At 36.8% G+C, this 72,089-nt stretch overlaps 1 long non-coding RNA gene across 1 annotated transcript; it reads left to right on the forward strand.

Moving 5' to 3' along the window:
* Window positions 1-1,624: 1,624 nt before the first annotated feature.
* Window positions 1,625-6,406, forward strand: LOC113275840. Its single transcript, XR_003323801.1, has 2 exons — window positions 1,625-1,675; window positions 6,221-6,406. It is a non-coding gene; the product is annotated as an uncharacterized LOC113275840 (long non-coding RNA).
* Window positions 6,407-72,089: the final 65,683 nt, after the last annotated feature.

Raw genomic sequence — 72,089 nt, forward strand, 5'->3', positions numbered from 1 at the left:
GAATGTTAATTTATAGATATTAATCTAACAACGATATAGACACGAAACTAGTATCACTGAATAGATCTCTAAAAGTTATGCGAAAAGAACCGCTCGAACGTGTCATTTGGGTACCATGAAGAAGATATCATTAGTTTAATATGAAAGGGTAAAAATCGATATTTTATCGAAGCTTGGTGTGGCTACCCTTATCCAGATCGTTTGGCACCCACGTATCTTCTTTGGTTTTATCCAAACCTTGCGTAAGAGAAATACATTTTCTCTTCTTCTTTCTCTTACTTCTTCTTCTTTCTTCCTTCTCTTCTTCTGCTGTTGTGTGAGGTTCGATTTGAGAGAGTTTATCGAAGAGAATTAGTTGATGAAGATGTATGGATGATGAAGGAAATGATGTGGTTGCAGTTCATGATGGAAAAAGCATTCGGAGATCAACGAATTAGAGCAGGGAGAACTGAATTAGGGTTTTGTGATTTGGGTTTGATTTTTATAGAATTGATAAGTTATTGGGTTGTTGTTGACAAAGATCAGAAGGGTTGAGGTTTATTTGAAGTTATGAACCTGTCCTGGTGATGAATCGTCATAAAAGAAGGTAAATTAGGGTTTCTCTGTTTAATTTTCAATTCGTGTGTTTTTGATTGATAACTGAGTAATTAGTTTTGGGTTTGTTATCAATCGAATAATAGTTAGATGTTTTGGGTTTAATTTCAGTTTCTGTAAAATTTGAGTAAGAAATTAGGGTTCATCCTATTTAAGGTTAGTTGATTTGGAATTGGGTCTGTGGTGAAGAAAATTGGAATTGTTGTGCTGAAATATAATAAGAGGAAGATGATGATTGAGCTATTCTTTGTGAAAGTTAGAAATTAGAGTTAGGTATAGATGCTTACGCTACTGTTGTGGGTGTTAATGATTGAAGTTGAATGAGACTTAAGATATAAGTATAGAACTGTTGGTGGAGGAGTTAATCTGAGTTGTGGATTTGGTTATTTGGATGATGGGGATTCAAGATTGAATGAGCAGTGTTGTCTGCAATGAAGTTTCAGATCGAGGTTATGTTAGATTGCAACTGTGGTGAAATTGCAAGTAAACTGAGCTTACATTTGTGAATAAATTATTAACTTCTCTTGGACAGGATGTACTGTTTTGATGAATGCAAAGTACAATTGTGCCTTGTGGAGTTGAGAGAATAGTTAAGGCTGAAGAGGAACTGAAATGGGTTATACTTCAATGTTGTTGAGATAATAGTCTTGCTCTGACTACAATTGTGATGGTGATGTTATGATTGTGCGTTAGAGCTGATTTTAGTGGTGGTGGCCGCATCTGATGGGTTTTATAGTGCAAGTGGATTCTCAATAAGAAGAAATGGCTTGGCAACCAAGGGATGAACGGAAGATGTATGATTGGTGATTCAGGTTGCAGCTAGGAATGATGTGTACGGAATGAAGGAACTAATGGTATTGGGTTATATTAGTTGTGCAGGTGATTGTGTTTGTTGAGGAAGAGAAGTGGTGATGGTGTTGAATGAGATAGTCTGGTGGTGTTTTGAAGGGTTATGTATGTGTGATAGATCTGGAGATACTATGGATTGGTAATGGAACTAGTTATGGATTGCCTGAATTGGTAATAATGTTGCTGTAAATGTAAAATGAGTTGATCAATACAAGGATTTGGGAATTGCGAGGTGAAAGGAAATGTAGGTGTATGAATCTGATTGAGAAGAACTGAAGCTAAGGATGTTATTGTTGAAAACTTGTTAGGAATGAAGATGGAAGTTAGATGTAGCTTATAGAACTGTGTATTGTTAGAATGGTGTGTGTAACTGATTTGTTTTTAGCTCAGAGTATCTTTTCATTTCAGTCTGGTGTTTAACTGTTTCACTTAACTTAAATATTTGGCTGAGTCGACCTTCTTGACTCAGTGATTCAACTGGTTCAACTTGTTGACCTAGATTTGACCCTGACTTTGGACGTTGACTGTTTATTGACCTTATTGATTGTTAGTGACCGTTACTTAATTCAGATGGACTGGGACTTAGTTCAACGGAACGGTTTGTTGGGTTGGACTTAGAGCCTGTTCTCCCATTAAACATGAATTGGACCCTTATGGTCTGAATTGACCTTTGTTTCCTTCTACAAATTTGTGGATCTTCTTAAGTCAAATGGACTATAGAACCGATCCAATTGAATTAGTAAACCCTTAGATGTACTAAATATGGCTAATGAAAAGGTATAGAACCATTAGATAGTTCACTTATCCTATAACTAGAGAATCGAGATTATGTTATGAGCCTTGTATGAGCCTTTGGTCTAATCTCTTAGGGTGCTTGTGTGATTAAAAATTCGTCTTTATTAACAACGATCGATTCAAAGGATGAACCAGTGGATCTAGGATCTCGAAGTATGGATGGCTTGACATCAATTCAGGTGGGAACTCTGTAACCTTCTTGTAATAATTGATCATTCTTTTTATGGCGAGCATGATGAGTCTTTGATACTTTTGGCATGTTTGTATGTTTTACTATCTATGTAAAAGTTTGTATATGTCTTGATATGCGTGTAATATGCGTTGTATGGTTTCCCCGCAAAGAGTGTCTGTGATTCCCCACGGCTCTTTGCTAAGTTAAGTATGGCGACTTCTTCCCCGTTTTGATATTACTTAGTATGGCGGCTTCTTCCCCGTTTTGATATTACTTAGTATGGAAGCTTCTTCCCTGTTTTGATATTACTTAGTAGGGCGGCTTCTTCCCCGTTTCGATAGTATATAATAAATAATATATAGTAGGGCGGCTTCTTCCCCGTTATAATATTACCTAGTAGGGCGGCTTATTCCCTGTTTCGTTATTATACATACTCCCTTCGTCCCTATTATATAGGCGGATTTAGCAAAATCTCTTAGATTTAGAAATTATCGTGATTTCTTAAATATGCATTACTTTCCTGTTTTAACCTTTGTCTCGTTCCTATTACAATTATCAATGCACAATAAATGAGGACATATATAAGAAAAACTCATCTTGGAATTGTTATTCCGCCTATATAATGGGACTACAAAAATTGAAAACTCCGCCTATATCTTGGGGACGGAGGGGGTACTATTTTATTTTGGGGAGATCACTCTTGTGCATATTATACTTGTTTGTATAACTTTCTGATATTTATAGTAATATTCTGAATCATGGTTTGTCTAGGCAATCTGTGTGTACGATGTTATTATTATTGATTAGGGTCGCTCTCGCGTTGTCTTCTCCAATGAGTTTGGCGAGGTAAGAGTGACACTTGCTTCATGATGCATAAATGGATGAATGATTAATTCCTTCTTGTTTTCTTTCGATTTATACTCTTTTAGAACTGTGAAGCATGTTAGTGATTACTTGAGAGTTGCATGTTTTCGTTGAGCCCCCTTTTTGGGATGATGTGCGCATTCGTTCCCACTTCAGTTTCAGTATTCAGAAGAAAAGGCGCATGTGAAGATATTCATTTCCGTAGTGTAAAGTTTCATCGAATTGAAGATGTTTATTTATATTTTATATATGTATTCTTTCTCTTCAAACAACACATGGTTATATTCATATCACATGAGAGATATTCATTTCTACTGTATCAGAGTGTATGGGTTTGCTTTTGGGCTTAGCTTATGTAGTCTAGATTCTTAAGATCGTTAATCTAGATTTTATGTTTCAATTAGTTTGTAATCCTATTATCTAAGCAGGTTTAGGATTTGGGTCGTCTCAACTTGGTATCAGAGCTCACTATTAGATTTTACATGGGAAACAATTGATAATAGTTAGTATCAAATGATGAACTAGATTAAACTAAAACCGGAATTGGGTTGTGAGATAAATCTTAATCACTAAAAGTTATCAATAACTAAAATATTTGCTTGATTGATTGATTCGTTTCTTTGTTGTTTATATGGATGATGAGGTAAAACTGTAGGTTAAACCACTTATATTATAGTTTGCTGATTGAAATTAGAGACTAATTAGTTTGAAAATTAAGAAGACATAGACAAATCCAATACTAGAACTCGAGAATCATATGGAAACTTATGGAATACTTTGACTTATACATAGAGCCATCAATTTATTGATATTGGAAATTAGTATGAAGAACTTGGATTTATTTATCTGTTAGTGTTTAAATTAGGATAGCTGGTGTTGATAATTTTGATTTTAGATTATCGATTCATAGAACAACTTTAAGGAATATTCTAATCTAATTTGAACCAGTAATCTATTAAAATACAAAATACTCTAGTGAACCTAGAGATACAAATTTAAAACGTTGGTTGTAGAAATCCATATAGGATGTTGTTTCATTTCATGTTGCTTTAAACTCATTTGGAATGAGTTAATGTTCGCGCGTTTGTAAGTATGAGAAGTACTTGTACTTAGTCGAGAGATGATTTATGTTTGTAAGGTGAGGAGTTTTTGAGATTCAGAAGGATGGTTCGATTTTCGAGGACAAAAATGTTATAAGATGGGGAGAATGTAAGGATACGTAAGCACGTCAACGCAATTAGACTGGTCAATGACGATTTATCCATTAATGACTCGATTAGTTAAATACGAATGTTAATTTATAGATATTAATCTAACAATGATAAAGACACGAAACTAATATCACTGAACAGATCTCGAAAAGTTATGCGAAAAGGACCGCTCGAACGTGTCATTTGGATACCAGATGAAGAAGATATCATTAGGTTAATATGAAAGGGTAAAAATCGATATTTTATCGGAGCTCGGTGTGGATACCGTTATCCAGATCGTTTGGCACCCACGTATCTTCTTTGGTTTTATCCAAACCTTGCGTAAGAGAAATACATTTTCTCTTCGTCTTTCTCTTACTTCTTCTTCTTTCTTCATTCTCTTCTTCTGCTGTTGTGTGAGGTTCGATTTGAGAGATTTTATCGAAGAGAATTAGTTGATGAAGATGTATGGATGATGAAGGAGATGATGTGGTTGCAGTTCATGATGGCAAAATCACTCGGAGATCAACGAATTAGAGCAGAGAGAACTGAATTAGGGTTTTGTGACTTGGGTTTGATTTTTATAAAATTGATAAGTTATTGGGTTGTTTTTGATGAAGATCAGAAGGGTTGAGGTTTATTTGAAGTTCTGAACCTGTCCTGGTGATGAATCGACATAAAAGAAAGTAAATTAGGGTTCCTCTGTTTAATGTTCAATTCGTGTGTTTTTTATTGATAACTGAGTAATTAGTTTTGGGTTTGTTCTCAATTGAAGAATAGTTAGATGTTTTGGGTTTAATTTCAGTTTCTGTAAAATTTGATAAGAAATTAGGGTTCATCCTATTTAAGGTTAGTTGATTTGGAATTGGGTCTGTGGTGAAGAAAATTGGAATTGTTGTGCTGAAATATAATAAGAGGAAGATGAGGATTGAGTTGTTCTTAGTGAAAGTTAGAAACTAGAGTTAGGTATAGATGCTTATGCTACTGTTGTGGGTGTTAATGATTGAAGTTGAATGAGACTTGAGATATAAGTATAGAACTGTTGGTGGGGGAGTTAGTCGGAGTTGTGGATTTGGTTATTTGGATGATGGGGAGTCAAGATTGAATGAGCAGTGTTGTCTGCAATGAAGTTTCAGATCGAGGTTATGTTAGATTGCAGCTGTGGTGAAATTGCAAGTAAACTGAGCTTACATTTTTGAATAAATTATGAACTTCTCCTTAACAAGATGTAATGTTTTGATGAATGCAAAGTACAATTGTTCCTGGTGGAGTTGATACAATAGTTAAGGCCGAAGAGGAATTGAAATGGGTTATACTTCAATGTTGTTGAGATACTAGTCTTGCTCTGACTACAATTCTGATGGTGATGTTATGATTGTGTGTTAGATGGGTGTTAGAGCTGAATTTAGTGGTGGCCGCATCTGATGGGTTTTATAGTGCAAGTGGATTCTCAATAAGAAGAAATGGCTTGGCAACCAAGGGATGAACGGAAGGTGTATGATTGGTGATTCAGGTTGCAGCTAGGAATGATGTGTACGGAATGAAGAAACTGGAGGTATTTGGTTCTATTAGCTGTGCAGGTGATTGTGTTTGTTGAGGAAGAGAAGTGGTGGTGTTTTGAAGGGTTATGTATGTGTGATAGATATGGAGATACTATGGATTGGTAATGGAACTAGTTATGGATTGCCTGAGTTGGTAATGATGTTGCTGTAAATGTAAAATGAGTTGATCAATACAAGGATTTGGGAATTGCGAGGTGAAAGGAAATGATATGGAAATGGAGGTGTATGAATCTGATTGAGAAGAACTGAAGCTAAGGATGTTATTGTTGAAAACTTGTTAGGAATGAAGATGTAAGTTAGATGTAGCTTATAGAAATGTGTATTGTTAGAATGGTGTGTGTAACTGAATTGTTTTTAGCATAGAGTATCTTTTCATTTCAGTCTGGTGTTTAACTGTTTCACTTAACTTAGATATTTGGCTGAGTCGACCTTCTTGACTCAGTGATTCAACTGGTTCAACTCTGTTGACCTAGATTTGACCCTGACCTTGGACGTTGACTGTTTATTGACCTTACTGACTGTTAGTGACCATTAGTTGACTCATATGGACTGGGCCTTAGTTTAACGGACTCAGATGGACTGGGCCTTAGTTTAACGGACCGGTTTGTTGGGTTGGACTTAGAGCCTGTTTTCGCATTAAACATGAATTGGACCCTTATGGTCCGAATTGACCTTTGTTTTCTTCTACAAAGTTGTGGATCTTCTTAAGTCAAATGGACTATATTACCAATCCAATTGAATTAGTAAACTCTTAGATGTACTAAAGATGGCTAATGAAAAGGTATAGAACCATAAATGGGCTTAGAACCATTAGATAGTTCACTTATCCTATAACTAGAGAATTGAGAATATCTTATGATCCTTGTATGAGCCTTTGGGGTAATCTCTTAGGGTGCTTGTGTGATTAACAGTTCGTCTTTATTAACAACGATCGATTCAAAGGATGAACCAGTGGATCGTGGATCTCGAAGTAGGCATGGCTTGACATCAATTCAGGTGGGAACTCTGTAACCTTCTTGTAATCATTGAGCATTCTTTCTATGACGAGCATGATGAGTTTTTGATACTTTTGGCATGTTTGTATGTTTTACTATCTATGTAAAAGTTTGTATATATCTTGATATGCGTGTAATATGCGTTGTACGGTTTCCCCGCAAAGAGTGTCTATGATTCCCCACGGTTCTTTGCTAAGTTAAGTATGGCGGATTCTTCCCCGTTTTAATATTACTTTGTATGGCGGCTTTTTCCCCATTTTGATATTACTTGGTATGGCATCTTCTTCCCCGTTTTTATATTACTTAGTAGGGCGGCTTCTTCCCCGTTTCGATAGTATATAATAAATAATATATAGTAGGACGGCTTCTTCCCCGTTATAATATTACCTAGTAGGGCGGCTTCTTCCCCGTTTCGTTATTATATATACTATTTTATTTTGGGTAAATCACTCGTGTGCATATTATACTTGTTTGTCTAACTTTCTGATCTTGATAGTAATATTCTGAATCATGGTTTGTTTGGGAAATCTGTGTGGACGATGTTATTATTATTGATTAGGGTTGCTCTCGCGTCGTCTTCTCCAATGAGTTCGGCGAGGTTAGAGTGACACATGCTTCATGATGCATAAATGGCCGAATGATTAATTCCTTCTTGTTTTCTTTTGATTTATATTCTTTTAGAACTGTGAAGCATGTTAGTGATTACTTGAGAGTTGCATGTTTTCGTTGAGCCCCCCTTTTTGGGATGATGTGCTCATTCGTTCCCGCTTCAGTTTCAGTATTCAGAAGAAAAGGCACACGTGAAGATATTCGTTTCCGTAGCGTAAAGTTTCAGCGAATTGAAGATGTTTATTTATATTTTATATATGTATTCTTTCTCTGTAAACAACACATGGTTATATTCATACCACATGAGAGATCTTCATTCCTACTGTATCAGAGTGTATGGGTTTGCTTTTGGGCTTAGCTTATGTAGTATAGATTCTTAAGATCGTTAATCTGGATTTTATGCTTCATTAGTTTGTAATCCTATTAGCTAAGCAGGTTTAGGATTTGGGTCGTCTCAGGATTACTCTAATTGATGATCTAACGCACAATCTGTATTATTTCAATTATAAAGATAAAACAATATAACGCGGAAATTGAAATAATACAAACACCAGAAATTTTGTTAACGAGAAAACAACAAATGCAGAAAAAGCCCGGGACTTAGTCCAGATTGAACACACACTATATTAAGCCGCTACAGACACTAGCCTACTCCAAACTGACTTCGGACTGGACTGTAGTTGAACCCCAATCAGTCTCCCACTGATCCAAGGTACAGTTGTACTCCCTACGCCTCTGATCCCAGCAGGATACTGCGCACTTGATTCCCTTAGCTGATCTCACCCACAACTAAGAGTTGCTACTACCCAAAGTCGAAGACTTGACAATAAACAAATCTGTCTCACACAGACAAGTCTATCAAAAGATCAATCTATCTCCCACAGATAAACCCTAAAAGGTTTTGTTCCGTCTTTTGATAATAATCAAGGTGAACAGGAACCAATTGATAATCCGATCTTATATTCCCGAAGAACAGCCTAGAGTTATCAATCACCTCACAACAATCTTAATCGTATGGTAGCGAAACAAGATGTTGCGGAATCACAAACAATGAGACAAAGATTTTTGTGATTACTTTTTATATCTTGCCTATCAGAGATATCAGTCTCAACCCAATGAATCTGATTGTACTCGTACGATAGAAGATGCAAGATCAGATCACACAACTACGATAAAAGTAGTGCCGGTCTGGATTCACAATCCCAATGAAGTCTTTAAGTCGTTAACCTGGTTTTAGAAGAAGAAAACCAAAGGTTAAAGGAGAACCGACTCTAGTATGAAAACTAGTATCACACATGAGGTATGGGGATTAGTTTTGCACAGATACTAGAGTTCCCCTTATATAGTCTTTCAAATCAGGGTTTGCAATTAACTTACCTTGGTATTAAAGCAATCAATATCCATCGTTAGATGAAAACATGATTTAGATTCAAGTTAATATTTATCAACTGTTAGATCGAAAACTTAGTTTGTTACACACACTTGACAATGCACGCTTCTAGGTTTGTTAACCGTACCCAAACGTATGCACTTGTTGGTTCAATAATAGTTAACCAAAAGGTTAGCCATATGAGCATTCCATAACAACCATGTTCTTCTTCACCATAACTAGTTCAAATGACTTCAAATGAACTAGTTAGTGAGTTGTTCAATTGCAAGGAAATCTCATGTACTACACAAGACACAATTGAAGCAAAGATGATTTGATTCACTTGAATCGGTTCATGAACTTTTATAGCCACGGTTTGCAAACTGTATTCCTTAGTCTTTTTAAGTTTAAGTTCAGAAATCATCTTCAGATATATAACCTTCTCAATGTCACAGACTAGGTTCGCGGACTTAAGTTACCGGGCAGAGTTTACAAACTCCAGCAGAAATTCTTGGGTATGAGAACTTCGCCGGTTCGCGGACTGGGTTCCCGCAAGTAGTTTGTCAACTCCAGCAGAAATTCTCGGGTTTGAGAATTTCGGCAGTTCGCAGATTGAGTTCGCGGACTTGGCTCACGCCATTCTTCCGGTTCTCTTGATCAAAAAATTTCGCAAACTTTGGTTCAAGGAATATGACTTATACATAAATGTATTTCCACAACAATGCTTATGTCCACCATTGGTTATGTAATCTAAACTCTCATTTCAATCATTGAAATATTCTTATAGGACGTTATAAAGTTGTTACACCATTTCTCTTCAAAGCAATTTTCAAGTTGATTGAAACATATCATGACTTTCCTCACATGGTAAAGATAAACTTGGTTAAAGCGAAAATCTTACCAACTCATATTTCGAGATATATATAGGCGAGGTATACTCGGCTCGAAATACCAAATGTGTATAATCGAAGTCTATATATATAGCATACGACTTCTTGTATCAAAGAATAGGAGATAGAGTAGATATACTTTTGAATGATAGATAAGTTGAAGTCTTCACATACCTTTTTGTCGAGAAGTTCCACCGGTTCCTTGAGTAGGTCTTCTTCTTGTATGATGAATCGCCATGAAGTCCTTGAGCTCAACTACACTTTCTATCCTAGTCCAAGACTTAGGTATAAAACACTAGAAATCAAGACTTGTAGTTTTGATCACTAACATTGACAAACATGCTTGAGATAGCAACGCATGCGAGTTCGACCAAGCAATTCTCTAACAATCTCCCCCTTTGTCAATTTTAGTGACAAAACTATCAATACATATGGAATACAAAAAAGATAAAGAAACTTTAGTAGCTCTTATTCCACATGTATAATCTTCAACATTCCTCGAAATCTTCGTCACTTCCAAGTACTCCAATGATCCCAAAGGTTGTAAGTTTAGCATCCCCGCTGTTCAAGATCCGTAGCTATAATAATGAGAAAACATAGTTCTTGATCATTGTTATACAGTGTCATAGTATTATTACAGAGCGTCAAAGTTCAATTGTATCATAACTTCAACAATAATACTATGGTGATATGTATCACTCCCCCTTAGTCAATACTCCATCTCACATGGAAACCACTCCCCCTTACACAATGATCCTAAAACCATATGTATTTGTAGTGTGAACTAAATATTAATTCTCCCCCTTTTTGTCAATAAAATTGGCAAAGGTACAAGAACAGGATCATAATGAAATTTCCGAAAGAGACATTTCATGACTAAAAGAAAAAATACATACCAACTAATTTAGATGCAACCATAAAACAGAAGCCAAATGCATTCATCAAGGAGTTTAAAGATACAAGATAACCCCTCTAAAATTCCATAGTCGCACACCCCTCAAGATATGACCATTAAGCACAAGTTCAAAAGAACTCTCCCCCATTTGATGTCATTCCCAAAGGAACAACAAGAGCGACCTTAATTTCGAAAGAAAAGAAGGATTTTTATTGGACACCAAAAACCATAAGAATGATTTTCTATATCCAAAAACTCAATCAAATTAATCACAAGTAAACCCATGACTAATTTAATCGGAATACGCAATCAAATTAACCACAAAAAGTGATCAATTCAATTGATTATGCTCAACATAAGAGAACTTATGGAGACACGAAAATACTCAACTAGATTAATTACAAGTGAACCCATAATTAATCTAATTGGAATACACAACCAAACTAATCACAAAAGTAATCAATTTAATTGTCATTTGTTTTGCTCGACATAAGAAAACTTACGGAGTAATAACTAAATAACCAAACAAGATGATTAATTTAGTTCAATATGATCAACATAACATATCTCACGGAACAACAACTAAGCTAAAAAAAATCAACTTGGTTGTATAGTGCTCAACATAAGATATATTACGGAGCCTCACAGTAATACATAAAATATGGATCAGGGATGATCAATACTGCGGAATACACAAGGATTCATTCTATTTTCCACCACTATTTGCATAACGATATTAATAGACATAATCCTTGAAAACAAAATATTTTAACCTATCTTCCATCAAATAATTGACAGTATAGGCTTAACTTTTGCAATTGTTGTCAAGATTTCATTGATCTTGTATCAGTATTTGCATATCGACAGGTGAAAGAGTTAACATTAGACAACATATGGGCATTTTATGTAGCAAGTTTTAATTTGAGAGATAAACATTCAAAAGCTAAACATATGAGTTATTACAGCCCATAAAGTATTAAGATAAGTTCAAACTGATGAGAGAAAAAAAAACAGTAAACAACATAATAAGTTCAGGTATTAATCACTCAAACCATAGTGATCTCTTTCAATCTCATAAGTTTTTTCCAAGAGTTCTGGAAAAACATCTCCAGCATATTCAACTTTCTCCCTGAGAACAACATTTTCTTCTCTTTCTTGGGCAAGTTCTTCTTGGAGAAGGGCAATTTCGTCAGCAGCTGAGACAGATGGATTTATTGGGACATTTCTGATAGTAGAAGGCCTCATCTTTTCAATACTAGACATCTTCAGCACAGCTGGTTCTCCAAGATTGGACCCAATCATTTGAAGATTGGAGTTAGCACAAATCCTTGAAATGAGACAAGGTAATCCAGGTTTCCTACCACTGTGTCTAACACCAATCATAGATTTAATAATAATTCCACAAAAATCAAGTTGTCTTCTTTCAACGATAAGGTAAATGAACTCAGTAAGATCCTTGGTCCAACGATTGCTGTCACAGGTACTTGGCATCATATTTTCCACAATAAGTTTTGCAGTAACTTTGAGATATAGGCTGACTCCTCTTATGTAAACTTTACCATCATTACAAACAATATTTTGATCAAACAACATGACAAACAGATTTTCCAACGACATTCTCCCATACTCAGATGGAGGGAACCTAGTACCTCCAACAGGTACATTAAGCAAGTATGAGATAATTGATCTGTTCACGTTAATATACGTACCTCCTACCATGGTTTTGAAAGTGTAGTCATCAGTATTCTCCCCGTGAATGTTTGCATAAAACTGAGCAACCAATTCAGTGTGAACAGTACCTAAGGGTCTATGGATGATTCCCCAATGGTGATGATTGAAAAAATTGTTCAACTCAGGAACACTAATTTTTGAAGGGTCAAAGAACCTTTCACGAATGAGTGTTTTGTTCATGAATTCTAAATACCGTTCACGAGCCGCAGGGTTAAGAAAACTAGCACCAATACTTGGGTCGAAAAATGATTCGTCTCTAGGTTGTTGGCTAGAGCTACCTACATGTCTATTTCTTCTATGTTCCATGGCAGTAGAACTTCAAGAGAAAGTAAAGATACTTACTTGGTTTGCGAACTGGTACTAATAGTGAAATACAAACACGAACTTAGATGAACAAACCGCTTTTGACCCAAGAAGCAGTGTCTTCTTCTGATTCCAATGGTACAATCTATTGGCAAGAAGATTGAGAGGAGGAATCGACAAGGCAGAAGTATGCGAACTGTTGATTTTTTTCTCTTTGAGTTCTCGTATTGGAGAAGAAGGTGAAGAGAACGAGAAGGAAAAAAAACAAAAAGAAAAAAAAATCTTTTAAGATGTCAAGCAAACAGTTTGACACGTTCGGGTACTAGACTCGTACATGAGACGGTTCTTGAACCAAGGTGTGCGAACTGCTTGTGTCAACGAAGGACGTGTTTGGTACAACAAGGACCATTAGTCTAAAAATGTTTGCATATCATAACACCATGAGAGAGATTCTTTCCAACAGCTCTTACACCTTGAAGTACTGAGACCATCCCAGAACATACTAATTATAGAACTATCAAAGAGTATTATCAGAATTAATTTGACGATCTGATTTCTCTTTTTCCATCCTACAGAAGTTGTTCTTGACAATAGTTTTTTTTAAAACTATCTTCAAAACAATTATCAAGAATTGGGTAATGACAAAATTTATTCGTAACGAGATATTCATGTGACTGAGATTTAAACTCCTCTTGAACCAGGACTTGCAGGTTATGGCTAGAAGATCCCAGAACAGGAGCACGGCTCTCATTGATAATTGAATCAATGTCAACCTCTACATAAATATTATTTGTCATAGCTTAATTTAGCCTTTCAAGAGATTCTTGCTCATTCTGGAGAAACATTTCAACATCAAAAGACAGTCTTTCAAGTTTCTTTTCAATTTCAGAAAAGATTTCAAGGGATTTTGTACCTGGTGGAAGTTTAGATAGAATTTCTTCTACATATTTTAGTAAATCGGTCATGGAAGAGAATTATGAAATCCTTGGATCTGGTGGTGCATTCATTGAGATAGGACTATTGTCCATAGAGTGAGATCGCTACAAACACAGACTTGTAAAGTCTTAAACGTGTTTGCCTGCTCTGATACCAATTGAAAAAGCGGGGGTCTAACAACACTACCCAATATTTCTCTTAGCAATCTGTATGGACAAACTCAAATATACTTTTAAGAGAATCGACAAGACTCAATCAATTAAAAGCATATCAACGAGTTTATATCTCTCTTCTTGATTTGATTTACTCAAGCAAGAACTGCGAGTTCTAATCAAATACAAGGAATAACTTGGATGGTACCAAAGACAAATATCCAAAGATCAATCAATGACAATCAACAACCAAAGGTTGGATTACTCTAATTGATGATCTAACGCACAACCTGTATTATTTCAATTATAAAGATAAAACAATATAATGCGGAAATTGAAATAACACAGACACCAGAAATTTTGTTAACGAGGAAACCGCAAATGCAGAAAAACCCAGGGACCTAGTCCAGATTGAACACACACTGTATTAATGCATTACAGACATTATCCTACTCTAAGCTAACTTCGTACTGGACTGCAGTTGAACCCCAATCAGTCTCCCACTGATCCAAGGTACAGTTGTAATCCCTACGCCTATGATCCCAGCAGGATATTGCGTACTTGATTCCCTTAGCTGATCTCACCCACAACTAAGAGTTGCTACGAATCAAAGTCGAAGACTTGACAATAAACAAATCTGTTTCACACAGACAAGTCTATCAAAGGATCAATCTGTCTCCCACAGATAAACCCTGAAAGGTTTTGTTCTGTCTTTTGATAATAATCAAGGTGAACAGGAACCAATAGATAATATGGTCTTATATTCCCGAAGAACAACCTAGAGTTATCAATCACCTCACAACAATCTTAATCGTATGGTAACGAAACAAGATGTTGCGGAATCGCAAACAATGAGACGAAGATTTTTGTGATTACTTTTTATATCTTGACTATCGAAGATATCAATCTGATTGTACTCGTACGATAGAAGATACAAGATCAGATCACAAAACTACGATAAAAGTAGTATCGGTCTGGCTTCACAATCCTAATGAAGTCTTTAAGTCATTAACCTAGTTTTAGAAGAAGAAAACCAAAGGTTAAAGGAGAACCGACTCAAGTATGCAAACTAGTATCACACGTGAGGTCTGGGGATTAGTCTTGCAATTAAGTTACCTTGGTAACAAAGCAATCAATATCCACCGTTAGATGAAAACCTGATTTAGATTCAAGATAATATTTCTCAACCGTTAGATCGAAAACTTAGCTTGTTACATACACTTGACAATGCACGCTTTTAGGTTTGTTAACCGTACCCAAACTTATGCACTTGTTGGTTGAACAATAGTTAACCAAAAGGTTAGCCATATGAGCATTCCATATCTTCTTCACCATAACTAGTTCAAATGATTTAAATGAACTAGTTAGAGAGTTGTTCAATTGCAAGGAAATCTCATGTACTACACAGGACACAATTGAAGTAAAGATGATTTGATTCACTTGAATCGGTTCATGAACTTTTATAGTCATGGTTTGAAAACTGTATTCCTTAGTCTTTTTAAGTTTAAGTTCATAAATCATATTCAGATATATAACCTTCTCAAGTTCGCAGACTAGGTTCGCGGACTTATGTTACCGGGCAGAGTTTACAAACTCCAGCAGAAATTCTAGGGTATGAGAACTTCGTCGGTTCGCGGACTGGGTTCGTGGACTTAGTTTCACGCAAGTAGTTTGTCAACTCTAGCAGAAATTCTCGGGTTTGAGAACTTCGGCAGTTCGCGGACTTAGCTCACGCCATTCTTCCGGTTCTCTTGATCAACAAAGTTCGCAAACTTTGGTTCAAGGAATATGACTTATACATAAATGTGTTTCCACAACAATGCTTATGTCCACCATTGGTTATGTAATCTAAACTCTCATTTCAATTATTGAAGCATTCTTACAGGACGTTATATAGTTGTTACACCATTTCTCATCAAAGCAATTTTCAAGATGATTGAAACATATCATGACTTTCGTCACATGGTAAAGATAAACTTGGTTAAAGCGAAAAGCTTACCAACTCATATTTCGAGATATAGATAGGCGAGGTATACTCGGATCAAAATACCAAATGTGTATAATCAAAGTCTATATATATAGAATACGACTTCTTATATCAAAGAGTAGGAGATAGAGTATATAGACTTTTGAGTGATAGATAAGTTCAAGTCTTCACATACCTTTTGTCGAGAAGTTCCACCGGTTCCTTGAGTAGTTCTTCTTCTTGTATGATGAATCTCCATGAAGTCCTTGAGGTCAACTACACTTTCTATCCTAGTCCGAGACTTAGCTATAATAGACTAGAAATCAAGACTTATAGTTTTGATCACTAACATTGACAAACATGCTTGAGTTAGCGACGCATACGATTTCGACCGAGCAATGCTCTAACATGACTAACGGTGGTCGAACTTTGATTGCACCTAGTTTGTTTATGATTGAGAATTTTCTCTTCTGATATAAGATTCACTCAAACTAGTTCAGAGTTTCGACAGGGATCTTTAGACTGTTGTTAGATCTAAAGACGATCTTGTGATAATCTTTTGTTAACAGACTCCGTTCTGTGCATGATTCACAAGAGATTCAAGTGATTGTGTGCAGGTGTTTATTGAAGATCTAAAAAGATTTGAAGACAAAGAATATATTCAAGATTTCTGATTTGGGGTTCATAATCTTTGGTGTGGATAATACTTGTTTCGGTAAAAGAGGATCCAACTATAATCGGTTTTATCATTGTGATAGAATTGGATTGATTAGTTGAGTAGATTGGGATCAACACAATTCTTTGGATTAAGAGTGTTGATCGCAAAATCTTAACAGTTACTTTGGTAATTGAACATAAGATGGATCTAAGGACCTGACAAAGGAGTTTATGTTAAGATAAACAGAAAAGACTTTGTCCAACTCATATCACTTGGTTGAAGTTAGTTGATACCAAACAGATTTGTTGTTATTTTACTGTTTGGAATACGAACCAAAGGAATTGTTCCAAGTACGTGACTTATTCATAAGTTGGAGGCGTGGGAATACATACGGAACTAGGTGAACTATAGGTTTAGTTGCTTGGTCTCAACTATACGAAGTTAGGTGTAATTTTGAGTAGTGGCTTAATCCTGAGAGTATTCAATTCTGGACAAGGTCCCGGGGTTTTTCTGCATTTACGGTTTCCTCGTTAACAAAATCTTGCTGTGTCATTTACTTTATATTTATGCATTATAATTGTTTTATTATAATTAAAGTAAATTACACAAACGTTAATTCCTATTTACTTGATAAGAAATCCTATTGTGTTTGGTTAAGTCCGAACCTTTTTATCAAGTAAACATACTTCGTTGTTGTATTGTCTCGATCTCGTATCCATAGACGATCACACGAAGTGTGAACCGATTAGTTGCATTGTCTCGACTCAATCCATAGACAATCACTTTTGGAGAAAGGACTTATAGGTAGGAAAAGTTTTAGCTTGAGGTATATTTGGGTACCCTCGCCTTTTCAATTGGTATCAGAGCAGGTAAACACGAAAAGATCTAACAATTTGTGTTTGGTGCGATCCAACCTATAAGATATTGTCCAAAGTAAATTTAAGCGAGAGAGAAAACTAAAGAATGGCTCGATTAACGTATCAGAAGATATGTGCTCTAAAGGAGAGTGTTCTTCAATATCAGATTGCTCAATTGATGAGATCTCTAACGAGATATTTTTGAGTTCTAATCTTGAGGTCTCTGATGAAAGATCAAGTGTGAAAACTTCTGAACTAAATGAATTGATTAAACAATTTCTTTTCTGCTCTAATGAACTTCTCTTAACACTTGAAAGAGAACGAGATTTAACATTAAAGTTTGAAAATCTCTATAAAGAGCATGAATTACTAAAAGAAGAATTCACACAACAAGTTTGTGACTACGAAAAAAAAATGAATATTGAACGTCATCATATAGAAACTTGTGAAAAAGATCTGGAAAGATCTCAAGAAAATATCTGTCTTTTGGAAAAAGAGATTGATGGCTCTAAAGTAAAATTGAACTCTCAACAAGAGTGCTTCAAGGAAAAAGAAAAAAGTCTTCTTTTTAATATAAGTTGTTTAGAGTAAACTCTCTGCACTACTATTGATGAAAAAAATTCATTAAAAGAGGAAAAATCTATAATGAGGAAAATGAATACGAGTTCAAACAACTTATCCTCTTTATTGGAGTCAGGAAGAAACCATGGAGACGCACGTGGTCTAGGATATGAAGGAAATAATACTGTAGTTCCTAACAATGAACTAAGTTTTTCAAATCTACGTGTACTCAAACAGAGGGGTCTCCAAAGTAAAATGCTCAATGAAACTGTATAGAAACCTGCAGGGAAAAACAAACAGTTGATGATCAATCATTCCAGAAGAAGGAAAGTGATGAAGAAGAAAAGATATCAAAGATAAGAAGAGTAAAGAAAGATAAAGGAACTTTCAAAAATCTTTCACAAACAGGTAACTACAAACATTACAACTCACATAATATCAAATGTTGTTATTCTTATGGTAGAAAAAATCATGTTCAGAAGTTGTGCAAGATTCGTAAAATGCAGAATGCTCTTCGATTTGTTTCAAAGGAATTGGGGAAAAGAAACTTTGATCCTCATCTCTTATCAATCAGAGTAAAAGAATATTATGTTGATTTCTGATTTACCCAGTATATACCAAAATCAATTAAAAGGGGGCATAAGAAAAATGAGTTTAAACGGGCAAGATTTGTCTCTCACCCTTTGAAAGGATCAGTCTCCGAATCATTATTAGATTATGATGACACATCATATCTCAATAAATGGAAGAGGAAGAACGGTCAAAAATGATGCACTATTGCATAAGAACAAATATCTCTGTACCCAAGCACTCCCGTGTTGTAGAGATTTGTTTAAAATGAGTAATTCCAGTTATTTCCTTTTGAGAAAGATTGTCGAAAATCTTTGTATAAAAGTTTCTTTTTATAAGCGGTTAAAACCTTATAAGAATCGAATTTCTATTCGAATTTTTCATGTTTTTTAATAATGAAAGACCTAAAGAATGTTATATCTGATTTGATATACTCCTATAGATTTCATGATCTATTAACTTGAAAAAATTATATAATACTTTTCACTGAGAATAAAAGATCATACAGTGAATTTGTAGGAGAATACTGTATCCAGGAAGGGGAAAGTGTTTTGGATTCCTCTAATGAAGGAAGATTCGAGATCTGTTCTGATTTGTGCTCATATCAGATCATGCCATCTCTTACGGAAGTAAGGGTTACAAGCCTATGTAAAGGACTAATTGAACTAATAGGAATAAAGGATCTTCTGAAGGAATTAATTTATGTTGCCCGAAAGGAAATTGTTTTCCATGCTATTTGCTGGGCATCTTACAGAGACTTTCGTGATCTTCAAATGATTAGTTTTCACTTTACCAACCTTGAAATGTTTGAAGAAAACGAAATTATGGAAACAGAGGATAACAAAGATGAATGAATCTGAACTCGTGTTCAAAGAAATAGACATCAATTTTTGATTTCTTTCAATGATTGTATTAGGTCTATTATGAATAAGACTATTATGAATAAAATTATTTGATTTATAATTTTTCTTGTGATGTTTTTCGGTTTACATAGCTTATGCTTGAATGCTTTATTTTTGCTATGGATGTTTATGGGATGTTTGATTTCGGTTTTATTACCTTGATATTCAATCTCATAATGTTGTGTACCCTTATGGTTTGGGTGACTTTTTGATTTCGCAAGATTAAGTTCTAGCCCATGTTGGTAGGATTTATCAAAGGATCGTGAGGGATTCTAGTAGAAATAATATGTGAAAAATTCACAATATGTTAAATCGGTTTTGGTTTAGCATAAAAGCATATGTGTTTCGACAGTTTTCAACTTTTGCTTTCAATTGTTAAAACCGATTTTCAACCTTTCTCTGGTAAAAGTTAGTTGTTGTTATTCTTTTGTTTTCCATAAGGATGACAACATGATGATATTTCGATATTAATTCTCCCTGGACGAATATGCAAACATAATGGAGAAGAGGATGCGAAATTTGAGGTAACAATCTTGTTAGTTAATTGTTTTCCTGTTTAAGAAAAGCCTGATTTTTATTTCATATATTTATTGCTTTTGCTTAACAAAATTTCGGTACAATTGATGTTTTATTCCATGATGTGTGTATGGATGTATGTGTGATTCAATTCTTTACGGTTAAGAAAAACTATTGATATCTTGCTTTACTGTATGGTATCAATTGTTTAAGCTTACAAAATTTCGGCGGAATTGCAGTGCTATAATGTCTATGTTGTTTCAATTGCTTCCGGTTGAGGTGAATAATTATGCAAGTTGATTTGTTTTGGTTTGTATGAATTATTTATGGCTTAACGAAAGAAACGGTTTACGGGATGAATTGTTTATTCCAATTCGATTCCGGATAAGAGAAACTAAGTTTATCTTAGTTAGACTTATCGAAGTGAGGTTTCGGTTATTTAAGTCTAATTGAATGCCTTAACAAGAAATACTAGTTAACTAACCTAGTATTTGACTTGTTTAAAACTTAAAACAATCCCAATGAAGTCTTTAAGTCGTTAACCTGGTTTAGAAGAAGAAACCAAAGGTTAAAAGAGAATCGACTCTATCTTAGCACAACTAGTATCACAGAGAATGTGTGGGATTAGGTTTCCCAGCTGCTAGATTTCTCCCTTATATAGTCTTTCAAATCAGGGTTCGCAATCAATGTTAGCTTGGTAACAAAGCATTCAATATTCACCGTTAGATTAAAACCTGATTAGATTCAAGCTAATATTTATCAACCGTTAGATCGAAAACATAGCTTGTTATACACAAATGAAATGCATGTTTCTAGGCTTGTGTAACCGTACCCAAACTTGTACATTAGTTGGTTCAACAATAGTTAACCAAATGGTTAGCCATATGATCACTTTCATATCAACCATATTCTTCTTCACCATAACTAGTTCAAATGACTCAAATGAACTAGTTAGAGAGTTGTTCAATTGCAAGGAAATCTCATGTACTACACAAGACACAATTGAAGCAAAAACGATTTGATTCACTTGAATCGGTTCATGAACTATATAGCCACGGTTTGCAAAAGCATTCCTTAGTTAATATGAATAAGTTCACAATCATCGTTTTTAGATATAACCTACTCAAGTTCGCGGACTTAAGTTCCCGGATGAAGTTCACAAACTCCAGCAGAAATTCTCGGGATTGAGAACTTCGCCAGTTGATGTGATTTTTGAAGTGTTGTAGTAATAAAGATTCGAACTCTAAGACTTGTGAAGATTAATTTTAAAGATTTAATAAAAATAATAAATATAAACAAAATCGAGAGTTGCTGGGACTAGGATTCCACCAAATATTCAAATTCATGCGACTCACCTATTTATTCTAAACCATTATAGCTCATTCAATAAGAATTTTGACTCTATTTCTTTGCCTAAGGTAGATTCTTAAAATATTAATTATAAATCTTAAGCATGGAATATCAAAAGAATTAATCCTTAGCATAAACCATCAAACGAAACGACAATTAATTAAGAATTTTTTTTTTTAATTTTAATTTAATGCAAATAGTCATATAAATAATTAAATGAATTTACCACGTGACGAGTTTTGGTTTCCTCCGTCGTCCCAGAGAAAGGTTTAGCTCCACATAGTGAAAAACACGCTCAAAATATATTTTTATAGCTCAAATGGTGTTTTACAAAGAAGAAAAGGGAGGAGAATAATATAAACCAGGAGTTTGCAACGCTGCAAGGTCGTTACAAAACTCACTGTTACAAATGTTGCGAAGAACTATTGTTATATGGTGTCGCAGAAGAGCTGCCGTTTATGGATTGGATATGTGACGGTCAAGAACGATAGTTCTTATCAGTTTATTGTTCTTCAGCTTCTCCTTCTCTACAGCAGCAGAGAAATCTGCTCTGCAGCTTCTTATTTTTCTCTGTCGCCTATCCCCAACTCTCGATCCCCCTCTCTGACTCCTAGGAATCATTTATATACCCAACAGTCAAGAAATATTTCGAATAAATGCTCATAATCTCCTCAGTAATGACATTAAACTCGGGAATATTTTCTTTATTCTCACGCCATTCTGAGTTGTTTGATTTATCCTCAAAACTTCCATCCGATAGAAAAATCCTAAGAGAATATCCTCTCTTCAATCCTAACTTCCTATTATAACTCAGAGAATCAAATCAATTACACCCGATAATATCTTCCTTTCCCTGTTTTGGATAACTACCGAAAATAACCGAGTTTGCTTCTTCAAAACACGTAAAAGACGTGTGTACATAGTGAGCATATAATATTTGTTCAAATCCCATGAAAATCTGCAATAATATCTTCCCAAAAATACATCCATACTCAAAAAATATCTCACGGGCACGTGCATTAACCTGTTTTTTTTCCAACTCCACGTAACCTCCTGATTCTTCGAGTTTAAACAACTTGCTATCCCAAGCCTTTTTAACCAAAAGGAAGATACCCATTCAATTTCAGCCATTAAGTCTCACTCGAACACCTCCAAAAGCCAAACCCTAATTCTGCCACCATTTTTCCCGCCAAAATTGAATATTCAAACGAAGAAGAAGGTCTCCTCTTATCCTGAGTGCTGGAGTGTGAATAACAATAAGTGTTGATTAGTAAAGAAGGTGCCCCTTAGTAATTAAGCTTCCCCTTATCCAAAGTAGGGGTCCGTTTAGCAAGTGTCTTTCGGGGGTGCAAAAACCACTTTTCGAGCAACTTTCTCCATAAGAGCTTATTTCCTTGAAAAGACATAAAACAAGTTTATTAGTAATAAAATGAGGCCTAGCTAATATAGTTATGGGTGAAAATAAGCCGCACTTTCGTGCTCATCACCAGTTCGCGGACTTCGTTCACGCACTACTCTGGTTCACTTGATTAACAAAGTTCGCAAACTTTTGGTTCAAGGAATAAGGACTTATACATATATGTGTTTCCACAACAATGCTTATATCCTCCAATGGTTATATAATCTAAACTTTCATTTCAATCATTGAAACATTCTCAGAGGACGTTATATAGTTGTTATTCACAAACCATTTTTCGTTAGAGAAATTTTCAAAGTGATTAAAACATAACATGACTTTCGTCACTAGGTGAAGATGAACTTGGCTAAAGCGAAATCCTACCAACACATATTTCGAGAAATAGATAGGCGAGATAAACTCGGCTTGAAATACCAAATGTGTATAATCTAAGTCTATATAGAAAAACAACTTTTGTCTCAAGATAGGAGATAAATAGACTTTTGAGTGATAGATAAGTTCAATTCTCCACATACCTTTTAGTCGATGAAGATCCACCAGTTCCTTGAGTAGTCCTTCGTCTTGTATGATGATTTCCATGGAGTTCTTGAGCTCAACTACACTTTCTATCCTAGTCCGAGACCTTATCTATAGTAGACTAGAAATCAAGACTTATAGTTTTGATCAATAACATTGACAAACATGCTTGAGATATCAACGCATGCGAGTTCGACCAAGCAATGCTCTAACAATCTCCCCCTTTGGCAATTTTAGTGACAAAACTATCAATACATATGGAATACAAAAAATATATAAATAAACTTTTGTAGCTCCTATTCCACATGCCTAATCTTCAACATTACTCGAAATCTTCGTCACTTCCAAGTACTCCAATGATCCCAAAGGTTGTAACTTTAGCATCATCGTTGTTGAAAATCTGTATCTATAACAACAAGAAAACAAGAGTTCTCAATCATTGTTATACAGTGTCATAGTGTCATTACACAACGTCAAAGTTCAATTGTATCACAACTTTAGCAACAATACTATAGTGATATGTCACTCCCCCTTAGTCAATACTCCATCTCTCATGGAAACCACTCCCCCTTACATAATGATCCGAAAACCATATGTATTTGTAGTGTGAACTACATATTAATTCTCCCCCTTTTTGTCAATAAAATTGGCAAAGGTATAAGAACGGGATCATAATGAAATTTCCGAAAGAGACATTTCATGACCAAAAGAAAGCATATATCATCTTATTTAGATGCAATCATAAATCCGAAGCTAAATGCATTCATCAAGGAGTCTATAAAGATACTAGATAACCTGTATAATATTCCACAACCGCAATCCCCACAAAGATTTGGCAATTAAGCACAAGTTCAATTAAGAACTCTCCCCCATAAAATGTCATTACCGAAAGAACAACAAGAGCGACCTTAATTTCAAAAAGAAAAGAAAGATTTCTTTGGAAATAACAAATCACATACGAGTATGAATTTGAATCCAAAATATTCAATTAAATTAACCATAAGAGAACCCATGATTAATTTAATCAAACATGCTCAACATAAGTAAACTTATGGAGACTTAAAAACACTCAATTAGATTAATCACAAGAAAACCCCATAATAAATCTAACCAAAAAACACAACTAAACTAATCACAAAATTAATCAATTTAATTGGTCATGCTCAACACAAAGTATCTCATGGAACAAAAACTATGTCAAACCAATGACTTAGTCGATAGAGATCAACATAAGACACCTTATGGAAAAACACAAAAATTGTGGATCGGAGATCGACCTTATAACATTCAATGAGCAAGGACTCATTCTACTTTCCATCACCATTTTCACAATGACATTCAATAAACATAATCCTTGAATACAAAAGATTTTAACCTATCTTCCATCAAGAATTGACATAATAGGATTAACTTTTATATTTGTCAAAATTCAATTCATTCTTTCATCAATACATGCATATCAACTCATGAACGACTTTACTTTTGATAAATTATGGGAAAATCAAGTTCACGGACGTAAACACACATATCCCATGACAATATTGCAATATATAAAACCATAAAGATTAATACTGCAAAAACCATCTTCCAAACAATTTTAGAATTTCAACAAATAAACCTAAAAACATGAAGATGAAAACGTTGGACATAGCTATGTGTAATCACAATAATGGCTATTCCAAACTCTAGTTATTCTTCTAAATGAAACAAGAAAAATAGAAGATTTATAGGAAAATAAAAAGAAAATCAGAGTTCACTGAGGATCTCATATTTTTCAATGAGTCCATCAAAGAAGGTGTCACTGATTTCCTTTAACTTTTTGACCGTAGATACACCATGTTCGTGAGTAAGAACACCAACTTTACGATCAACAACCCGAGCAAGCTGTCTAGCCTTGACGCAATCCATGATGAGCTTCTTTTGATTCCGTATCAGAAGATTCTGATTAGCAAGGATTCTGGCCTGACCATCCAATAGTTGGTTTATTTTCAGTTGAAGGTATGCAAACTCGACCTTTGAATCGTTCTGAAAACGGTTTAAATCCTTGAAGGAATCATCAATCCAGGAGTTATGATCCTTTCTTTCAAGCATCTTCTTTAGAACCAGCTCTTGAATTGACTCACGTCCTTGAACGTCTTCCTCCATCAAGATGCACAATCTCTTGAGATTTTGCAGATTTCTCCATATAATTTTTGTTAGGAATGGAAAAACACAATATGGAGTAATATATGTGTGTATAAACAAGAGAAGGAAACTCTTGTTTTGGAAACTCTATGAACTCATAAGAGGAGGACGCGAACGTTTGTGGACCGTCAGCACACAGAAAAGAAAAACTTAAATAGAAAGATATACAACATACTTGATTAATTCTCAATTATTGTCCTTGCACCTCTCAAGTTAGGAACAAGGAAAAGAATACCCGGAATCAGGTGGTAGAGTGAGAATTAATCCCACTATGATCATTGAGAATTGAGTTGTACATGTCATCTGACAACTTAATCCTTGTGTCTTTATCTTTCTTCGGTTGACATTCATCCGATAAGAAAAGGACACAGCTTTAGAAACATATCCGTCAGAAGGCTTTCTCTGAGGACTAAATCTAGGACCTTTTGGAATTGGCACAAGAGGATCAGAATAGATAGAGATCCATTTTCTAGACTTAGATTTCCCAGACTTATTTTTATAAACACAAGGAATGTGTTCATTAGTGGCAAAGAGTTTATTCCATTGAGATGAACTTGTTCCTTGTGATGATTTCTAGAATATAGATCATTTTTATAATATTTCTTATTTTTTGTAGGCATGCGATTCACTGCAGTAGTTGATTGACTATTTATTCCATTGACAGTGGAAAGAAGCAAATTATGAAGTTTAGAAAAAAAATTCCTCCTGGAAAAACAATGGATAGCATAGTGATTCTTTTTCCCACAAAAAGTACAGGTTCGTGGAGGAGAAGCAATAATTGGCACCTGTTTTAACTTCATAGCCATATGAGAAGATTGTAAGTTATGTAAACTTTTCTCGACACAATCTTCTTCTGGAGAACATTTTGTCATGTACTGTAATTCATGAGAATTAGTTTGTACAGATGAATTTCCCCTTAAGACAGAGTTTTACTTTTCCAAGGATCTGCACTGTTCATGGGACAGAGTAAGATATGCACTTAGTTTCTCTTTTTCGACACGAAGTCTGTTAAGATTTGATGAATGCGTCTCGATCAAACGTTTTTCTATAATTGAGTCTTCCTTAACAATATCCTCAAGAACACTAATCTTTTCACGCCGTAGAGTAGTTTCTTGGAGAAGTTTTTCAATATTCTTAGAGAAGGACTTAATGATGCTATAGATATCATGTTCTCGATCAAGAGACTTTTCAAATTCATCAATAAGCTGATCATGATTCTGAAAATCAATAGTTTCAGCAGAGTTTTTTGAGATTCTGGTGAGCTCCTTTTCAGCTTTTGCCAGAGTGTCACATGCCTCATGAGAGGAAGACATGTCAACATCTGATGGAACAATCTTTCTACCTCGGGATTCGAAAGAATCAACTAAGGAGTAACCCTTTGAGGTGTTTCTAAGACACTTGGCGTAATTGAAAGCTTCAGGAGACATCTAGGTATGCGTAAGAGAGATTTTTTCCTCAGACTCAGATTGCCACAAACACAGACTTATCAGGTCTTAAATGTGTTTGCCTGCTATGATCCAATTGAAAAGCGGGGGGTCTAACAACCACACCCAATATTTCGCTTAGCAATCTGTATGGACAAACTCCAATATACTTTCTAGAGAATCAACTAGACAGTCAGACTCAATCTAGATAAAAAGTATATCAAATAGTTTATATCTCAATCTCTCGATTTGATATATACTCAAGCAAATAGAAATGTTCGAGTCTTTATCAAATACTAGACAGATAACTAGGATGGTACCGAAGACCAATATCCAAATGTCAATCAATTTAAATCAACAACCAAAAGGTTGGATATTCTAATTGATTGAACAATGCAAAACTTGTGATATTTCAATTATATAACAAAATATAATGCGGAAAAGAAATAACACAGACACCAGAATTTTGTTAACGAGGAAACCGCAAATGCAGAAAAACCACGGGACCTAGTCCAGATTCAAGACACATTGTATTAAGCCGCTACAGACACTAGCCTACTCCAAACTAACTTCGTCCTGGAATGAAGTTGAACCCCAACCAATATCACACTGATCCAAGGTACAATTATGCTCCTACGTCTCTGATCCCAGCAGGATACTACGTACTTGATTCCCTTAGCTGATCTCACCCACAACTAAAAGTTGCTACGAACCAAAGTCGAAGACTTTAATAAACAAATCTGTATCACACAGAAAAGTATATGGTAATAGATAAATCCGTCTCCCACGAATATACCTACGAGTTTTGTTCCGTTTTTTGATAAATCAAGGTGAACAAGAACCAATTGATAATCCAGACTTATATTCCCGAAGAACATCCTAATATTATCAATCACCTCACAATAGTCTTAATCGACGCAGCGAAAAAAGATATTGTGGAATCACAAACGATGAGACGAAGATGTTTGTGATTAATTTGTATCTTGCCTATCGGAGATAGAAATCTCAAGCCAATTATTACAATTGTACTCGTACGATAGAAACATCAAGATCAGATAACACAACTACGATAAAGTAGTATCCTACTGGCTTCACAATCCCAATGAAGTCTTTAAGTCGTTAACCTGGGTTAGAAGAAGAAACCAAAGGTTAAAGGAGAATCGACTCTAGCTTACCACAACTAGTATCACACATAATGTGTGGAAATTAGGTTTCCCAATTTCTATAGTTCTCCCTTATATAGTCTTTCAAATCAGGGTTTGCAATCAATGTTAGATTGGTAAAAAAGCATTCAATATTCACCGTTAGACGAAAACCTGATTAGATTTAAGATAATATTTATCAACCGTTAGATCGAAAACATAGCTTGTTATACACAAATGAAATGCACGTTTCTAGGATTGTGTAACCGTACCCAAATTTGTACATCAGTTGGTTCAACAATAGTTAACCAAATGGTTAGCCATACGATCACTTTCATATCAACCATATTATTCTTCACCGTAACTAGTTCAAATTACTCAAATGAAATAGTTACAGAGTTGTTCAATTGCAAGGAAATCTCATGTACTACACAAGACACAATTGAAGCAAAAACGATTTGATTCACTTGAATCGGTTCATGAACTATATAGCCACGGTTTTCAAAAGCATTCCTTAGTTAATATGAATAAGTTCACAATCATCGTTTTTATATATAACCTACTCAAGTTTGCGGACTTAAGTTCCCAGATGGAGTTCACAAACTCTAGCAGAAATTCTCGGGTTTGAGAACTTCGCCAGTTCGCAGACTGGGTTCGCGGACTTAGCTCACGCACTACTCCGGTTCACTTGATCAACAAATTTCGTAAACTTTGGTTCAAGGAATAAGGACTTATACATATATGTGTTTCCACAACAATGCTTTATCCTCCAATGGTTATATAATCTAAACTCTCATTTCAATCATTGAAACATTCTCAGAGGACGTTATATAGTTGTTATTCACAAACCATTTTTCGTCAGAGTAGTTTTCAAAGTGATTGAAACATAACATGACTTTCGTCACTAGGTAAAGATGAACTTGGATAAAGCGAAAGCTTACCAACACATATTTCGAGAAATAGATAGGCGAGATAAATTCGGCTCGAAATACCAAATGTGTATAATCCAAGTCTATATAGAAAAACGACTTTTGTCTCAAGATAGGAGATAAATAGACTTTTGATTGATAGATAAGTCCAAGTCTCCACATAACTTTTAGTCGACGAAGATCCACCAGTTCCTTGAGTAGTCCTTCATCTTGTATGATGATTTCCATGGAGTTCTTGAGCTCAACTACAATTTCTATCCTAGTCCGAGACCTTAGCTATAGTAGACTAGAAATCAAGACTTATAATTTTGATCACAAATATTGGCAAACATGCTTGAGATAGCAACGCATGCGAGTTCGACCGAGCAATGCTCTAACAGTAACATATCATTAAGTGGTATACCAAAGACGTGCGGATTGAAAATCTAGCTATCTCACCTTTAGGGGGAGTATTAGCTTTGTTATTATAATGTCAACAACGACATTTAAGGATTGAATGTATACAAGTTATTGTGTTGTTGAATTGGGGAATTAAGCGTATGTGTAATGAATTCTTGTAATTTGTTTATCCATATGAGTTTAAGAATTTTGTCACTAAGGTTGACAAAGGGGGAGATTGTTAGAGCATGGCTCGGTTGAACCCACCAAGTGTTGGTATGTCAAGTTTGGTTGTCATATTTTAGTGAATCAAAACTCATGTTAAGAGTCACTTGATTATGTACTAGAGTCAACTTCGTATAGGTTAGCTTGAAAATATTAGGATTTTAGACTTTACAAGTATTGCAAAGACATGAAGATGTAAAAGAGCAAGGAGCTACAACGACAACATCATTATTCCACTTGAGGTTAGTCGATATTTGACTTGAACTGTTTCATTCCCTAACGTGTCTTTCAAGTCGTGCACATTAAAAGCATAACTGCGAAGCATGTTTGAACTCTAGATAGACATAGTATTAAGGAATACAATACGAGGTTTATTGCTTAACCATTAAACTTTGTAGATAAGACATCGACATAATCGTTTAAATGCTATTGTGAATATGTATGGGTATGAGGTGAGGATTTCATCCTAGGGAACAATGTTTTACATGGTTCTAAGGAAGTAAGTTCATAAACTTGTTTGTGAATCGAAAAGGAAATCGTCGGGCGTTATTGGTATTGTTATGCATTGCATATCTTGTGGAAAAACCAATATGTGTGATTTAGTATAACCGTTCATGAATTTTTTGTGTTCTAGGTAAAACTATTCACAAAGGCCTGAGTTATGTATTGGTTTGACTTTTATTAGTGAAACCGATCTTAAGTAGTCACCTGAGATAGTGCGATCGAGTTTGTGTTTTGTGTCTGACCAAATCTGGGTAAAGGGGAACCGATCCTATTAAGAGGTGCAGTACATCACAAAGGGGAATCGATCCTTGTATGAGGTGCAAGAAGTTTATAGCAGAAAAGGGAACCGATCCTATGGACATGTGCAACACATATAAGTTAGATACCATATATATATATATATATATATATATATATGTGTGTGTGTGTGTGTGTGGGGAACCGATCTTAGTACCTAGTCAACCGAATTTTAGAAAGCTAGCACAGTACTCACATGGAGGTAGAACCGAAACTTGTTTTGGTAGAACCTTTACACCCATGTTTTGTGATTGAGTGTTCTTGATCAATCGCATGGTTCTTGAAAGTCATATGAACCAATTCTAAACTTATTTGGAAGTGTGGAAAATCGATTTCAAGGTTGTAAGTATGAAAGAGGACTTACAAAGTAAGGATGTCGACATAATTTGAACACATACAATAATCTTTTATTGTTCAAAGTTATTTCCTTAATAGCTAAACTAAGAGAAACCCAGGATTGAAACATAAATAATTTAAGAATCTTTTAATCAAGGTTTTTAATTTCATTTTTAGGAAAAATAAAAATTAGTAATGTGCATTTACTAATTAAATATTTTCCAAGAGATTTCGGTCAATATTTTTGGACAGAGCATTTCCAAGAATTATGGAAACCGAATTTGTGCTTTAATGAATATCTTGAGAATATTTTCAGTTTTGGAAATTCCTTGGTGTCCAAACTTCCTTGTATATAAATACTTGAAGTTTGCATTTCGAGCAAACTAATCCTTCGTGACAACAAACTACCTCTTGTTGTGTTGTTACTGGTGTAGCCTCCTATTCGGAGACGAGAGTAACCTAATTAGGAGAAATCTTTTACGTCCGCTCAGTTTAAAGTCTTCTTTGGGATTCAGAAGCTCTATTAGTATTGTTGGTGGGAAACTAGATAATTGCGGTTTATATTTTGTTTTCGATTGATTTGATTGACTAACGGTGGTTGAACTTTGATTGCACCTAGTTTGTTTATGCTTGAGAATATTCTCTTCTGATATAAGATTCACTCAAACTAGTTCAGAGTTTCGACAGGGATATTTAGACTGTTGTTAGATCTAAAGACGATCTTGTGATAATCCCTTGTTAACAGACTCCGTTCTGTGCGTGATTCACAAGAGATTCAAGTGATTGTGTGCAGGTGTTTATTGAAGATCTAAAAAGATTTGAAGACAAAAAAGATATTGAAGATTTCTGATTTGGGGTTCATAATCTTTGGTGTGCGCAATACTTGTTTCGGTAAAAGATGATCTAACTATAATCGGTTTTATCCTTGTGATAGAATTGGATTGATTAGTTGAGTAGATCGGCATCAACACAATTCTTTGGATTAAGTGTGTTGATCGAAAAATCTTAACAGTTACTTCGGTAATTGAACATAAGATAGATTTAAGGACCTGACGAAGGAGTTTATGTTAAGATAAATAGAAAATCCTTTGTCCAACTCATATCACTTGGTTGAAGAGAGTTGATACCAAACAGATTTGTTGTTACTTTACTGTTTGGAATACGAACCAAAGGAATTGTTCCAAGTACGTGACTTATTCATAAGTTGGAGGCGTGGGAATACATACAGAACTAGGTGATCTATAAGTTTAGTTGCTTGGTCTCAACTATACGAAGTTAGGTGTAATTTTGTGTAGCGGCTTAATCCTGAGAGTATTCAATTCTGGACCAGGTCCCGAGGTTTTTCTGCATTTGCGGTTTCCTCGTTAACAAAATCTTGCTGTGTCATTTACTTTATATTTCCGCATTATAATTGTTTTATTATAATTAAAGTAAATTACAAAAACGTTAATTACTATTTACTTGATAAGAAATCCTATTATGTTTGGTTAAGTCTGAACCTTTTTATCAAGTAAACATACTTCGTTGTTGTATTGTCTCGATCTCATATCCATTGACGATCACACGAAGTGTGATCCGATTAGTTGCATTGTCTCGAAACATTCCATAGACAATCACTTTCGGAGAAAGGACTTATAGGTAGGAAAAGTTTTAGCTTGAGGTATATTTGGGTACCCTCGCCTTTTCACAATTTTCTCTGTCGAGGAATCGTTTCTCTCTACACATTTCCTCAAAAAGCCATCAAATCTTTTCACCCATCAACAGGTGTTTATGAAGCATGTCCAGTTTCACAAGTGTTCTTCAGGAGAAGATGGTTTAAATATTTTTATCAACATCATGGTGATTTTGGTCGAAAAGATGGTCAATGAAGATAGAAGTTCTGATGTAAGCTTGAATGTAATTCTATGGGTATTTATAGAGATGGTGTGCAACTGGATAAAAATGATTTTTTTTATATCATCTCATGCTTGAAAGCATGATCCGAGATATACAATTGTAGGTTCGGTGGTCTTAGTAGAGTTTTTCTAAACTCTAACTTAAGAAAACTTGTTCCTAAAGTTTAGGAACTTAGGGGTGAAAAGACGAGGGTATCCAAATATACCTCAATCTAAAACTTTTACACCTATAAGTCCTTTTTCCGAAAGTGATTGTCTATGGACTGAGTCGAGACGATACAACTAATCGGTTCACACTTCGTATGATCATCTATGGATACGAGATCGAGACAATACGACAACAAGATAACTTGTGTGGTTGACTATGGATTCAAGATCGAGACAATACAACAATGAAGTATGATTACTTGATAATAGGTTCAGACTTAACCAAACACAATAGGGTTGCTATCAAGTAATTATGAATTAATGTTTGTGTATTTTACTTCTAAATATAATAAAACAATTATAATTGCGGAAATAGAAAAGTAAAAAACACAGCAAGATTTTGTTAACAAGGAAACTGCAAATGCAGAAAAACCCCGGGACCTAGTCCAGAATTGAATACTCTAAGAATTAAGCCGCTATACAAAATCAAACCAACTTCGTATACTTGAGACCAAGCAACTAAACCTATAGTTCACCTAGTTCCCTCAATATACCTGCGCCACAAACTTGTAATAAGTCACGCACTTGGAACAATTCCTTTGGTTCGTATTGCAAACAGTAAAAGAACAACAAATCTTTTCGGTAGCAACTCTTTTCAAACAACGTACGTGATATGAGTTTGACAAAGGCTCTTCCTGTTTAACGAATAAACTCCTTTGTCGGGTCCTTAACAACTACCAAAGTAATTGTTTAGACTATGCAATCAATAATACGAATCACAAAGAAATGTATTGATGCCGCTCTACTCAACTAATTATTCCAATCTATTACAAAGATAAACCGATTATAATTAGATCCCTCCAGCCGATCAAGTTATGTGTACACCAAAGATTATGAACCCAAATATCTTTTTGTCTTCAAATATTCTTAGATATTCAATAAACACCTGCACACAATCAACTTGAATATCTTGTGATCAATCGCACACAGAACGGAGTCTGTTAACGATGGATTTTCACAAGACGTCTTTAGATCTACAAACAATCTAAAGATCCTCGTCGACACTTCGATCTAGTTTGAGTGAATCTTATATCAGAAAAGAAGATTCTCAAGCATAAACAAACTAGGTGCAATCAAAGTTCAACAACCGTTAGTCAATCAAATCAATTGAAAACTAATAATAAACTGGAATTATCTAGTTTCCCACCAACGGTACTCGTAGAGCTTCCCAATCCCAAAGAAGTCTTTAAATCGAGCGGTCATAAGAGATTTCGCCTAATTATGGTACTTTCCTCTCCGAATAGACGGCTCCACCAGTAACAACATAACTAGGTAGTTTTGCTGGATCTGTGGATTATTTTTCTAGAAATGCAAACTTCAGTATTTATAGACAAAGGAAGTTTGGACACCAAGGAATTTCCAAAACCGAATATTCTCAAAGATATGCAATTAACACAAAATTGGGTTTCATAATTCCTGGAAATGCACTTTCCAAATATTGACCGAAATCTCACTAGAAAATCTCCAATTAATAAATGCACATTACTAATTTTTATTCTCCAGATATATGCATTTAATTGCTGGAAATTAAAAGCATATAAAAACTAAAAACCTTAATTAAAAGATTCTCAATTTATTTCGATCCAGGATTCTCCTTTAGTTATTAAGGAATATCTTTGAACAATAAAAGATAAGAATTACTGCACATGTTCAAAGTATGTCGACATCTTTACTTTGTAAATCCTTTTTCATATTTACAATCTTGGAACCGATTTACCACACTTCCAAACGAGTTTAGAATTGGTTCATCTGTCTTCCAAGAACTGTTATTGTCGTCAGTAATGAGTCTCGGTCCTTATGTGGTAATAACTTGTGAATCATGCTTTAGTAATTCCATTTGAGAGTTTGGTGCTTTAGTTATATCAATGATACTCTCTTGTTATAACGACTCATGTTGATGTTGGATGTCAGGTTTGAAAAAGCGGGGGTCTAACAAACACACTCAATATTTCGCTTAGCAATCTGTATGGACTAACTCCAATATACTTTTAAGAGAATCAACTAGACAGTCAGCCTCAATCTTAATAAAAGTATATCAAAGAGTTATATCTCACTTTCTCGATTCAATACTTACTCAAGTAAATAGAAATATGCGACTCTAAGTGAATACAATAGAAATCACTTGAACGGTACCAAAGACCAATGTTCAAGGATCAATCAATTTCAATCAACAACCAAAGGTTGGATTTCCCAATTGATCGATTCAACGCACAACCTGTGATATTTCAATTATATAAAAATATAATGCGGAAAATAAATAACACAGCCACCAAGAGTTTTGTTAACGAGGAAACCGCAAATGCAGAAAAACCCCGGGACCTAGTCCAGATTGAACACACTATATTAAGCCGCTACAAACACTAGCTTACTACAAACTAACTTCGGTCTGGACTGTAGTTGAACCCCAATCAATATCACACTGATCCAAGGTACAAGTGCGTTCCTTACGTCTCTGATCCCAACAAGATACTACGCACTTGATTTCCTTAGCTGATCTCACCCACAACTAAGAGTTGCTACGACCCAAAGTCGAAAACTTTAATAACAAATATGTATCACACAGAAAAGTCTACGGTAATAGATAAATCTGTCTCCCACAGAAATACCTATGAGTTTGTGCTCCGTCTTTTGATAAATCAAGGTGAATAGGAACCAATTGATAACCCAGACTTATATTCCCGAAGAACAACATAGTATTATCAATCACCTCATAATAATCTTAATCGACTAGCGAAAGAAGATATTGCGGAATCACAAACGATGAGACGAAGATGTTTGTGACTTCTTTTAATTTTTCCTTTCGAAGAAATCAATCTCAAGTCAATCTTACGATTGTACTTAGTACGATAGAAATAACAAAATATCATATCACGCAACTACAAAGTAGTTGGGTATGGCTTCACAATCCCAGTGAAGTCTTCAAGTCGTTAACCTACCGGTTCTCGATAGAAACCTAAGGTTAAAGGAGAATCGACTATAGATAATAATACAACTAGTATCACACAGGAGGTGTGGGGATTAGGTTTCCCAGATGCTAGAGTTATCTTTTATATAGTCTTTCAAATCAGGGTTTGCAATCTAAGTTACCTTGGTAACAAAGCATTCAATATTCACTGTTAGATGAAAATATGATTAGATTTAAGCTAATATCTTTCAACCGTTAGATCGGAACTTAGCTTGTTACACACAAATGAAATGCACGTTTATTTAGGTTTGTGTAACCGTACCCAAACATGAACACTTAGTTGGTTCAACAGTAGTTAACCAAATGGTTAGCCATATGAGCACTTTCATATCAACCATATTCTTCTTTACCATAACTAGTTCAAATGACTCAAATGAACTAGTTAGAGAGTTGTTGAATTGCTTAGATCTTATAGAAGTATACAAGAACACAATCGAAGCAAAAACGATTTGATTCACTCGTATCGATTCATGAACTTTATAGCCACTGTTTGCAAACATGCATTCCTTAGTTTATATAAGTTTAAGTTCACGGATAATCGTTTTTAGGAAATAACCAACTTAAGTACGCATACTGGTACGTGGACTTAAGTACCCGGAATAAGTTTGTTTTCAGTTCACAAACTCCAGCAGAAATTTATGGGATGTGAACCTCCGACAGTACGCGTACTGGTACGCGGACTTTAGTTCCGGTGTTCCTGAGCAGCAAAGTACGCATACTTTGGTTCAAGAAATAAGGACTTACACACGTATGTGTTATCACACAATGTTTATTCCAACAATGGTTATATAATCTAAACTCTCATTTCAATCATTTTGAAACATTCTTAGAGGACGTTGTATAGTTGTTATTCACAAGCTATTTTTCGTCAAAGCAATTTTCACGTAATTGAAACTTAATATGACTTTCATCATTAGTAAAGATGAACTTGGCCAAAGTGAAAGCTTACCAACACATATTTCGAGAAATAGATAGGCAAGTTAAACTCGTCTCGAAATAGCAAATGTGTATAATCATAGTCTATATAGCAATATGACTTTTGTCTCAAGATAGGAGATAGAGTAGTGTTTGAGGGGTAAAAACTGATTCTGCTGTTTTTAGTAAATTTGGGTGTATTGATGAGAAACGAATTCAAACCCTAAACAAATGCATTGCACGGGAGTACTTTTAGATTCGAGAGATCAATCTATAAGACTCTGGCCTAAACCAAGAAATGGTCGTTCCAGATTCAATTCGGTCACAAGGTGAAGGAGAAGGGTTGATCTTAGGGAGGGAAGCGAAGAAGGTGTTTGTGATCAGAATGTTGAATTATGAAGGTGTGGTTGTTTTATGACTTGTATCAGAAAAATAGTTTCTGGATGTTTGTGTTGATAACACTTTTTTTTTTTTTGAAATAGGTTGAAAACCTATTTATATACAAGTCATTGAGGGCACCCTGATCTCATAGGAAGTGTAGGAAGGTAAGTAGTGGCGAAGTGGAGTTGTGTGGAAGGTGGTGATCATCGTGTTTCCGTTATGAGGGAAGATTGATCACGTTTTCACCCACTACTCTCATTACCATTAAACGTATGTATTTCCTGACACTTTCTTATAATGGGCGCGTTGCACAACGCACGCTGTAAACCTCCAGACCAATACCCCAGTGAGCATCCCCAGTTTGTGACATGTTTGATGTCTCAAGTGGGTCGAGTCGTGAGACTCGTCGCTGAAAGCAGCACACAGTGCTTTTAGGTCAAATAATAAATTATTTGTGAAACCAATATTTATAAAACATCGCTTATAATCGATGTGTATGAAGCATCGCTTTTAAGCAAGCAGCTGAAAATAATCGATGTGCTAGAAGCATCGCTGTTTTTGAGCTCGATCGAATCAGTCACGGTTTGAGCGTCTTAAAAGTAGCACGACCGACCATCTTTAGGTGATCGTTTGAGGATCCTATGGGCGAGCTATCACTTGGTCGATCGCTCCCTGTGGAGGAGGGATGGCCGGTGATCACAATGCTGCTTTGTTAGTTTTCTGAAAATAAATCTACACCATCCAACTAGGCTGGCGAAGTTGGATGGACAAGATTATTTGCGGCAGTTGTATATTGTCATTGACGCAGATTTAGGGTTTAGGGGCCGCGCGACCAACCTTTTTTTGGGCGAGCGATTCGAGGCACTGAGTGCTAGTTCGAGCAGGTCGATCGACCATGTGCAAAGGTGGGTTATCGGTGAGCATGCTAACATCTCCTGGGCCATATAAAATTAGATCTAAGCCACTCGATTCGGCTGGCGAAGATGAGCGGTCATGATCGACTTGCGGTAGTTTCATACTGCCGCAAGCACCAATTAGGGTTTTGAAGCAGCCGCTTCCGCCCTAGTTCAATCGAATGATTTGATGTGTTATTGAGTTGCTATGAGCAAGTCGATCGACTGGGAAGAGAGTTGGGCCGACGACGAACACATTGGCATCTCTTTGATCGTTCAAGATGCGATCTACATCGTCCAACTAGGTTGGCGAAGATGGACGGACATAATTGATTTGCGACAGTTGTATAACGCCGCTTATTCAATTTAGGGTTTTTAAAGGTCGCGCGACCACCCTTCTTTGGGCGCGTGATTCAAAGTGTTTCTGGTTTGTCGCGGGTAGGTCGATCGACCAAGAATGTAGTTGGGCCACTGGTGATCACGCTAGTACCCTTTTGATCATTCGAGGGAAGATCTAAGACGTCCAACTAGGCTAACTAAGTTGGACGGTCGTGATATTTTATAAGACCGTTTTTGCCGGTCTTAGCTCGTTTGAGCTATTTACAACAGCGGGATCACCCATGTTTGGGGTTAGCGTTCAATGACCCTGGAGCGTGCTAGATGGAGTCCGTTCAGTCGGGGTTTTAGTGAGCCCGCCGTTAGTCATCGTGATGGTTGCCTAGTTACGCTAGGAGTAGGTTAGGCCTATTGAATTGAGTGGCCGAATTGTGTGACCGTGATTGTTTCTTAAGACTGATATGGACAGTATAGATTTCCCTTAAGGAATTTAAAAGCGATCGATCGCGCTAGATTTCAACTAAAAGATGTATGAACACACTGAGCTCTTTTTCAGAGAGTGGTATAGCCTATGTGAGTGTTTTCATGCAGGTCTCAATACTGACACTTCGGAAGATTCATGCTACTCCGTTGTGAGTGAACATTAATCGTCATGTCATGCCAATATTGAGAGTTCAGATGAGAACGTAGCATAGTAAAATACTAGGCAAGTCAATGCATTAGTGAATAATGCAATAGGTTAAAATTTACAGAATATCTTGGATTGTTGATTCGCGCACTATTCTGGATAAATTTCATAACTGTGCTGAATTGCTCAATACACATGTAAGTAAAGAGGTTTGAACACTCATTACTCTTAAATGGGCTTTATTCCTTTGCATAATGACAGCGCATTAAATACAGTATTTTACAATTTGATCCTGAACTAAAAACCACCATCAACAAGTAGATAGATTTTTGAGTGATAGTTCAAGTCTCTACATACCTTTTAGTCGATTAAGTTCCACCAGTTCCTTGAGTAGTTCTTCGTCTTTGTATGATGATTCCCATGGAGTCTAGAGCTCAACTACACTTTCTATCCTAGTCCGAGACTTAGCTATAAGTAGACTAGAAATCAAGACTTATAGTTTTGGCAACTAAACTTGTCAACAAGCTTGAGATAGCAACGCTTGCAAGTTCGACCGAGCAGTGCTCTAACAATCTCCCCCTTTGTCAAATTTAATGACAAAACTATCAATACATATGGAATACAAAATAAATAAATAAACTTTTGTAGCTTCTCTTCCACATGCCTGATCTCCTTGGTTCTTCAACATTACTCGAAATTTTCGTCACTTCCAAGTACGCCAATGATTCCAAAGGTTGTAAGTTTAGCATCATCGTTGTTGAAAATTTGTAGCCATAACAATGAGAAAACAAGAATTCTCAATCATTGTTACACAGTGTCATAGAATTATTACACAAAATCAAAGTTCAATTGTATCACAACTTCGACAAAAATACTATGGTGATATGTATCAATCCCCCTTAGTCAATACTCCATCTCACATGGAAACCACTCCCCTTTACATAATGATCCGAAAACCATATGTATTTGTAGTGTGAACTACACATTAATTCTCCCCCTTTTTTCAACAAAATTGGCAAAGGTATGAAAACTAGTGGGATCCTAATAAAATTTACAAAGAGATATTTCATGACCAAAAGCAAGCACATATCAACTTTTTAGATGCAATCATATAGCCGAAGCTAAATGCTTTCATCAAGGAGTTTATAAAGATACAAGATAACCCCTATAATATTCCATAGCCGCACTCCCCACAAAGATTTAGCAATTAAGCACAATTTCAATTAAGAACTCTCCCCCATAAAATTTCATTCTCGAAAGAACAACAAGAGCGACCTTAATTTCACAAGAAAAGAAGGATTCCTTTGGACATAACAAATCACATACGAATATGAATTTGAATCCAAAAATACTCGATTAAATTAACCACAAGAAAACCATGATTAACTTAATCGGAAATGCTCAACATAAGAGAACTTACGGAGCCGCACAGTATATACACAAAATATGGATCAAGGAAGATCAATAATGTGGAATAGACAAGGATTCATGTTATTTTCCATCACTATTTGCACAATGACATACAACAGTCATAATCCTCGAAAACAAAAGTTCATCCTATCTTCCATCAATATTTGCATATGACATACAATAGGCTCAAAACTTTCGTAATGTCAAAAGTTCATTCGTTGTTTTATCAATACATGCATATCGACATGAAAAACTTAACTTTTGACACGGTATGGGACAATCATAGTTCACGGACGCAAACACACATATCCCATAACAAATTGCAATATATAAAACCATAAAGATTAATACTGCAAAAATCATCTTCCAAATAATTTTAGAATTTAAACCAATAAACCTAAAAACATGAAGATGAAAACGTTGGACATAGCTATGTGTAATCACAATAATGGCTATTCCAAACTCTAGTTATTCTTCTAAACAAAACAAGAAAATAAACTTATTATCAGAAGATTTACTAGATGTTAAGACCTTTGAAGAATTATTTATCGTCCCCAAACTCCTTGTAGTCAACAGCCATTGGGATATAAGGTTCATGAAGATAGGAGTTAATTTCAATAAACCTTCTTGACTGATGTCGAACCAGGGCCTTCTGAATCTCATAAGTCTTAAGCACAAAAGCCTTTATCTGATGAATCTCCTTTCGTGTCTCCTTCAACAATTCAAGAACATCAGAAAAATTCTGAAAATTAGAAGGAACAACTCTTCTCTTCCTCACATTCCTTTTTTTTTTCTTTTCAAAGTTGGAGGCAACGGGGATTTCTCTTTTTCCTTCATGATTGATGGCTTAACAATCATATTAACATCTTTTCCATCAGAAGACATGATGCTTGGAGTATCCATAAGAATATGGGTTTGTGAGAGGAAATCACAATTTAAACTCAACAAGTAGTCTTGGAAAGAGTTTTAGAGAAGGAAAAAGGAATGTAGGGTTTCGCAACCTTTAACAGGTTCGTGTGCGAAAAATTCTGAACCCTAGAAAGAGTAGAATTGACGAGAATAACCCTCCTTTGTTGATAGACAGAATATTCCAAATTTGCATCAAAAAAAAAAACTAAGAAAAAGAAGAAAACAAACTTTTCCTAGAGCCTGAGAGGTTCACAACCTTGTCTCTTTTGATCAGGCACATGAGACAAGATACACAAATCAACACAATCAGTTTGTGTTGCGGTGAACAACAATCTGTCCACCATATTCCTTTTGAGTGGAATCCATATACCTTTGTCTATTGAAACTATTAGATCATACTTTCTTCTCTAATTGGAAACTAACTTCTTAGACGAAGAGAAAATCTTACATACCTCAGCGGTATTTTGAGCAAGTTTAAGATTATTTGCTAATCGACTCGCTCTTCGTTGAAGTTTGTTGACATGTCTCAATTTGTGTTTGTACTTGTAACACTTTGATAGTTCATGACCTTTGAGTGAACAATACGAGCACGTTAATCTTGGAAATAATTCAGGCATCTGAGATGTGCAAGCTGCTAAACACATAGTGTCACCTGAAAGAATATCAAGATTGATGTATGTATTGCTACAATTATCAAAATTAATATTTTCACAAAGAAGTGCAACACTTGATTTTTCGTCTTCATTAGAATCATATATAGTTGTCAGACATTTCATCAAGAGTTGCAGCAAGACCTTTGTTCCCAGTGTATTTCTTTTGATTTGGACACTCATTTGCAAAATGACCAAAACCTTTACACTTAAAGCACTTAGGCATATCCTCGTCATCAGTTTCATCATTATCCCTATTTTTAGGAGGAACACGATTATGAGGTTTATCCGATGACTTGGATTTATCTCTGGAGAACCGTTTACTTCTCTTCGAAAAAAGATCCCTAAACTGTCTTGTGATCAACGAGATTGACTTGTCAAGATCTTCATCTAATGAATCAGCCTCAGAAAGATCATCTTCAGAGATGTAAACACTTTTACTTTTATCAAGTAATTTAGTGTTCTTTAGTGCATTGAAAGCAACATCATTACTAGATTTGGACGTATGCTCATGATCAAAGATCTTTAGCTTCCCAACCAGAGTATTTATGGATAGCGTTGCGAGATTATTTCCTTCAACGATGGCATGCTTCTTAGAATCGTATCTAGATGGTAGCGATTTGAGAATTTTCATCACAATGTCCTTTTTCAGGAATGGTCTTACCCAATGCAAAAGATGCATTAACAATTTCAGACACTTTGTGATTAAACTCATCAAATGATTCTTCATCTGCAGTACGAAGGTTTTCCTAATCAGAATTTAGGTTTTGAATCCTAGCTTCTTTCTCACTGGTGTTTCCTTCAAATACGGTTTCTAAGATATCCCAGGCTTCTTTAGACTTAGTGCACGTAGTCACATGGTGCTGAAGATCTGGGGTAATGGCATGTATGATAGCATTTAAGCCATCGGAATTTTGCTTTGCGGCAAGAATTTCTTCTGGACTATATCTACCAATATCCTTAAGTATAAATACATCGCCTTCTGTATTAATCGGAGGATCATAGCCATTAACAACACGTACCCATGTTTGAAAATCACGAGCTTGAAGAAAAGCACACATAACAATTTTCCACCATAAGTAGTTTGAGCCATCGAAGACTGGTGGTACGTTTATGGAGATAGAATTACTGTCCATAGAGTCATATCGCTACAAACACAGACTTGTAAGGTCTTTAAACGTGTTTGCCTTCTCTGATACCAATTGAAAAAGCGGGGGTCTAACAATCACACCCAATATTTCGCTTAGCAATCTGTATGGACTAACTCCAATATACTTTTAAGAGAATCAACTAGACAGTCAGACTCAATCTTAATAAAAGTATATCAAAGAGTTATATCTCACTTTCTTGATTCAATACTTACTCAAGCAAATAGAAATTCTGCGAGTCTAATTGAATACAAGAGAAATCACTTGAACGGTACCAAAGACCAATGTTTTAGGATCAATCAATTTCAATCAACAACTAAAGTTTGGATATCCCAATTGATCGATTCAATGCACAACCTGTGATATTTCAATTATATAACAAAATATAATGCGGAAAAGAAATAACACGCACACCAGAAGTTTTGTTAACGAGGAAACCGCAAATGCAGAAAAACCCCGGGACCTAGTCCATATTGAACAAACATTGTATGAATCCGCTACAGACACTAGCCTACTAAAAACTAACTTCGGTATGGACTTTAGTTGAACCCCAATAAATCTCACACTGATCCAAGGTACAATTGTGCTCCTTACGTCTCTGATCCCAACATGATACTACGCACTTGATTCCCTTAGCTGATTTCACCCACAACTAAGAGTTGCTAAGACCCAAAGTCGAAGATTTTAATAAAAAAATCTGTATCACACAGAAAAGTCTACGGTAATAGATAAATATGTCTCCCACAGAAATACCTACGAGTTTTTGTTCCGTATTTTGATAAATCAAGGTGAACATGAACCAATTGATAACCCGGACTTATATTCCCGAAGAACAGCCTAGTATTATCAATTACCTCGCAATAATCTTAATCGGCTAGCGAAAGAAGATATTACGGAATCACAAACGATGAGACAAAGATGTTTGTGACTTCTTTTAATCTTGCATATTAGAGAAATCAATCTCAATTCAATCTTACGATTGTACTTAGTATGATAGAAACAACAAGATCAGATCACGCAACTAGAAAGAAATAGTTGGGTCTGCTTTACAATCCCAATGAAGTCAAGTCGTTAACCTACAGGGTCTCGATAGAAACCTAAGGTTAAAGGAGAACCGACTCTAGCTAATACAACTAGTATCACACATGAGGTGTGGGGATTAGGTTTCCCAGTTGCTAGAGTTCTCCTTTATATAGTCTTTCAAATCAGGGTTTGCAATCTAAGTTACCTTGGTAACAAAGCATTCAATATTCACCGTTAGATGAGAACCTGATTAGATTCAAGCTAATATCTTTCAACCGTTAGATCGAAACTTAGCTTGTTACACACAAATGAAATGCACGTTTATTTAGGTATGTGTAACCATACCCAACACATGTATACTTAGTTGGTTCAATAGTAGTTAACCAAATGGTTATCCATATGAGAACTTTCATATCAACCATATTCTTCTTTACCATAACTAGTTCAAATGACTCAAATGAACTAGTTAGAGAGTTGTTCAATTGCTTAGATCTTACAGAAGTATACAAGACACAATTGAAGCAAAAATAATTTGATTCACTCGAATCGATTCGTGAAATTTATAGTCACGATTTGCAAACATGCATTCCTTAGTTTATATAAGTTTAAATTCACGGATAATCATTTTTATAAAATAAACAACTTAAGTACGCATACTGGTAGGCGGGCTTAAGTACCCGGAATAAGTTTGTTTTCAGTTCACAAATTCCAGCAGAAATTCACAGGATGTGAACGCGTACTGTTACGCGGACTTTAGTTCCGGTGTTCCTGAGCATCAAAGTATGCATACTTTGGTTCAAGGAATAAGGACTTACACACATGTGAGTTATCACACAATGTTTATATCCAACAACGCTTATATAATTTAAACTCTCATTTCAATTTTTGAAACATTCTTCGAGGATGTTATATAGTTGTTATTCACAAGCTATTTTTCGTCAAAGCAATTTTCACGTAATTGAAACTTAATATGACTTTCGTCACTAGTAAAGATGAACTTGGTCAAAGCGAACACTTACCAAAAAATATTTCGAGAAATAGATAGGCGAGTTAAACTCGGCTCGAAATAGCAAATGTGTATAATTATAGTCTATATAGCAATACGAGTTTTGTCTCAAGATAGGAGATAGAGTAGATATACTTTTGAGTAATAGATAAGTTCAAGTCTCCACATACCTTTTAGTAGATGAAGTTCCACCAGTTCCTTGAGCAGTTATTCGTATTTGTATGATGATCGCCATGGAGTCTAGAGCTCAACTACACTTTCTATCCTAGTCCGAGACTTATCTATAAGTTGACTAGAAATCAAGACTTATTGTTTTGGCAATTAAACTTGACAACAAGCTTGAGATAGCAACGCTTGCGAGTTCGACCGAGCAGTGCTCTAACAAGGTTCTTTTCCAGTCCTCAGTTTGATGTACGACCAGGCTTTCAAGTTAACGTCTAGGTGCTTATTGTTTGAGGCAAAGACTCAGTACTAAAAATATCTATAGGGGGTCACTATTTCACCGCATATTTCTTGAGTAAGGTTAAACTTAGTCTTGGGATTATGCAAAGTCTTTTTTTAGTCGTCTCCTTCTTGGTCATTCATTCATCGGAAACGATAAGCTGACGCTTCATGTCGCCTCGATAGATAGTTGATCTTTATTTGCTTAGGAGAGCTTTACTTCTTATGCAGATGCTTGGAGAAGAATGATTTAGATTTTATAAGGAGGTGTACGACCGCATTCTTTTTGTTCACTCCAAAAACCTCAATCATTATTATTATTTTACATTCATCTAAGTAAGCTTTTACATTCATCTGACTAAGCTAATTCCTTTTGACTTCAATCATTATCATTATTTTACCCTCGTTTGACTAAGTTAATTCCTTTTGATTTTACTGGAAACTCGTATGTGTACAAAATATACAACTTATGAAACATAAATTGATAATAGTATAATTGTGACTTCACACATGAGTTTAATCAATATCTACTTATGATTATTTGATAGAGCATCCATCTATGTTAAATCCGAAACCTGCTATATCAAAAAGTCACATACATCATAAGGGATATTCACATTATGAGATCAGAAAATTAGGTTTTGTGAACGCCGAAACAATATCTCATAAACCGAAAGCAAAGAAAAAGAGATAATCATTCGGACCAAGCAAGCAATAGTAACTATCAAAAGAATGACACAAAAAATTTAGAAATAAAAACTTAATCATTCGTACTATTAATAGTTGAATAAAATTTACATAAATATTGAAATGAATCAACAATTGATTACTCTATTCGTATAAAGGACATGAGATTGGAAAGTAATAACTAAGACCTTGTCGACCTTTCTCTGGTAAAGTATGTCTTGTTTGTTATTTTTTTTTTGTCTTGCATGGAATAAAAACTGACAGGGAGAGAGTTATATATTGAACCGGTTCTTAAACATCATATCTTTATGGTGGAGCGACAAAGAGTCTTTTTCTTGGACTGACGGAAGTTCTTCTGTTTTAGGATGACTGAACATTTCCTTCTTAGTCTGAAGGAAGTGATCTTTCGAGCTCGAGAGTAATAGATTCTCTTTAAAGAATATGCTTCTAGGATCGGAGGGTGTAAGAGTTGTACTAGTATTGATTAACAAACTTGAAGTAGAAAATACAGGAATCAGTCCTTTATATAGACAGGACAATGACACTAACACACAGAACATGTGATACGTAATAAAAGCATACTAAAGTATCCGTACAGTATAGCCAGTCTTTCAAGTATCTGTCAAAGAGAAATATCATCCATAGGATGAGTCATAGGATGATCTAACATCCCCCCTCAAACGGAAGTCCGTACAGGAGGCATCAGTTTGGCCTTCAAAACACTGAACTTTGACTTGGATAGACCTTTAGTAAATATGTCAGCTATCTGATTAGAAGTATGAACATAAGATACTTTTAGAAAGCCAAATCGAACAAGATCACAGATCATGGGAACGAGCATGAAAGATTGGATTAGCAATAACACTGCCAGCACCTTGATTATCACAAAACAATTTGCAGGGAAGAGAAAGATAAACTGACAATTCTTCAAATAGATAAAAGAGCCATAAAATTTCTGCAGCGGCATTGGCTAAACCACGATACTCAGCTTCTGTGGAAGAACGTGAAATAGTATGTTGTTCTTGGAGGACCAAGAAACCAAATTTCCACTAATAAAAACACAGTATTTAGAAGTATATTTACGCGTATCTGGGAAACCAGCCCAATCACTATCACTGTAGGCCTGTAAGTCATAACAATCACCAGAAGACAATGTAAGTCCCTGACCAAGAGACCCTTCGATGTAGCGTAAAATTCTCTTAGCTAGATGAAGATGTATGTCTGTTTGGCAGTGTAAGAACTGACTGACATAGTTAACTGCAAAACTAATGTCAGGTCTAGTAAGAGTGAGGTATTGAAGACCACCCACCAAACTTCTAAAAGAGAGTGCTATCAGACAAGGCTGTGCCATCACATATTGAAGCGCTTTGACCTTGAGCAACTGGAGTTTTGCATGGCTTACATCCCAGCATATCATGCTTCTTCAGAAGATCCAAAGAATATTTATTTTTTGTTAACAATAACTTCTTAGATGATGAATCATAGGTAGCCTCAATACATAAGAAATAATGTAATGGGCCTAGATCCTTCATAGAAAATTCAGTTTTGAGAGAATTAATAAAGGATTGAAGAAGAGCATTTGAAGAACCAACTAGAATGGTATCATCAACATAAACTAAGAGAATCATCATAACATCTCCTTTTTGATATATAAACATGGAAGTATCACAAACAGAATTGGAGAAACCAACTTTAAGAAGATAGTGACTGAACCTCTGATAACATGCTCTTGGTGCTTGCTTAAGACCATAGAGAGATTTATAGATCAAACAAACATGATTTGGATGTCGAGGATCCACAAAGCCAGGTGGTTGTTCCATATACACAGTTTCGGAAAGATGGCCATGTAAAAATGCATTATTAACATCCAATTGTCTTATAGACCAATTTTGAGATAGAGCAAGACTTAAAACACATCTAATAGTGGTGGCTTTGACAACTGGACTAAAGGTCTCTTCAAAATCAATTCCATCAACTTGATGATAGCCCTTAGCCACTAATCTAGTTTTATGTCTCTCAATAGTGCCATCTGCATTGAGCTTGGTCTTAAACACCCATTTACAGCCAAGTACATTCATAGAAGGATCATAAGGGACATGAATAAATGTGTTGTTATTTTGAAGAGATTCATATTCATTATGCATTGCTTTGATCCAAACAGGTTTCTTAATAGCTTGTTTGAAATTTTTTGGATCAGAAGAAGGTACTTCTTTACTAAGTAAAGCAAAGGGAACAGGATGTTTAAGAGTATAATTTGCTACAAAGTCCTTAGAGAGAGGTTTAGGTAAATGAATACCTGATTTGGACCTTGTGTGCATCCCTGAAGAAGTAGAAGTATCCTTTGGTGGAGCAGGAGAAGCAACAATAGTAGGAGACTCTTCTGGTAAAGTAGTATTAGACTCAGGTGAAGAAGTATGCAGAGAAGAAGAATCCTTTGAAGATGCAGAACATAGCTCAGGTGAATCAGTATGGTGAACTGAAGTAACCTTTGGTGACTCAGAACATAATTTAGGTGAGCCAGAAGTCTGTAACAAATCAGTGGATGAGGAGACTGGTAAAGGAGAGGAAACACCAAAAGCAGAAAATGAAAAAATTTTCTCATCAAATACTACATGAGTAGTAACATAAACTCTCTGAGTGAGTAAATCCATACATCTGTAACCCTTATGATATATACAGTAGCCTAAGAATACACAATCTGTGGATTTTGGGCTAAGTTTATCTTTCCTATAAGGCACTAAATTTGGATAACAAAGACATCCATACACTCTCAGAAAAGAGTAATCAGGTTTAGAATGATAAAGTGCTTCATAATGGGATTTATAGTCCAAAACCTTAGTAGGTGATCTATTAATGAGAAACACAATAGATAAGAAGGAGTCAAACCAAAATTTATTGGACATTGAGGCATTAAAAGACAAAGTATTGCCAACCTCTATGATGTGTCTATGTTTCCTCTCTACAGAGCCATTTTGTTGATGAAGATAAGGACAAGATATTATCAAATCAATACCACAAGAATCAATAAATTCCCTGAATGGAACTTTGGTAATCTCAAGTTCTCCATCACATTGAAAGTGTTTTATTTTGACATTAAACAAGTTCTCAACAAGAGATTTAAACACTTTAAAACAGCTACTACAATCTGATTTATTTTTCATGGGATAAATCCAGCTGAACTTAGTGCAATCATCTACAAAGAGTATATAATACCTAAAACCAAGATGAGAGTGCACAGGTGCTGGTCCCCAAATATCGCAATGAACCATTACTAAAGGGGTGATAGACACAGAACCAATTGACTGAAAGGGAAGACATTTATTTTTACCTAACTGACAAGAACCACAAACTGAAGTAGAATATTTACTGGATAACTTGATAGCAGCAACAACTTCTATTTTTTGAAGTATCTTCTGAGAAGGATGACCTAATCTTGAATGCCACAAAGTTGGAGAAGCTACAACTGAAGAGAGAGCGACATATGACGTAGTAGAAGTCTTGATAGGTTATAAGCCATCATGTACTTTTCCTCTAGACAGAATACAGTTGCTTTTCAAACACTTGATTTCATAACCCCATGGATAAAAGATAAAAGCACAATGATTATCTTTGGTGAACTGAGCAACAGATAGTAAGTTGTTTTGAAGATGTGGCACATATAAGACTTTCTAGAGATTAAAGTTATTACTTGCAGTGGATAAAAATGAAGAACCTGTTAAAGAGATAAGAAGAATCTTACCATCTCCTACCATTACTTGTTCTTGACTAGAGTGAGGAGCAGTTTGAGTGAGTAATGTGGAGTCATTTATCATATGACTAGATGCACCAGAGTCAGGTATCCACACAGGTCCATATGTACTTTGTCCCCAGTAACCTACAGATTAAAAATTAGAAGGAAGTTGAACATTGAAGTCGAATTCATTTTGGAACCAAGGATTTGGATCAGCACTACTCACTGCATTGAGATCAAGACCAAGAAAGGCCTTCTGAGGAGGAGGACCACTGTTCTTGGAAGGCATATATCTAAATATGCATCTAGGTGAAAGATGTCCATCTTTTAAACAAATCTGACAAGGTGGTGCAACATTTGGTTTTGGAGTGGGATTGAAATCAGTCTTCTTAAAACCAGTAGATGATGATAAAGCATTAAATGGAGAAGAATAAGAATTGTTGAAGTTGGGAAAGCCAGGAGGGGCACTAGGTCTTCTAAAGGAAGAATTATATGATGAACTGTTCTTTTTGACATAAAAAGCTGAATTTGTTGGATCATAAATAAGAAAAGAAAATGAATTTGTATCTTGTTCCTTTAGAAATTGTTCATGACTGATGAATCTAGAGCGTAATTCAGAGTAAGGAAGAGGAGGTTCTCTATTTTGAACACTTACCACAAAGTAAATGTATTCTCTTCCTAGACCTTTAACAGCATAGATAACTAGATCTGCATCTGGAACAGGTTCACCAATCTCTGCAAGTGAATCGGAAATATTTTTGAGTTGATGTAAGAACTCACTGATTGTCGACGATCCTTTCTTTATCGAATGTAATTGAGATCGTAACATAGATTTCCTGGCAAAGAATTGTTCAGTGAAGAGTTTTGCAAGATGTAACCATTTTTCCCTTGCAGAAACTTTTCCAAGCAGTTCTGGTGATAAAGATTTATCAACATAAGCATTGATACATGATCCAACAAATTTATCGAACTGCAACCACTCAAGATAATGAGGATTTGGAACTTGAATATTGTTAGGCATGATCACAGGTTTTTCAGAAGGAATTGAGCCATCAACAAAGCCACAAAGATTTGTACAAATCAAGATCGAAGCTATTTGATATTTCCAAACAAGATAATTGGAATTATTAAGCTTTTCAGAAACAAAATTTGCAATATTTGGAAACGGAATGCTAAATTTACTTTGAAAAAGAAAGGGATTGTAAGGCGGTTGTTGAAATTGAAAAGGAAATTGTTTTTGTTGTTGAATGTGTGGTTGAGGTTGTGATTGATGATAAGAAACATGATTTGAAGGAGGTTGTGGTAGAGATCTGTATTGTTGAGCAAACATATGAAAAGCTGATGTATAAGACGGTAATGTAATCGGTGTATGATGAAGAAAAGTTGGTGATATGTGAGAACCAGTAAGTGAAGTTTGATAAGTAGGTGAAGAAGAAGGTAATTGGGAAGAAGATTGTGGTAGCTGAGGTAGTGGTTGAGTTGATGTAGAAGGTTGAGAAGAGAACACCGGTGGTTGTGATATAATTGGAGAGAATAAAGAAGAAGGCATTCCAAATTGTGGTTCTTGATGATGAGGTTGTTGAAACAGCGGAAGATGCTTGAGTTGTTTGAGTTGTTCTTGTCATTTTAAAAAAAAGTTGCAGGTTTAGTGGTGGAAAAAGAAGGATCAGAGAGAAGTTGAAATTCTCTTTTGGTATCTGATACCATGTAAGAGTTGTACTAGTATTGATTAACAAACTTGAAGTAGAAAATACAGGACTCGGTCCTTTATATAAACAGGACAATGACACTAACACACAGAACATGTGATACGTAATAAAAGCATAATAAAGTATATGTACAGTATAGCCAGGCTGTCAAGTATCTGTCAAAGAGAAATATCATCCATAGGATGAGTCACATAATGATCTAACAGAGGGAAACGAAGGTGTTTTAGGGGCATGAGAACTGATGATATGAGAGTTCTCTGTAAATATGATAGGTAGGTCTTCATGCAGGAAAGTAGTGTCTTGACCTAGGGGATGATGCAAGTGATCGTGTCGCATATTGTCTTTAAAATTTTGACATGGCCTTTGAAATTCCCTGAGATGGTCATCTCGAAAGGAGAGCAGGGTTAATATGCATGAGTTATGAAACCATGTAGAACGATAGCGTGCAACTTGTTCAGAGCTATGGCATCGGATTTCTTATCTTTTTTCTTTAGTGATGATAGTTTATTAGTAAGTATGAAGCATGCCAGACTCATATCTCTTATTTTTGCTTTAGTGATGATAGTTTATTAGTAAGTATGAAGCATGCCATATCATTTAGCAGCCTTGTGAAGTTTTGAAAATATTTGAAACTGAGGATTTTACAGTAGGTCTATCTAAACAGGGATCATGGCGGATGATCTCCACCACATGTCATTGGGTTTAAAGTGACGCATTGAGATAAGGATGAGCATGTCTTCAATGAGGTTGAGATTCATCCAGCCATCTAGATGAACTTCTTATGGTCAGCTGGATGAGCTTATTCAGGTAAGGCTACTTGGGACTTATCTTCTTAGACTAGCTCAGCCTCTTCTTCTTAGACTGGCCGAGTCTCTTCTGCTTAGATCAGCTGAGTTTTTTCTTGAAATTAAACCGGGTTATCGTCATAGGACCAAGTCTCGTCATATACCTTGTCGTATTATGGACATAATCATCCAGGTCTTTAGTTCCTTCAGGAAGAATTATAAATAAAAATTTCCTAACTGTATCTTGTAGGCGATGAAAAGACAAATCCAAAAGAATGAGGTCAATCGAATAAATAATGAAATAATTACAAGTGAAATAATGAAGTGTAGCTAACTTCCCGGGTTTCTCACGATCAGTGTGAACACGTAAATCACGAAGGCATCTATATGTTCACAAACAATGTTCGCACTCTATATACATACTCGTACTGATGAGATGATTGCATTGATTCCTTGGCTCAAAACCTTCGGGTTTATCATAGCCTCATCTAATATCATCACTAGAGGCGTTCACATAGAGGAAGATAAAGAAAACGTAGTATAAAAGTAAAACTCGTGGAGTATCAAATGAACGTAAAGTGCTGAAATGTAAATAAGACTGGGATTTACGTGGTTCAGCACTAAGGCCTACATCCACGGGGTTGTCGTTTCACTATGCATTAGATGATTACAGAGGTAGTCGAATGACTTTGGAGTTTACATAGGTCAGTGAAGTGTACAAAAATAAACTTACACTCACAATCCTTCGCTCTCTCCTCCTCCCTCTGTTTTCCGATCCCCTCTCTCTTGGTGGAGAGGGGGTATTTATAGGGTTAGAGTGTGGGACCCGTTTCTGTGGGCCGTTGGTACCTTATCTTCTCGTGCTTTGTGTCCATCACGCGGGGGTCTTCGTTCATTGCTTGATCACGCAGAGTCATCCTCGTTCGTTCTATGGGTTGATCGACACGTATACTGCTCAGAGTGTTTAATGCGGGTAGTTGAGACACATGCTCGTGTCAGACAAGTGTCTTCTTCCCCTGTCACGTCCATGTCAGTCAACCTTCTCTTCACCGTTGATCTTGGATTCTTTTGGGGATGAGATAAAGTAACTCTTCGGGAGTTATTTAGTGCTCCGCAGTACATCGTGTTTTTGGTACATCTTTTAACTTCTGCCCTTGGATTTGTTCGGGCAAAGATCCGACGTCGACGGGATGGGATTCTTGGCTGTGGGCGTGTGTCATCATGTTTTGATGACTTGGTCCGCATGCTCTCCACGTGTCTTCCTACATACACGTGTTTGATGATGAAATATGTACACACAATTTGCCCCTTTTCTTCGGGCTTGAGTATTTAGTGGGAGCATTGAAGAAAAAAGACGTTACATATTCTTCCTCTCTCCTAATAACTTCTCCTAGATACTTGGGCATGTTTCTTAGTCGTGCATTAAATGCTCATTTAATGGGCACGTTTCCCATTCCTCCATTAACTTACTTCTCTTTCTTTCGAGTATATTAAGGAGAGGAGAAAAATTAATTTCATTCTCCTTGAAAATTAATTTCATTCTCCCTGTCAGTCTTCATTCTTTGTTCTTCAACCATTAAATTCTCTCTGCCCTAGCATTAATCACGGTCGTTTCTTCTTTGTTTATGGTTTGTTGTCTTCTTTTGGAATTTTGTTTGTGGTGGTAAGGTTTCTTTTCTTCGTTTCTGTTGTTTTAAGTTTTGTGTTGATTGTGTTGATTGTAAATTTCCTACTGCCGTCGTACCTTGTTTGTGATGAAGAACATCTTTTGATGCATGTATGCTAGTTTTCCCCTGTTCTTCTTCTCAAGTCGAGGAGGCCATTGTTTCAATTGTATTGATTGAGCTTTTAAGTTTAGGGTTTTAGGGTTTTAGGGTATACATGCATGTATGCTAGTTTCAGGGTTTCTGTGCTATGTTGAGATGAACTGCTAATTTTGTGGTTTTTTGATCTTTGGTGATTCCCTCGTGTTTGCTTCTAACTTGTTTTTGTTGTATCTCCTCGCAGCCATGTCTGACCGTCCGCGGCTTTCTTATCAAACTCCGGCTTCCAGTCCACCGAGATCCCCTCCACGTAGGGAGTCTGATACATATCTACCTGGGGGAGATATCTCTAAATTGTCGTCAATGGATCCCCGTGGTAGTAAAGTTTCGTCTTCTTCTGGGACGAAGGCCTCTCCTCCTAGGAATGGGGATCCATCGAAGGGTCATTCCGGGTCTCGATACGCTAACGGTCGTGCTGCTTCTCGTCCTCGTGATGACTCTAGGTGTACGCAGACACCTCCTCGTGGTGGCGCCTTCGATATTCCCCCTCTTCGTTTTATAGTGTCCGTGCAGAACCCTCTGCCGCCGCCTCCAGTACTTTCTTTTAAAGGGAAGAACTCGAAAGGTGGTGTGCCGAGAGCTGAATCGTCTAAGAATCCTCCTTTGAAAAGAAAAGCTTCCGAAGCTTTTGTTGGTTCGTCCGATCCCGTGGAAGAAGATGAGGCTGCCCCGGTGATACGCAGCGTTTCGGTCAGCAAGAAGAAAGTCACGTTCAAGCATATTGACCTTGAAGTTTTCAAGGAAAAGCATGAGCTTCAAGCCTTCGAGGTTCGTTTCTATGCCCCTGAGGATGATATTACTTACGAGCTCATCTCGAAGTATCAGTTTGATGAGTTTCACCTGTTGACTACGGTTGGAGCCTTCGAGGCGGGTCTTATGCTGCCGTTGTATAAGTCTGGTGATTCCTTTTATTATGATGTGCTGGCTGGTCGTGAAGGCTCTTCCACCAATACTCACAGTCGTTCTGTGTCGCAATTATCGGAGAACTATCTCTGTGCACTGAGGGAATGTTATCTGCGGAGTAAGGGGGAGACGACGATGACATGTTACGTTCCAAATCCCACTGAGAGGGAATGGTATACTCCTGAAAACTTCAACAAATCCTTTGGGGATTATGTCAATAGTAGGAACCGTAAACCATGGAGTGTTAGACTTCGTAACCTCGCTGCTCCTCGTGGCGAAATTCGTCTCTTAAGTGAGGTGAGCGATGCCAAACTGAAATACGTTCCAGGCACCGAGGGGTCGGGTCAGCGGAAACTTTTTCCCGCTCGCGAAAGGATCAAGCGTGACCATGATTATGAGTGGCACGCCACTGTTATTGAAATTTTTGGTCCTTGGGTGTATGGTTGGATTCCCGATCCGCGCGGTTGGCGTCCTTCTAAGAGTAGCAGGCCTCGTGAATATCCTCCTGCTCGTTATGGAGATTTATATCCCTGGAGTTTAAATTTCGAAGGCATGAACTTTCCTTATGCTCTCGACGTTGTTGAAGGAGACGAGGATGAAGTTTATGGTGCTATGCTTCCACCGAAGAGTGCCGCTACTGCCAAGGTATGGTTATTGCAGATTCTGGCCGCGCCCCTCCCTTTTTTTTGAAAATCAAACTGTGTATGAGGAAATAACTCTTTTTGTGGAACGTGTATTGGTTTGTAGGTGTCTAAAAAGAAAAAGATTGGGCCCAAGCAGTCTTCTACCATTGTGACAGGTGAGGCCGAGGTTCATGAAGAAGTTACCAGTCCAGTGAACGAAGAGTTTGCCGAGGATTAGGAAGTGTCTGATGGGGAAGAACGCACTGATACTTCCCCTCCTGATGTCGAGGAATAGGTTGGTGCGGGTTGTGATGGTGTTGAAGGGAGAAATAATACCGCGGTGGCTGACGGAAGTGTTATCGCGGACATGTCTTCTCCTGCTGGTGAGGCTGCGGAAACTCTCCACACCATTTCTCAAGAGTTCTCCTTTGACAGGATATATTCCGCATGGGAACTCTTTGACGATGCCCTCGATTTTCCCGAAGACTTTTCTTTGCTTTCCCCTAATGATGATTGGGATGTGCTCGGGGGTTCTGGTAAGGAAGATGCTGCTGTTCAGAATGAGGGCGCGGATGATCACAATGCGCGTGGTGATGCCGAAACTTGTGCCGATGGGGCAATGTCAGCAAAGGGTAAATCTGTGGTTGACTCGCCTTCCGAGGATTTCCCTCATTCGCTGATGTTTGAGGGTGAGGATGCCATACTGGATTGGCTCAAGAAAAAGGGTCTGCTGTTTGTTCCTCATCCTTCCCCGGTGGTTACTGGTGAGAAAGATTCCGATGCTTATACCCGTCGGATGATGGAACTATCTTCTGAGGCGCGTGTTACTGAGATGTGGGGGAAAAGCTTGAGTGTTCCAGAGTCTACCCTCGTATCGGACCCTCCCTCTTCTGTTGTTGAAATGATGGCCATAGCCGATGGGTACCAGTATGGTTTTCCCCAACAGCGTGTCTTGTAGGTAAGTCCTCGTACATATCTCTGCGTGACAATTGAATCCTTCGGTGTAATAATGTTTGTCGTTTGATGTGTAGATGATGAGGAGTGAGCATTGTAACCATGTGTTGTGTCAATTCTTTAAAGCGAAATCTTTGAAGCTGGAGGCTAAGCTCTGTCAAGAGAAAAGGCATTATCTGCGGCTGAGGTGGAGATAGAAGAACTGAAGAATAGCCTTAAAGAGAAAGAAAGGCTGGGTGATGGGGATCAACATCGTAGTAAGGGTCAGCATGGCTGTTAGATGAGTCAGGATATCGGTTTGAGATATCTTAAGATCATGTCGGGTGTCTCATAGCCTGTCCTGGTTTTTGGATAATCTTTTCGAGATTTTATATATAATGGATTTTTAAGGCATGGAGACCACCAAAATATTTTTATCATGGGGGTCGAGTTTAAGTTGAGACCAAACATCAAACTAACGGGTTCACTTATACTTAGTGATCTTATGATGAGAGAGAGAAACACTGATAGGGTATCACCGCCTTCAATATGTTTGTGATAGACGTGGAAATGCCTTGCATTTGAGGTGACACTTCCCAATATTTTTCTTTGTTGTGGAAACATTTTGCGAGTGGACGAAAAGACCTTATTTAGACGTAAAGTTCATATATGAATTTTTTTAGTACGTTTGTGTTATTGTTGGTTGTTAATACCTGATTTCTCGTTAGGTCTTACCCGTTCTAGCTAGCCAAATGACATCACTTTGCTAAGAATAGTAAGATAGAGAGTCCCCTTTTCATTGTACCTTGTCATTCTTTATATAGACTTTCCAAAAGCTCCTTCCTTTTATGACATCATGCCATGTGGCCTAAACTTCTTTAATTACTACTAATGTCATTCCTTCTCTAATAAAACCTTCTTCTTTCCCATTAATTCCTCCCTTATCCTTTCCATTTAATAGGCATCTTCTTGGTGGACTTGGGATTTAGTCTCTAAGTCCCCACGTCTCATGTCGGGATTACCTCCCCTTTTAGGGCACACTAGCCCGGCTAAAGGGGTAATATTTTTCATTATCAACATTAGTCCCTGACTATTGGGTCAATTGTCAAATGACCCGATAGTCAAACAACCCTTTTTGAGCGCCCTTCTCCACGATCTATAGACGTGGTGGATCTCTTCCTTTTGTTGAGTTAACGTTCGTTGGAAACGTTCCAACTCCTTGTCATGTTAAGTTTCTTCTCTTTCCATTTTCTGGCGGTTATCATTCCCCATGCATAACTTCCACGTCCAATCCCCAGGGCCCTCTATATATATGACTGCCAATTCATTTTCTTTTCAATCTTAATCTTTCTTCTTTTCTTCCAACACACCCATACACTCGCCATGACTAGCATCTCTTCCAATAGCTCTTCGTCTGAGGATTCTAGTGAACCCGATCAGCCCAGGAACGAGGACCCTGACGAAACCGAGTATTCTGATCCGGACGAGATCATCTTACCCGCCCCGACGGATGGTAGGTCATACACGATTGCTGAGTTTACGAGTGGTCCTGACTTAAAGCGCGCGCTGAGGCTAAGAGAATTTCGTGGTGGTAAGCGCGTTTTCCCTCTAGATGACATCCTAGCCTCTCGCCTTCTGAATCCGCCCGTGCTTCCTCACCCTTCCGCTCCCGGATGGCTTTTGCGACCCGAGTCGGAGACCATGGACGCTTTCGTATTTAAAACCGTGCCGCGAATGGCCATCCATCGTGGCGACTACGATCTTCCTGCCATCGATATTCGATCTAAATCGAAAACTCACCCGATGTGGCCGCATTGGGCCTCTCACAAACGCTCCAACCCCAGTCATGTGGCTACTCTTCGAAAGGCAGGCATTAATGAATATATAGATTCGTCTCTTAAGCGGGAAGTAAATAGGTGCATTCGCGATATAACGCGGCTTTTCTTCCGTTGGGCTCATCCCGTGCATACTCTCCTCACAACATGGGGGGAATACACCATCGTTTTAGAAGACGTTGTCGCTCTACAGGGTTTCCGATTCACGGAAGTCATTCATACGATGAGGCGGACGTCTACGGAGCGCTGAATGACGAGGATAAAGAACTGTGCACCTATTTGATGAAGTGTAAAGATGACTCCCGTCGTGAACTAGTGCAGAAGAGTCAAGCGCCATTGGGAGGAAGCAGGGACAATGCGGCCACTGGCACAGGTAAGAAGGAGGCATCTTCGTCCGCCTTGAAAGGAAAAAACAAGCGGGTGGAGAGGAAGGCTCCTCCTAAGCGCCCATCTGGCGATCGCCTTCTGTCTAGTTCCATCCATGCTTATGAGGAAATTCATGGTCCGTCGAATCCGACAGAAGCTGGTCCCGAATTGTCTGTTAAAGTTAACCATCGCGCTTATTTTTCTCTTTGGTTGAAATAGTGGGCTCCCCAGATAGTGGATGGGAAAGTGCTCCCTCCTAAACACATGGAGAAGAATCCACGTGCGGAGCTAGCCGCCTTCATCTTGTTTTGGCTTTGCCACGACGTATTTTAATACAGTCCTCATGATACTATCAAGGGTGAGCTCGTGCCACTGGCATTGTTATTGTCTCAGGACGTCTCTTTTCCGCTGGCGCCGATGTTCTTGGGTGGTTTGTACCGCCATCTCGATCTGTTCTGTCAGGATCTTCAGACGGTGGGTTCATCGCACAAAATCGAGACCTATATCCCTGCTTCTTTTATGCAGTCTTAGTATTGGGAACATGTTCCTCCGTGCGCGCCTGAGCCTAACGAACTCACAGTTCACTGTGAGGAAGATGTGGAGCCGGATGATGGTTCAGTTAAAAAGCTACCTGTTACTTACGTCTACCCGAGCATGGCCCTTTGGAATTTGAAGGGGAAAGTACCTCAGGGAGATCTTGGTAAGCATTTATATGTGTCCAAGGATTTCGAACCATTCCCCTATCAAAACGGTCGATCAGGTCTGGAGCATTATGATTTTGTTGCCCCCTTTGACGTGGAATTGGACTCGATAAATCTCTTGTCAGAGGAAGATTTTGATTCAGTGATGGCAGTGTTGCCCGGTTATCTTCCTGTTTTTTATGCTGGCAAGTTCGTCGTCGTATCTTACAACCCTGATCGCGCGGCTCGGCAATTGGGGTTCTACCAAGGGGTTCCTCATAGGTTTCTGATAAGCACAAACGTGCGATGCATTTTCACCCATAAATACATTAGCTGGGACCTTTTTTTTTTGGAAGAATAAGCTCTTATGGAGAATTGGCTCGAAAAATGTTATTTGCACCCGAAGGACACGTGTTATTCGGACTCTTAGTTTTGGATAAGAGACACCTCAATTACTAAGGGGCGTCCAGTTACTAAGGGGCACCTTGTTCGCTATTTACACCCCATTGCTATTTGCACCCCATCTTTGTTAAGGGGAGACCATCATCTTCCCCATTTGAATCTGTTTTTTGGTGGGAATATTGGGCAGAAATCAGGGTTAACAATTGGAGGAGATTGAACGAGATTACAGGGCTGATTTTGTCTAGGCTTAATCCGTAGGACCAAACAGGTGTGGTATGCACAATGGTTTGGATTAGAATTGGCTGGAGATTCCGATTGAGTAGACCAGCGAATTACGTGTTTTGGAAACCCGATATTGCTGTTTTGGTTTTGGACGACTTCTACCGAGATTCAAATGCTACAATCAGTTGGATTGGTCTTGTTGCAGCTAAACAGGACAGGTAATTGCATCAAATTCGATAAAAATAGAAGATTTCTTCGTATCTCGTTAAACAGGGAAAGTGTATGTTTCGGATTCTGTTGGATTTGAATGGTGAAAGATATTGTTGATATTCAAGGGATTTGGACACCGGATTGTTTCTGACCAAGTACACATGCTATCACGTGTTTGAGAGAAGCAGAATTCTGTTATTTTTGGTATCGTTTTAAAACAGAGAAGAGAAATAAATCTCGGGATTTACCTGGAATAATGTCGTGTGGTTAGAGCTAGTCTTTCTCCAACTGAAAGAGAACCCAGCGTGTTGAATGGATTTGTATTGTTAGCAGACGTGTGGAGAAGATAATAATGCAAATAAATCACGTATCTTGCATGGAAATAAAAGGGAATATTGTTGATTTATTTTAGGGATTGGGGAGTGTTGTTGGATATAAATATGGTCGCTGGAGGTCTGCCAGAGGGACAACGGGAGTTTTGGGAGAGAAAAGAAAATCACTGCTTTAATAATTTTCTCACATTTTCGTCATTTGTAAACCACTTTTTGAGCCATGAATAAATATTTTAAGTGTGTTTTCGACGTGATGAGCTAATCTCCAACACTGGGACGACGGAGGAAGACGAATTTCATACATGGGTAAAATTATTTAATTCTTTTAAGACTTTTGCATTAATTTTAATTGAAATATGATTTCAATTAATTGGTTGTCATTTAATTTGATGAGGTACGCTTAGCTTAAATCTTTTGATACATCACGCTTAGGATTTACAACTAATCTTTTGAGAATCTACCTTGGCAAAATCAGAGTCCATGTTAATTTTATTTATTGAGCTTTAATTGTTGAGAAGAAACAAATCGAATCCTATGTTATGAATTCGACGAAATCCTAGTCCCAGTAACTCTCTTCGTCTTGTGACAATATTTTGTATATATTTTTCTTTTATTTTAGTTTATTAATTCTTAAAATCAATCTCATCAAGTCCGAGTGAACGACAACTCTATTGTATAAAATTCGATCAATTTTTGGCGCCGCCGACGCGGATTTGTTTTTAGATTAATTTTTAGGTTTATTTATTTTATTTTGTACAGTATTTTCATTTTTTTTCCTTTTTATGCGTTTCTTTTCGTATTTCTTTACAGGGACATTTTGAGGATGATGACTTCTTCTGAGGATACGTCATCTAAAATGACGCTGGCGGAATATAAGCGTAGAAAGTCAAATTATCAGGAAACCTCATCTAAGATGACGCTTGCTGAATATAAGCGTAGGCAACAGTTTGGAGTTTCTATTCCACATGTGGTAAGTGAAGAATCACCTTTAACAATATATGAGAAGTATTACAAACACACACCGCCTAGTTTAGAAAAAAGATTGAGAGTTCTTGAATGTCAAAGATTATATGCTGATGATGATGAATCTTGCAGTGACTCTCTGTTCCAAACAGAACATATAGATGACCTTGTGGATGATTGTGTGGATGATTTTCCTAATTCCATAGATGAATCCATCCCACAAGATAATTCACCCAACTTAGAGGTTGTTTCTAGACCCCTAGACTTTCAAAAGTTGCCTGATTTAGGGTTAGAATTGCGTGCTTCTAAAGTGTTTTTGGAATACTTTGCATCTAAATACCCAGAGGATTTGCCTATTTCTGATACCGTGCATGAGCCAATTGAAAATTTCCCAGTCCCAATAATATCCCCATATTTTATGTTCTTTACACACTTCCTTGTCTTGTAAAAACTTGGTTTGGAGGTAAGTCTCTGTTTTTGATAGTTTTAGTGTCTCCGCATCGTGATAGCTTAATTGCGAAGCTGTCGTTTGCAAATACTGTATTTTGGGTTGATCCCCAAATTTTCAGGCTGTTAATTTTTGCGGATCCGTTTTTGTACATTCCAGTAGGTATATTTATTTATTTTTTATATTTTCGTTTACTTTATGAATTTCCCATCTTAATTTTTACGTTGGATGACTCAATTACGTTGAGGACAATGTAATGTTTAAGTGTGGGAGAGCGGTTAACTTTTAACTTTACTGTTTCAGGAATTTCTTTGCAAATCATGATCAGCTGTTGAGCGGGTCTATTGTAGGTCTGTAGGTATTTTATGACCAGCTGTTGAGCGGGTCTAAAAAAAATAATAAATAAATAAAAATATTATTATTAGGGTTATGACCAGCTGTGTAGTGGGTCTTTTCTTTTTTCTTGCATGTTATGAAAAGTTGTGTAGCGGGTCTGGAAAAAAAAACTTATAGACCAGCTGTGTAGCGGGTCTTCTTCTGTTTTGCTCGAGGACTAGCGAAATGTAAGTGTGGGGGAATTTGATAAGCACAAAAGTGCGACACATTTTCACCCATAAATATATTAGCTGGGACTCATTTTATCACTAATAAACTTGTTTTAATTGTATTTGGAAGAATAAGCTCTTGTGGAGAATTGGCTCGAAAAATGTTATTTGCACCCGAAGGACACGTGTTATTCGGACTCTCAGTTTTGGATAAGGGACACCTCAATTACTAAGGAGCGTCCAGTTACTAAGGGGCACCTTGTTCTCTATTTACACCCCATGGCTATTTTCACCCCAGCTTTGTTAAGGGGCGACCATCATCTTCCCCATCTGAATCTGGTTTTTGGTGGGAATATTGGGCAGAAATTAGGGTTAACAATTTGGAGGAGATTGAACGAGATTAAAGGGCTGATTTTGTCTAGGATTAATCCGTATGACCAAACAGGCGTCGTATGCTCAATGGTTTGGATTAGAATTGGCTGGAGATTCCGATTGAGTAGATCAGGGAATTACGTGTTTTGGAAACCCGATATTGCTGTTTTGGTTTTGGACGACTTCTAGTGAGATTCAAATGCTACAATCAGTTAGATTGGTCCTGTTGCAGCTAAACAGGACAGGTAATTGCATCAAATTCGATAAAAATGGAAGATCTCTTCGTATCTCGTTAAACAGGGAAAGAGTATGTTTCAGATTCTGTTGGATTTGAATGATTAAAGATATCGTTGATATTCAAGGGATTTGGACACCGACTTGTTTCTGACCAAGTACACATGCTATCACGTGTTTGAGAGAAGCATAATTCTGTTATTTTTGGTATCGTTTTAAAACAGAGAAGAGAAATAAATCTCGGGATTTATCTGTAATAATGGCGTGTGGTTAGAGCTAGTCTTACTCCAACTGAAAGAGAACCCAGCGTGTTGAATGGAGTTGTATTGTTAGCAGACGTGTGGAGAAGATAATAATGCAAATAAATCACGTATCTTGCATGGAAATAAAAGGGAATATTGTTGATTTATTTTAGGGATTGGGGAGTGTTGTTGGATATAAGTATGGTCGCTAGAGGTCTGCCAGAGGGACAACGAGAGTTTTGGGAGAGAAAAGAAAATCACTGCTTTAATAATTTTCTCACATTTTCGTCATTTGTAAACCACTTTTTGAGCCATGAATAAATATTTTAAGTGTGTTTTCGACGTGATGAGCTAATCCCCAACACTGGGACGACGGAGGAAGACGAATTTCATACATGGGTAAAATTATTTAATTCTTTTAAGACTTTTGCATTAATTTTAATTGAAATATGATTTGAATTAATTGGTTGTCATTTAATTTGATGAGGTATGATTAGCTTAAATGTTTTGATACATCATGCTTAGGATTTACAACTAATCTTTTGAGAATCTACCTTGGCAAAATCAGAGTCCATGTTAATTTTATTTATTGAGCTTTAATTGTTGAGAATGAATAAATCGAACCCTATGTTATGAATTCGACGAAATCCTAGTCCCAGTAACTCTCTTCATCTTGTGACAATATTTTGTACATATTTTTCTTTTATTTTAGTTTATTAATTCTTAAAATCAATCTCATCAAGTCCGAGTGAACGACAACTCTATTTTATAAAATTCGATCAATTTTTGGCGCCGCCGACTCGGATTTGTTTTTAGATTAATTTTTATGTTTATTTATTTTATTTTGTACAATATTTTAATTTTTTATTAGATTTGTTTTTCCTTTTTATGCGTTTCTTTTTGTATTTCTTTTCAGGGACATTTTGAGGATGATGACTTCTTCTGGGGGATACGTCATCTAAAATAACGCTGGCGGAATATAAGCGTAGAAAGTCAAATTATCAGGAAACCTCATCTAAGATGACGTTTGCTGAATATAAGCGTAGGCAACAATATGGAGTTTTTACTCCACATGTGGTAAGTGAAGAATCACCTTTAACAATATATGAGAAGTATTACAAACACACATCGCCTAGTTTGGAACAAAGATTGAGAGTTCTTGAATGTCAAAGATTATATGCTGATGATGATGAATCTTGCAGTGACTCTCTTTTCCAAACAGAACATATAGATGACCTTGTGGATGATTGTGTGGATGATTTGCCTAATTCCATAGATGAATCCATCCCACAAGATAATTCACCCAACTTAGAGGTTGTTTCTAGACCCCTAGACTTCCAAAAGTTGCCTGATTTAGGGTTAGAATTGCGTGCTTCTAAAGTGTTGTTGGAATACTTTACATCTAAATACCCAGAAGATTTGCCTATTTCTGATACCGTGCATGAGCCAATTGAAAATTTCCCAGTCCCAATAATATCCCCATATTATGTTCTTTACACAGTTCATTGTCTTGTAAAAACTTGGTTTGGAGGTAAGTCTCTGTTTTTGATAGTTCCAGTGTCTCCGCATCGTGATAGCTTAATTGTAAAGTTGTCGTTTGTAAATACTGTATTTTGGGTTGATCCCCAAATTTTCAGGCTGTTAATTTTTGCGGATCCGTTTTTGTACATTCCAGTAGGTATATTTATTTATTTTTTATATTTTCGTTTACTTTATGAATTTCCCATCTTAATTTTTACGTTGGATGACTCAATTACGTTGAGGACAATGTAATGTTTAAGTGTGGGGGAGCGGTTAACTTTTAACTTTACTGTTTCAGGAATTTCTTTGCAAATTATGATCAGCTGTTGTGCGAGTCTATTGTAGGTCTGTAAGTATTTATGACCAGTTGTTGAGCGGGTCTAAAATAATAATAATAATAAATAAATAAATAAATAAATAAAAATATTATTATTCGGGTTATGACCAGCTGTGTAGCGGGTCTTTTCTTTTTTCTTGCATGTTATGACCAGCTGTGTAGCGGGTCTAAAAAAATAAATTATGATTGTTTCGGTTATGACCAACTTTGTAGCAGGTCTTTTCTTTTTTTTCTTGCATGTTATGACCAGCTGTGTAGCGGGTCTGGAAAAAAAATCTTATAGACCAGCTGTGTAGCGGGTCTTCTTCTGTTTTTCTCGAGGACTAGCAAAATGTAAGTGTGGGGGAATTTGATAAGCACAAAAGTGCGACACATTTTCACCCATAAATATATTAGCTGGGACTCATTTTATCACTAATAAACTTGTTTTAATTGTTTTTGGAAGAATAAGCTCTTGTGGAGAATTGGCTCGAAAAATGTTATTTGCACCCGAAAGACACGTGTTATTCGGACTCTCAGTTTTGGATAAGGGACACCTCAATTACTAAGGAGCGTCCAGTTACTAAGGGGCACCTTTTTCGCTATTTACACCCCATGGCTATTTACACCCCATCTTTGTTAAGGGGCGACCATCATCTTCCCCATTTGAATCTGGTTTTCGGTGGGAATATTGGGCAGAAATTAGGGTTAACAATTTGGAGGAGATTGAACGAGATTAAAGGGCTAATTTTTTCTAAGATTAATCCGTAGGACCAAACAGGCGTGGTATGCTCAATGGTTTGGATTAGAATTGGCTGGAGATTCCGATTGAGTAGATCAGGGAATTACGTGTTTTGGAAACCCGATATTGCTTTTTTGGTTTTGGACGACTTCTAGTGAGATTCAAATGCTACAATCAGTTGGATTGGTCCTGTTGCAGCTAAACAGGACAGGTAATTGCATCAAATTCGATAAAAATGGAAGATTTCTTTGTATCTCGTTAAACAGGGAAAGAGTATGTATCGGATTCTGTTGGATTTGAATGGTGAAAGATATTGTTGATATTCAAGGGATTTGGACACCGGCTTGTTTCTGACCAAGTACACATGCCATCACGTGTTTGAGAGAAGCAGAATTCTGTTATTTTTGGTATCGTTTTAAAACAGAGAAGAGAAATAAATCTCGGGATTTATCTATAATAATGGCATGTGGTTAGAGCTAGTCTTACTCCAACTGAAAGAGAACCCAGCGTGTTGAATGGAGTTGTACTGTTAGCAGACGTGTGGAGAAGATAACAATGCAAATAAATCACGTATCTTGCATGGAAATAAAAGGGAATATTGTTGATTAAATGCAGGGATTGGAGTGTTATTGGATATAAATATGGTCGCTGGAGGTCTGCCAAAGGGACAACGGGAGTTTTGGGAGAGAAAAGAAAATCACTTCTATAATAATTTTCTCACATTTTCATCATTTGTAAACTACTTTTTGAGCCATGAATAAATATTTTGAGTGTGCTTTCGACGTGATTTTCTAATCCCCAACACTGGGACGATGGAGGAAGACGAATTTCATACATGGGTAAAATTATTTAATTCTTTTAAGATTTTTGCATTAATTTTAATTGAAATATGATTTGAATTAATTGGTTGTCATTTAATTTGATGAGGTATGCTTAGCTTAAATGTTTTGATACATCATGCTTAGGATTTACAACTAATCTTTTGAGAATCTACCTTGGAAAAATCAGAGTCCATGTTAATTTTATTTATTGAGCTTTAATTGTTGAGAATAAATAAATCGAACCCTATGTTATGAATTCGGCGAAATCCTAGTCTCAGTAACTCTCTTCATCTTGTGACAATATTTTGTATATATTTTTCTTTTATTTTAGTTTATTAATTCTTAAAATCAATCTCATCAAGTTCGAGTGAACGACAACTCTATTTACCACTATATAAAATTCGATTAATTTTCGGCGCCGCCGACAAGGATTTGTTTTTAGATTACTTCTTAGGTTTATTTTTTTTTATTTTGTACAGTATTTTCATTTTTTTTTAGATTTTGTTTTCCTTTTTATGCATTTCTTTTTGTATTTCTTTTCAGGGACATTTTGAGGATGATGACTTCTTCTGGGGATACGTCATCTAAGATGACGCTGGCGGAATATAAGCGTAGAAAGTCAAATTATCAGGAAACCTCATCTGAGATGACGCTTGCTGAATATAAGCATAGGCAACAATATGGAGTTTCTACTCCACATGTGGTAAGTGAAGAATAACCTTTAACAATATATGAGAAGTATTACAAACACACATCGCCTTGTTTGGAACAAAGATTGAGAGTTCTTGAATGTCAAAGATTATATGTTGATGATGATGAATCTTGCAGTGACTCTCTGTTCCAAACAGAACATATAGATGACCTTGTGGATGATTGTGTGGATGATTTTCCTAATTCCATAGATGAATCCATCCCACAAGATAATTCAGCCAACTTAGAGGTTGTTTCTAGACCCCTAGACTTCCAAAAGTTGTCTGATTTAGGGTTAGAATTGCGTGCTTCTAAAGTGTTGTTGGAATACTTTGCATCTAAATACCCAGAGGATTTGCCTATTTATGATATCGTGCATGAGCCAATTAAAAATTTCCCAGTCCCAATAATATCCCCATATTATGTTCTTTACACACTTCATTGTCTTGTAAAAACTTGGTTTGGAGGTAAGTCTCTGTTTTTGATAGTTTCAGTGTCTCCGCATCGTGATAGCTTAATTGTGAAGCTGTCGTTTGTAAATACTGTATTTTGGGTTGATCCCAAAATTTTCAGGCTGTTAATTTTTGGGGATCCGTTTTTATACATTCCAGTAGGTATATTTATTTATTTTTTATATTTTCGTTTACTTTATGAATTTCTCATCTTAATTTTTACGTTGGATGACTCAATTACGTTGAGGACAATGTAATGTTTAAGTGTGGGGGAGCGGTTAACTTTTTACTTTATTGTTTTAGGAATTTCTTTGCAAATCATGACCAGATGTTGAGCGGGTTTGTCCTAGGTTTGTAGGTACTTTATGACCAGCTGTTGAGCGGGTTTAAAAATATATATATATATATATATATATATATATATATTATTATTATTAGGGTTATGACCAGCTGTGTAGCAGGTCTTTTCTTTTTTCTTGCATGTTATGACCAGCTGTTTAGCGGGGTCTAAAAAAAATTATGATTGTTTCGGTTATGACCAACTTTGTAGCAGGTCTTTTCTTTTTTTTCTTGCATGTTATGACCAGCTGTGTAGCGGGTCTGGAAAAAAAACAAAAATTCTTATATGACCAGCTGTGTAGCGGGTCTTCTTCTGTTTTGCTCGAGGACAAGCAAAATGTAAGTGTGGGGGAATTTGATAAGCACAAAAGTGCGACGCATTTTCACCCATAAATAGATTAGCTGGGACTCATTTTATCACTAATAAACTTGTTTTAATTGTTTTTGGGAGAATAAGCTCTTGTGGAGAATTGGCTCGAAAAATATTTTTTGCACCCGAAGGACACGTGTTATTCGGACTCTCAGTTTTGGATAAGGGACACCTCAATTACTAAGGAGCGTCCAGTTACTAAGGGGCACCTTGTTCTCTATTTACACCCCATGGCTATTTTCACCCCAGCTTTGTTAAGGGGCGACCATCATCTTCCCCATCTGAATCTGGTTTTTGGTGGGAATATTGGGCAGAAATTAGGGTTAACAATTTGGAGGAGATTGAACGAGATTAAAGGGCTGATTTTGTCTGGGATTAATCCGTAGGACCAAACAGGCGTGGTATGCTCAATGGTTTGGATTAGAATTGGCTGGAGATTCCGATTGAGTAGATCAGGGAATTACGTGTTTTGGAAACCCGATATTGCTATTTTGGTTTTGGACGACTTCTAGTGAGATTCAAATGCTACAATCAGTTGGATTGGTCCTGTTGCAGCTAAATAGGATAGGTAATTGCATTAAATTCGATAAAAATGGAAGATTTCTTCATATCTCGTTAAACAGGGAAAGAGTATGTTTCGGATTCTGTTGGATTTGAATAGTGAATGATATTGTTGATACTCAAGGGATTTGGGCACGGGCTTGTTTTTGACCAAGTACACATGCTATCACGTGTTTGAGAGAAGCAGAATTCTGTTATTTTTGGTATCGTTTTAAAACAGAGAAGAGAAATAAATCTCGGGATTTATCTGGAATAATGGCGTGTGGTTAGAGCTAGTCTTACTCCAACTGAAAGAGAACCCAGCGTGTTGAATGAAGTTGTATTGTTAGCAGACGTGTGGAGAAGATAATAATGCAAATAAATCTCGTATCTTGCATGGACATAAAAGGGAATATTGTTGATTAATTGCAGGGATTGGAGAGTGCCGTTGGATATAAATATGGTCGCTGGAGGTCTTCCAGAGGGACATCGGGAGTTTTGGGAGAGAAAAGAAAACCACTGCTTTAGTAATTTTCTCATATTTTCATCATTTGTAAACCACTTTTTCGGCCATGAATAAATATTTTAAGTGTGTTTTCGACGTGATGAGCTAATCCCCAACACTGGGACGACGGAGGAAGACGAATTTCATATATGGGTAAAATAATTTAATTCTTTTAAGACTTTTGCATTATTTTTAATTGAAATATGATTTGACTTAATTGGTTGTCATTTAATTTGATGAGGTATGCTTATCTTAAATGTTTTGATACATCATGCTTAGGATTTACAACTAATCTTTTGAGAATCTACCTTGGAAAAATCAGAGTCCATGTTAATTTTATTTATTGAGCTTTAATTGTTGAGAATAAATAAATCGAACCCTATGTTATGAATTCGACGAAATCCTAGTCCCAGTAACTCTCTTCATCTTGTGACAATATTTTGTATATATTTTTCTTTTATTTTAGTTTATTAATTCTTAAAATCAATCTCATCAAGTCCGATTGAACGACAACTCTATTTACCAATATATAAAATTCGATCAGTTCCCCCCTCCGGAGAATTCTAGAATCGAAGACATTGTCACTAGATTCAATCATTACATCTTCAAGGAGGCGACTTGTTTGTCTTATCGCATGATCGATTTTTCGTTCAAACATCCCATCTCTGTGCGGCCTTTGGCGGTTACTGAAGGGGCCCACAAGTATCATGACTTCATTCAGCACCGAGCTTTGAACTTCCTTTACGTCAATCATCTCCTCCTCGTGACTTGATCGTTCAAGATCTTCGGGACCTCCACGCTTCTGGCCGAATCAAACTTGAAGATGTTGTAGCTGCTGAGCATCACATAGTTTCAGTTAATAAAGGTCGCTTGGATCCTCTGGTGACCTCTTAGGCCCCGCCCGAGGGTCATGAGCCCGCGAAGCCGAAAAAGGGGTCGTTTTCTGATCGTAGGCCCCCGCGGCTAAATGTAAAGTCGCATGTAGGTACTTTAGCGTCTCAGGTATTTATTATCTCCTTTGCCTTGTATTTTTTTTATTTGCCACTTCGTTCCCCCTTTATTTTATTTTGATAAGTCGGGCGGTGGCAATCACTCCCCAGGAGACTCCTCCTTGCTAGGCGCCTAGGGTGGAAACCCATCTCTTATATGATAGAGGAATACTTGAACATGCCCGAGTGTGATTGGACTGAAAGTAGTCTAAAGAAGAAATCTAGGAGGGAGGCAAACCAGTCGCCTGCTCCGCGCCCTTGTTCCTCTGCTAACATCGCTCCTTTGAAGCCTCGTCAAAGTCGTCGGAGGGGTGCATCGCAGCCTCCCAGAGATATGAGTGCCATCTCGACTCATTCGTTCGTGGATCAGTTGAAGAGTCTAGGGGTTAGCCTTCCCTCAGGGTCTGGTTGGGTGTCATCGCGCCTTCATGTATCATCAGTTCACCCCCTTATGGCTGAAACCGTTTGTGGGAGGGGGGAACCTCCAGTATCTCCTAGTGCTGTGCTGCAATCGATGAGCCCTTCTGGGTCCATCCAGTTAGTTTTGGGTGGGTCCTCATCCCACGTGGCGTTAACCGTTAATGATCCTGCAGGTAATTCCCTATTTAATACGTGTCTTTGTTTTTGTTATCCCTCTCTCTTTGCCTTTCTCTTCTCTCATTTCTTATAAATTTAAGTTGTCTTTATAATGGTGCTCATTTCTAGTTTGTCAGGCTCCACTGGTAGCTCTGAATTGTCTACCAGTTCCTCTGCGTCTCGTCCTAATAATGTTGATACTCCGCTAGGTTCATCGGTTCCCGAGGTTGGTTTTCCCTTCCCTTCCCTCTCTTCTTTTTTTTTCTTTCCTCCCCTTTTTATTTATTTATTTTGACATGTTGTCATTGGTATTAGGATATGGGTAAGAAACGAAAAGAAACCACGAGGCCCGATATGGATGGTATCAGGCGCGTGGTCCCAAGCAGCGAGGGATCTTCCAAGCGAACTAAATTGGACGGTGACGACCCGTCCGTTCATTCGGAGAAGCAAGCCAATGCTTCTACGGCTGATATACCAATCACCCCTGTTGTAACAGCAGATTCCGAGGATATACGATTTCGTTTCCCTTTGGTAGTGACCGCTGCTGAGGCTGGAGTAGACCCTGCTTTGGTTCACATCTTCTTGGTGCCGACAGTTTTTGCTGCCACCTACAGGGATATTGTTGAGCATGGTGGCGGTCATATGGCAAAAGAGGGTCTCTTGGCCGTTCCTTTCTTGTACTATATGACAAGAAACCTCTTGGAGATCGCGGAGCGCCTTACTCGCGTGGGAGATGATC

Source organism: Papaver somniferum, chromosome 4 (genome assembly GCF_003573695.1).
Source record: "Papaver somniferum cultivar HN1 chromosome 4, ASM357369v1, whole genome shotgun sequence".
Classification (NCBI taxonomy): Eukaryota; Viridiplantae; Streptophyta; class Magnoliopsida; order Ranunculales; family Papaveraceae; genus Papaver; species Papaver somniferum.